Source organism: Lactuca saligna, chromosome 3 (assembly GCF_052625555.1).
Source record: "Lactuca saligna cultivar CGN05327 chromosome 3, ASM5262555v1, whole genome shotgun sequence".
Classification (NCBI taxonomy): Eukaryota; Viridiplantae; Streptophyta; class Magnoliopsida; order Asterales; family Asteraceae; genus Lactuca; species Lactuca saligna.
The window spans coordinates 6,764,374-6,835,807 of record NC_136419.1 but is presented as its reverse complement, the minus strand read 5'-3'; the positions used below and the strand labels follow the sequence as shown (position 1 = coordinate 6,835,807).

Here is a 71,434-nt window from a genome sequence, read left to right as displayed (position 1 = left end):
ATATAGCACTATACATTTTCATAATTAGAACAATATTATGTTTAGTGTTGTAACATCCCAAAAATACAGGCCAAAAATTTCGTTTTTTAAAAAACATTACTTTTAGAAAATGTTAATAGATAAAATATTGTTTGACCAAACTACATCACATCATAAACCATGTTCAAAAGACAAGTCATACAACCAATCGAAACATCAGAGTATAAATCCCAAGGACATCTAGTAAATGCGGAAACCAATGTGTGTGCATGATGTGCCGCTACCGAGCCAACTCCTTCCCCTTCGATGAAGAGGTACCTGAAAACAAAACTGTAAACTGTAAGCACAAAGCTTAGTGAGTTCCCCCATTGTACCACAAACCATACAATCACATATCATACATAAATTGTCAGGCATATCTGGGTGCCCAACCTACCCCTTCGGTCCTCTCGACCGGATACTGCCTAACATATCTGGGTGTTGGCCTCCCCTTCGGTCCTCTCGACTGGATACCGCCTAGCATATCTGGGTGCTGGCCTCCCTTCGGTCCTCTCGACCGGGTACCAGGGACTATTTCACCCCCTACGACTACCACATAGCACATATATATAACATATCATACAACCACATTAACATATCACAGGTAGTAGCAACCCTAGACGAATATCACAGAGACAATCATCTAATCATACATCTCCTACTGGTGGGCCGACATTGTGGCCTTAGACCCACCGCTACTGGAAGGTAACTCACCTTGGAGTAGCTGCTGATCTTCGTGGGAATAGTCTGACTGCTGCTGCTGCTGTTCCGGAAATCCTCCGACTGTATTCCCACCAATCACTTAGTCGAAAACTGCTAACTGACCTTTGGGTAAAATGACCATTTTACCCCTAATCATGCCCTAAGTCAAAGTCAGAGTCAACTTCCAGTTGACCAGACTCGCCGAGTTGGCTCGCCAACTCGCCGAGTCCATGTCCAAACGACTGACTTGAATTCTGTTTTTACTCGTCGAGTTAGGCGTCTACTCGACGAGTTCTCCTTTCAAACTGATGTTCAAGTCCTTCATCCTACTCTCCGAGTTGTATGAACAACTCTCCGAGTTCATCTTCATCCGATGAACAAGTTATACTGTGACTCGCCGAGTTTGTATGAACAACTCGCCGAGTCTGATCTTGATCTAAGGAGATTGCCCTAAACTCGTCGAGTCTGGGCATCGACTCGCCGAGTTCCACTATGGGTGAGTTTTGGATGCCAACTCACCAATTCCCTCCTGGACTCACCACACGACTCGACATAACAAAAAGGGGACAAACCCGGAGACTCGCGACTGGACTCGCCGAGACCGCTCCATGCAAGAGCTAAAAATGCGATTTTGCTCGAATCCAATCCATGTCATTCATAGATCTGGGCTCCTAGAGCATGAATAACACGTAAAGATTCCAACTTTACATGTAGATATCCATCTATGGGGTCTTTAGGGTTCAAAATGCACCAAAAGAGTAGATCTAAGGTTTATATGCAATATGGGCTCATAAAGGTAGTGGATCTGAGCTCCTGGAGCTCAACTATGCTTGGTTCTAGAGACCAATCAACTTATTTCGAATTATCATGCACATACAAGCTTGGAAATGAGCCAAGAATGTCTTAAATGAAGCCTTAAGCATAGAAACATGGGGAAAATGGGATATACCTCAAAGAAATTGCTGAGAGAACACAATGGTGCTTGGATGGCTTCCCTTCTTCTGGATCTACTTCCCTTCTTCTTCAAAACCTTCAAGAACACACAACAAAAGCCTCAACTCTTCAAAGAACAAGCTTAAACGAGGGTTGGGAGCTCTAGGGGGTGAATGGGGGCTGGCCTGGGGCGGAAAGGGGGATTAAATAGGGTGCAAACCCCAGAAACTTAGGGTTTCATCCAACAGCGGTGACTCGCCAAGTCCAGGATATGGACTCGCCGAGTCGCCAACTTCAACGCATCCCGGGGTCTCGTCCCTACTCGACGAGTCGGACCTATGACTCGCCGAGTCCAAGGCTTAAAAAGGAAAATACTCAATTAAGATTTACATACCCGAAACCAGGTGCTACAAATCTCCCCCACTTATTTTAAACTTCGTCCTCGAAGTCTGCTTCTCAATCCTGGAACAGCTCGGGGTAATGCTCCATCATCTCATCCACCGTCTCCCAAGTCCACTCCGAACCCTTGCGGTGCTGCCATTGCACCTTCACTAAATCCACCCTTTTGTTTCTCAAATCCTTCGACTTCCTGTCGAGGATTGCAACTGGGTGCTCAATGTAATTCAGGCTGTCGTCAACCTGAATATCCTCCAATGGCACTACTGCTGAATCATCCATTAAGCACTTCCGCATCTGAGAGACATGGAAAGTGTTGTGGATCTGGTTGAGCTCGTCTGGCAGATCCAACCTATACGCCACCTTGCCCACCCGGGCTACAACTCTGAATGGTCCGATAAATCTCGGGCCCAAGTTGCCACGCTTTCTGAATCGAATGACGCCCTTCCAAGGCGACACCTTCAGGAGAACCATATCCTCGACTTGGAACTCCAAGTCGGATCGGCGCTTGTCGGCGTAACTTTTTTGCCGAATCTGAGCAGTCTGAAGCCTACTCCAAACCTGCTGGATCCTCTCGGTCGTCTCGAGCACCACCTCGGTGCTCCCCATGACCCTCTGGCCAACTTCACCCCAGCATATCGGGGTCCTGCACCTCCGTCCGTACAACATCTCGAATGGGGGACGGTCGATACTCGCGTGGTAGCTGTTGTTGTATGAGAACTCAGCCAAGGGAAGGTAGGTATCCCAGCTACCACCGAAATCTAACACACATGCCCACAACATATCCTCCAAAGTCTGGATGGTCCGCTCGCTCTGACCATCTGTCTGCGGGTGAAAGGCGGTGCTAAAATGCAAACGAGTGCCCAACTCGTCTTGAAACTTCTTCCAAAATCTAGAAGTGAATCGCACATCCCGGTCTGATATTACTGACACCGGTACCCCGTTCCGCGCTATTATCTCCCTGATGTAGATATCGGCCAACTTCTCGGCCGAGATACTCTCCTGGATTGGAATAAAATGGGCGCTCTTGGTCAATCGATCCACGATGACCCAAATCGAATCTACTCCGCGCGTAGTCCTGGGAAGCTTTGTGATAAAATCCATCGTGATGTCTTCCCATTTCCACAACGGGATGTCCAACGACTGCATCTTCCCATGCGGTCTCTGATCTTCGGCCTTGACCTTCCTGCAGGTCAAGCACCGCTCGACGTACCATGCCACATCCCGTTTCATGCAGGGCCACCAATAATCTAGACGAAGATCCCTATACATCTTCTTCGCCCCGGGATGAATAGAGAATCGGGACTTGTGCGCCTCCTCCATCAAGATCTGACGCACGCCTCCGTGATACGGCACCCACACACTGCGGTGTAATGTCAATAGTTCTCGACTATCATAATCGAAGGAGGAAACCTAACCCACCATACGTTCGCTCTTCCGATGTTCCTCATTAATAGCCTCCTGTTGAGCCTCCCAAATATGCTCCAACAGGGGAGTCACCACAGTCATCCTCATGCAAATATCACTGATCGGCATCGCCTTGCGGCTAAGCGCATCGGCCACCACGTTGGCCTTTCTCGAGTGGTAAAGGATCTCACAATCATAATCCTTCACCACGTCCAACCATCAACGCTGCCTCATGTTCAGATTGGGCTGATCCATGAGGTACCTCAAACTCTTGTGGTCCATGTAAATGGTACACCGAACCCCGTAGAGGTAATGCCGCCAAATCTTGAGGGCGAAAACCACCGTCCCCAACTCCAAATCCTGCGTCGGGTAGTTCGCCTCGTGAGGCTTGAGCTGCCTCGAAGCGTAGGCAATGGCATGCCCTCTGTGCATCAATACCGGGCCCAACCCTGAGATAGACGCGTCACAATAAACCACAAAATCCTCTACGCCCTCTGGCAGGGCTAAGATCGGCGCCTCGCACAATCTCTGTCTCAGTGTCTCAAATGCTGCCTGCTGCTCGGGTCCCCACCGAAAGACCACGACTTTCTTCGTCAACCGAGTCAGGGGTACAACTATGTTGGAGAAATCCTGAATGAACCTCCGATAATAGCCTGCCAATCCTAGGAAACTCCGAATCTCAGATGGAGACTTCGGAACCTCCCATCTCATCACGGCCTCGACCTTGGTCGGATCGACCGGAATCCCGTTCTGGTTGACAAGGTGTCCGACAAATTGCACCTCGCGCAACCAAAACTCATACTTGGAGAACTTGGCATACAAGCTCTCCCTCCTCATGGTCTCCAAAACCTCTCTCAGATGCTCCTCATGCGTCTAGGAATAAACCAAGCTGTCATCGATAAAGACTATCACAGACCGATCCAACATCGGTCTGCATACGCGGTTCATGAGGTCCATGAACGCGGCAGGAGCATTGGTGAGCCCAAACGGCATCACCACGAACTCATAGTGGCCATAGCGCGTCTGAAACGCGGTCTTCTGCGTATCCTCTTCCCTGACCCTCATATGATGATAACCCGAACGCAAATCAATCTTGGAGAACCAAGATGCTCCCTGGAGTTGATCAAAGAGATCATCAATCCTCAGGAGTGGGTAACGGTTCTTCACCGTTACCTTATTCAACTCCCGATAATCTATACACATCCGGTGCGACCCATCCTTCTTCTTCACAAACAGAATCGGGGCTCCCCAGGGTGAACGGATCGGTCTAATGAATCCCTTGTCTAGCAGCTCCTGCAGCTGCGTAGACAACTCCTGCATCTCGGGAGGAGCCAGCCGATATGGTGCCTTGGCTATTGGTGCCGCACCAGGAATGAGGTCAATCCTGAACTCCACCTGTCGCTCCGGAGGTATCCCAGGAAGCTCCTCTGGGAAAAACATCTGCGAAATCTCGCACCACTGGAACCTCGCTCACGGTCGCATTACCCGCCTCCCGGGTATCCATCACATACGCGACATATCCTGCGCATCCCTGCTGAAGGTAACGTCTAGCCCTCGCTGCTGAACATACAACGGGTCCGCGCTGTGGCCTCTCGCCGTGGATCACTAACTCCCCCCCACCCGGGGTCCTAACTCGCACTAGTTGCTGCGCGTAATCTATCACCGCCCCGTTAGGGCTCAACCAGTCCATGCCTATAATCACATTGTTCCCACGCAACGGAATGGGAACCAAGTCCACCAGGTAGCGCTCCTCGAACAAACGCAACACGCAATCCCGAAATACCATCGATGCTCGCACCGATCCATCATCAACAATCTCTATTTCAAAAGGGCAATCCAACATGCCCGAAGACTCGGGGAACTTCTTGCTAAGCGCAAGGGAAACAAACGATCGGGATGCACCCGAGTCGAACAACACCTGGACTGGGATACCGTTCACATGGAACGATCCTAACACATATACATATACCGGGCACATATCAATATCATAACATCATATAAATAAACGAGAGGGAAAAGAATCATACCCGTCGCCACATCGGGTGCTGCGCGTGCCTCCTCGGTGGTCAGCTGGAATGCTCGGCTCCTCACCACTGGAGCCTTTGCCTTGCCCTGTCGGCCATTTGTAATCCGCAGGGTCGTTGGAGTTGGCGCCTTTACCTGCGCTGAACCTGTTAACTGGGGGCAATTGGCCTTCTTGTGGCCCCTCTAGTTGCAGTGGAAACACAGCAACTCCGATGTCTGAATAACTGCTGCCGGAGCAGTGCAATCCCTAATAAAGTGCCCAAACCTGCCGCACTTGTAGCAGCCTAATGATCCCAACCTGCACGCCCCCTAGTGCGTCTTGTCGCATTTCCTGCAGTGGCCCCGTCTCTGTTGGCCTTTTGGCCCCACATCTGATCCCTTGGGCTTCTTCCCTGAAGCCCTTCCTGGCTGCCCCTCCTCCGCCTTCCGTTTCCGGATATGCTCCAAATCTATCTCCCTCTCCCTTGCCCTGGCAATCATGGAGTCTAAGGTGGGGCAAGCTGAAAAACTAACATGCTCTCGGATGTCAGCCCGAAGCATATCATGGTAGCGGGTCCTCCTCATATCCTCATCTCCTGCGTACTGGGGCACCAGCAATGCCCTCTCCCGAAACTTGGCGGTGATCTCCGCCACAGTCTCTGTCGTCTGCCTCATATCCAAAAACTCCCTGGCCAGCTGCTGAAGCTTGACAGCCGATGCAAACTCTGCCCTGAACCTGGTCACAAAGTCTGACCAGGTCATAGCCTCAATAGCTGAGGCTCCCAAAGAATCACCCACTGACTCCCACCAATCTCGAGCCCGATCTCGTAAACACCCTGCTGCATACCTCACCTTCGACCCCTCAGGGCAGAAGCTAGTCAACTGCGCAGACTCGATGTCTGCAATCCACCGCCTGGCAACAATGGGGTCCTTCACCCCGTGGAAATCCGGTGCACCGCTACCCATGAAGTCCTTAAAGGACAGCGTGCGAGATCCCGACTGGCCAAATGCCATATCGCTCCTGAACGCCCTGAGGCGATCCTCCATCATCTCGATGATCCCTTCCTTGATCGACCGGAAGATAATGGGGGTCGACTCAAGGATACCTCTGGTGATCTCTGACGCGATGAACTTGCGTAGCCTCTCATCTACTGGCTCGGAACCTGATCCTGAACCCGTTCCCTCTCCTGAACTGCCAACTGCTGGTCTCTGGCGTAGTATCACCATTCTGAAATACAAAGAAATAACACTGTTAGCGATACCGATACCCCTGGAGGGATCCCACCCACTACTAGTTCCCTAATCTTATCTTAGCCTTCCTCGGGTTGGGTACAGATCCTCTGCTTTCAGTAGTACGGGCCCATACTACCTTCCACATCTATCCGTACCTTCCCCAAGGATTGCCTCGACTCGACCAGGTCCCTTTCCCTACTGCTGATCACCGCTACTCATTATCCTAGGCCTACCCTAGGAAACCTCTAACTCCACCCAGCCCAGCCCTCAACTGCTGAAGGCCTCTTGGTGATGCCAATTAACTATTACCTGAATACAATCACATGCGCTGAGGCTCGAATAATCCTTCGAGTAAAGGACTCATCTCTATAATGATTAAGACTCAAACAAGAGCTACGCAATAGAGTCAAATCCATCACTCTAAGATTATTCAACCCTAATCACACGTGACTTAAACGTATTCACCTAACCGTTAACTCCCATCACTTCAAGGCCCACATAACACAAAGCAAGAAGCATTTGGACGTAAGAAAACGACCTCAAGCAACTATGTCCTCGAAGAGAGAACTGAACTAGCATACAATGCTAAACTCGTACTATCAGGAATAACCCAAACAGGCTACCCTACTGCTGTCTACTCAGCTCTAGCATGCAGCTCTTTCATATACAGAAGCACATAAAGCAGGCACATAAGGCATCACTCCTAGATCCTTAGTCCTATTCTAGCATGTTGTTCTACGGAAACTGATAAACATAAATAACTTGTATGGGTACATTGGGGAATACTTACTTGAGCTTGGCCGGTTGCGCACATCACACACATTATTCTTTCTTAAAACCCTTTTTGAAAACATTTTCTCTTTCCAGAATCTTTTAATCCCTCGATTTGAGTTCGAGCACCCCCGAAGGTGTATCCGAATCCCTCAAACCAGGGCTCTGATACCAACTTGTAACATCCCAAAAATACAGGCCAAAAATTTCGTTTTTTAAAAAACATTACTTTTAGAAAATGTTAATAGATAAAATATTGTTTGACCAAACTACATCACATCATAAACCATGTTCAAAAGACAAGTCATACAACCAATCGAAACATCAGAGTATAAATCCCAAGGACATCTAGTAAATGCGGAAACCAATGTGTGTGCATGATGTGCCGCTACCGAGCCAACTCCTTCCCCTTCGATGAAGAGGTACCTGAAAACAAAACTGTAAACTGTAAGCACAAAGCTTAGTGAGTTCCCCCATTGTATCACAAACCATACAATCACATATCATACATAAATTGTCAGGCATATCTGGGTGCCCAACCTACCCCTTCGGTCCTCTCGACCGGATACTGCCTAACATATCTGGGTGTTGGCCTCCCCTTCGGTCCTCTCGACCGGATACCGCCTAGCATATCTGGGTGCTGGCCCCCCTTCGGTCCTCTCGACCGGGTACTGGGGACTATTACACCCCCTACTACTACCACATAGCACATATATCACATATCATACAACCACATAAACATATCATAGGTAGTAGCAACCCTTGATGAATATCACAGAGACAATCATCTAATCATACATCTCCTACTGGTGGGCCGACATTGTGGCCTTAGACCCACCGCTACTGGAAGGTAACTCACCTCGGAGTAGCTGCTGATCTTCGTGGGAATAGTCTGATTGCTGCTGCTGCTGTTCCGGAAATCCTCCGACTGTATTCCCACCAATCACTTAGTCGAAAACTGCTAACTGACCTTTGGGTAAAATGACCATTTTACCCCTAATCATGCCCTAAGTCAAAGTCAGAGTCAACTTCCAGTTGACCAGACTCGCCGAGTTGGCTCGCCAACTCGCCGAGTCCATGTCCAAACGACTGACTTGAATTCTGTTTTTACTCGTCGAGTTAGGCGTCTACTCGACGAGTTCTCCTCTCAAACTGATGTTCAAGTCCTTCATCCTACTCTCCGAGTTGTATGAACAACTCTCCGAGTTCATCTTCATCCGATGAACAAGTTATACTGTGACTCGCCGAGTTTGTATGAACAACTCGCCGAGTCTGATCTTGATCTAAGGAGATTGCCCTAAACTCGTCGAGTTCCACTATGGGTGTGTTTTGGCTGCCAACTCACCGAGTCCCTCCTGGACTCACCACACGACTCGACATAACAAAAAGGGTACAAACTCGGAGACTCGCGACTGGACTCGCCGAGTCAGATGAGCGACTCGCCGAGTCCACTCCATGCAAGAGCTAAAAATGCGATTTTGCTCGAATCCAATCCATGTCATTCATAGATCTAGGCTCCTAGAGCATGAATAACACGTAAAGTTTCCAACTTTACGTGTAGATATCCATCTATGGGGTCTTTAGGGTTCAAAATGCACCAAAAGAGTAGATCTAAGGTTTATATGCAATATGGGCTCATAAAGGTAGTGGATCTAAGCTCCTGGAGCTCAACTATGCTTGGATCTAGAGACCAATCAACTTATTTCGAATTATCATGCACATACAAGCTTGGAAATGAGCCAAGAATGTCTTAAATGAAGCCTTAAGCATAGAAACATGGGGAAAATGGGATATACCTCAAAGAAACTACTGAGAGAACACAATGGTTCTTGGATGGCTCCCCTTCTTCTGGATCTACTTCCCTTCTTCTTCAAAACCTTCAAGAACACACAACAAAACCCTCAACTCTTCAAAGAACAAGCTTAAACGAGGGTTGGGAGCTCTAGGGGGTGAATGGGGCTGGCCTGGGCGGAAAGGGGGATTAAATAGGGTGCAAACCCCAGAAACTTAGGGTTTCATCCAACAGCGGTGACTCGCCGAGTCGCCAACTTAAACGCGTCCCGGGGTCTCGTCCCTACTCGACGAGTCGGACCTATGACTCGCCGAGTCCAAGGCTTAAAAAGGAAAATACTCAATTAAGATTTACATACCAGAAACCAGGTGCTACAAGTGTTTTATGTTAAATATTGATGACTCAGATATTCTCCATAATGAGGAAAATCAATCAGAAACCCAAGGTAATTTTGTTACCGATATCATTTATCATTATAGAATATTGATCATAGATTTATTAATTCCAATTATTAGCATCATGTTGCCAATTAGTTCATATTACCATATATTATTATCATAGAATATTGAACATACATTTATGATTAAAGTCATATGAATGCATATTATTTTTATTGTATATTAATGTGGCGGCATATTATTTTTTGTAGTTCAAAGTGACAATGTTGCAGCACAATGTGCCTCTTGCAAATAATTCATTTGACCCGATGGTTATTTCTTTTGTCGTCTAATGATTTCTCAGTGACAACCAAAATTTACTAATCCTTCACAGAAAGTTGTCCCTTTCATTTAATGGAATCATAATTAAAAGTATGATATTCAACAACTTAAAGTTTCAATTTTAATTTCAGATCAACGAACCATTCATCAACATCGGTAATCGATCATCAAAACTGATATCGATTTCCATCAGATTGATGATTCGAGTTTTACTCTCAAATCATGTGTTTTAGCAATTTAAATTCATCTTAGATCTATTATCATTCCATGTATTTGATTTCAGCCATCGATTATCAATTTCAAGCTTTTTTTTTTCTGCTAATGAAGAGAAGCAAGCAAAAACAACATATATTTGAGTTATTTTGTGTTTATTCTACAAAACTTATAAGGTATGTACATAACTACTATTCTTATTGAGCCAATTCTCGTACATTATATATGCACTCTATTTGTTTGATGAATGTTTTGAATGAATAAAAAGTCTGATATAGAGTCTAATATATCACTCTTTCCTTCCCACCCTTAAACTTTGTTACTATTTAATAATATTGACCCCAAATTCGAAGATGATTTTTCTTAACTTAGTGATGACTAGTGTACTTCTTTTTGTCAGTGATTGAAGGACATACATCTAGTGCAAGAAAAATGGCGATTTGTGACAATCAAAAACACCACGAGCTTCACAATGATTTGGCAGAACATATATCGGGTTAATGAAATTGATTTAAATCAGTCAGTTGACAATGATATCGGTGAATATTCGAACTGAAATATTTTATTAAGTAGGTAATTTAATTTTTGTTTTATAATTGTTAAATCAAATGTAATGTTTTCAATTTATGAAATGTTTATGTTATTTTAATTACTATTGATTTTTATGTTTATGTAATTATTTAGAATTTTGAATTAAATTTTTTATGATAGGTAAAAAATGTCACCACACCTTACCTCGTAGGTAAAAAATAAGGGTCATATATGTCATTCTTAATCATTAAAATATCATATTTACCCAACTTAATTTCTAAATATCATATTTACCTTTCATAAAATTTCTAAATATCATATTTACCCTTCATAAAATTTCAAAATATCATATATGCCCTTTTTAAACATCAAAATATTATACATGTCATTCTTAAATATCAAAATATCATATATGTACTTTTTAAACATAAAAATATCAATAGTAATATCTAAAATATCCTCTATCTACAACATGATAAAAATCAACAACAAAAACTAAACAATCAAAATATAAGTTCCATAGAGAGAGTTGAAAATGAATCTTTTTTTTTGTGAGGAGGGCGACATTCCAATGATTTAAAGTTCACATTCTATTATCGTACATATAAGAATAATATGGTTAAATTTTTTAATAATTATAAGGTATAAAAAATGATTATAAAATATTAAAAATATTATAAAAAAGATTTGGACAAATATGATATTTTGAAAGTTTATAAAAAACAAATATGATATTAAAAAATTAAGTTGGATAAATACGAAATTTTAAAGTTTAAAAAAGGACATATGAAATTAGATTAGATGGCTTTTATAGTACACATTTTTACAGCCCTTAGCCTAATATACAATTAGAAAGAAATTCAACAAAAAAATAGGGAATCTGCAAAAAAGTCCTAAAATTTTGCCCCAGTTTATGATTTAGTCCTAAATTAAATTTTACTTATGAAAAAGGACAGATTACCGGCTAATACACTCAGTTTGGCCCTAACAACCGATAATCGTTATAAGAGCCGGTTACCCCAGCTCACTGACCTTATCACCCTCCATTAAACACCCCGTCATCAACTCCTCTGTAAAAAACCCCTTCTTACCCTCCATCAAAGCCAAATGGCATCTTCAAGCTTAGTGGGAAGTAGGAGCAATATCCGATCACGAAGGCAAGCATTAAGGGCAACATGCTTTTGTGAAGACCCCTAAGTGGACATCATGGAGGCCAACAAACCCTGGCAGGAGGTTCATCGACTGCCCTAATTTCCGGGTAAGTATCCCTTAAACCTCTTTAACTACATCTCAAATGTCTTCCAATTAGGTTTTATTTCCTATATAACAGGATGAGGAAAAAGATTGCAAGTATTTTGCTTGGGTCGTCCCCCATTACCAAACAACTGGTACAGAAACGTGCTGATGGAGTTTCACAATAATGACATTCAAGTACACAATGAGTTTGCGGAAGAATTTGTGGAAGAAGCTGTGGATTTTCACAACAATGGCATTCAAGAGGTTCCTGTACAAGGTGAAGGTGAAAAATGGAAGATTGGGTTTTTTTTGTGTTTGTTGGTGATTGTGTGGATTATGTTGAAGTAGTTTTAAGTTGTTGTAAAAGTGTTAAATGACAGTTGGATGTAAGTTGTATTTTGTTGAATGAAAAATGGTTTATTGGATACCTACTGTTTGAGCAATGTACAATGAAGGATGTTTTTCAATATAACATAATTTATACATCAACAAAATGAACAAAATGAAGGATGTTTTTCAATATAACATAATGAACAAATGAACAAAATGGATGTAAGTTATACGCCAACAAATCATACCAAAATCAGCCAAAGTGTTTACAAAAGAAAGGGCATATCCATATTAACAAATTTACCAAAAAGGGCTTCCTAACAAATTTGCCCAATCTGAAGTCCCAAAGTGTTAACAATGCAGCCATATTGTATATTGTTTACAAAAGAAATAGCATATTAACAAAGTTACCAAAAAGGGTTTCCTAACAAAGTTGCCCAAGTAGCCCATATAACTGCTTAAATCCTAATCAATCTAATCCAAATTAAGTGGTTTTTCTGGAGCCATTCCTTTTCCTTTCTTGTCAATCACAATTTTCTTCAACATGTTTTTAGTGATCCTTTCAGAAGTTTCTCTTGTTCTAACCCTGACTTGAGTTCTAACCCTAACTTGAGTATCATCAACACCCTCATCCTGTGATTCTTCAGCCCCATCTTCATCATTTTCCTCCTGTGATTCTTCAGCTCCATCTTCATCATTGTCCTCCTATGATTCTTCAGCTCCATCTTCACCATTGTCCTCCTGTGTTTCTGGTACATCTTCACCATTGTCCTCATGTGTTTCCTTGCATTAGAAAGAATACAAGTTAGTTATGTTATTGAAAAATAAAATTCACTGTCAATGTTATAATATATACCTTTGCAGCTTGTTTGGATTGGTGAATCAAAGCATCAAATCCTTTCAGTTGTGATTGGGTGATATTAAGACATATAAGGATCTCTGCTTCACTGTATTTTGACTCTCTAAGGTAACTCAAATCACTTAGTATTTGATCCAGGTCAGCCATATCAATACCATCAACTTCATCATCAATGTTAACATCAGCTTTTTGTGTTTCTGATACATGTTCACTGTCAACAGTAGGTGCTGTTTGGGTGATAAATTGACTCTCAACATTAGGTGTTGTTTGGGTGAAAAATTGAGTCTCAATCCCAGGTTCTTTTTTTCCCAAAACTTTCTGATACATGTTCACCATCACCACTTCTACCCCCTCTTCTACCACCACTTCCACCACCTCTTCCACCTCTTCTACCACCACTTCCACCACCTCTCCCAAGTCTACTGCAATTGGTCAATTCTGGATTCAACCTTAGCCTTCCTATTTTCTTCTTAGGCTTTGGTGTTGGTTGGACTGAGGGATTCTAGCAAGACACTTTATTGTGCCCCATTTGCATACAATTCTGACATTGGACAGTTCTACCCTTAGAGGAGACTTGGGAAAACCTGTCTTGATGCTCAGAGACATGCCTTTTCCTTTTCATAGAAGGCCTTCCTGGCATCCTTCTTTCAATAGGTGGTAGTGGTTTGGTGTAAGGTGTTGGTTCCTACATATTACTGCCATTAACAGGAAGGATGTTAGACTCATAAGCACTTAAGAACTTGTCCTTACCAAACCATGTGCTGATGAATCTAGCTGGATCCTGTTGTGTGTAAATTATGGTTGCTTGTGCATGGACATAAGGGATCCTAGATAACTCCCTAAGTCTGCATGTACAGTACATCCCCTCTAAGTTCACTCCATATGAGTGGAAGCCATTTCTCACTTCAAAAGCATTCAAACCACTAGGATGAACATACCAAGTCCTGCAAACACATTAACAGTTTTAATTAGTGTACACATTAACAGTTTCAAACCAGTAGGATGAACATAATACTTACTTGATATCAAAAGCAAACTCATCCTTTTTCTTAATAGCTCCTGGACACACATTATTCACCCATTTACGTGCTTCTTGCTTCAAGTTAAATAACTTTCCATCATATACAGTCTAATCTCCTCAAGCATAGCCAATAAAGGCTTCTTTCTGGCATCAAGTATGACGGCATTAAAACACTCTGCCATTCCATTTTCAACAGCCTCACATGTCATTCCACCTTTAAAAAATGCCCTGCACCAAGATTTAGGCTCCCTTGCCATCAAATGATCATAAGCAGCAGGATTGACTTCTTTGATCTTCTCCATATTCAATTTGAAGTCTCCTTCAACAGTTGACTTGGCAACTGTCCAAAACATATTCTTGAACTCTATACCACTGAAGACCTTTCTGAAATTTGCATACACATGTCTTGCACATTGTCTGTGCTCCACACGTGGCAATACAACCTTTACAGCTTCCAAAAGACCATATCAATTACATTAAAAAATATCATTACTATTGGCTTGATCCATGTATAAATGAAATGAAAAAAAAAGGAGATAATTGAAAACATTACCTTGTGTTGATCAGAAATAACACACAAATCCAAGCCTCCTTGTAATTCCAGGTCATCATGTAATAGTTCCAAGAACCATTGCCAGTTGGGCTTGTTCTCAGTTTCAACTACTGCCCAAGCAATGGGATACACATGGTTATTTGCATCCCTCCCTATGGCAGTTAGCAGCTCACCTCTACATTGTCCTTTCAAAAAACTCCCATCAAGCCCTATAACTCTTCGACAACCAACTTTCCATCCTTCTTTGATAGCCTTAAAACATGTATACATTCTATGGAAAGTAGTAGTGTTATTAGGGTTTACAGTGATATATATTTGAACTGTACTCCCTGGATTGGACCTCATCAATTCATGTCCATAATCCCAAACTTTTGCATAGTGATCACTCAACTTTCCATCTATTAAAGAAATTGCCCTACACTTTGCTCTATAACATTTTGACCATGAAACCTGCTTTGAATAATAGCTTGCATTTCCTTACATTTCAGATTTGGTTTCCTAATCATCTCCTTCAGAAACTGCCTGGCTATCCATGTGGGATCCATAAGATTAGCACTACGGAAATTCCTAACACAAGTATGTTGGTCAACCATTTTTTTGATTTGGAATGTTCTTTCAGTGCTCATCCATGAGGCCCTTACAACAAAGGGACATTGAAATTTCTCAGGGTCACTTGCACATACAGCCACGAGCCTTACACTATCACATTTCTTGAACCTAATTGGATAATCCCTACTTTTAGAGTAATTTGTCAAACAAAGTTTTAGTTGGTGTGGTGATTCATACCTCTCTCCAAGAACTGGCTTCATATTATTCCATTTCACCTTCAGATCATGGGTTGAGTATTGAAACTGAAATTTGTCTTCATCGTCACCCTCACTATCACTCTGCTTTTCCTGCGGTGCTTCATCTTCCGACATTTCTTCAAAATCATTTAGGTTTATCTCAGGTATGGTGCATTCGTCAAGCGATTCGTCTGTGAGAGTATTTAGGAACTCATCTTTGCATCGACTTCTTTCTTTGTGTTTGAAAAACTCATCCAATTCCACGTCAATGGTATCGAAGTCATCTACTGTCTCCATTATCACTACAAAACAAAAATTAATGAAATATTTTAAAGGAAACACGATATTGGAGGACCACGTGGATTCTCTTACCTTTGATTCTTCTCAGGTAACGTTTGGTTTTGATGGAGGGTAAGAAGGGGTTTTTTACAGAGGAGTTGATGACGGGGTGTTTAATGGAGGGTGATAAGGTCAATGAGCTGGGGTAACCATCTCTTATAACGATTACCGGTTGTTAGGGCCAAACTGAGTGTATTAGCCGTTAATTTGTCATTTTTCATAAGTTAAATTTAATTTAGGATTAAATCATAAATTGGAGCAAAATTTTGGGACTTTTTCACTGATTTCCAAAAAAAAATAATACAATATATAAAGAAGAGCAACTTGATCCATAACCCGGATTTTGTGTTAAGCTGCTGACCAGTCTACCAGAGTAGCAGAGAGCACTCTGTGGCGGCGGGAGTCCGATATACCGGATTTTATTACAGGTATGTTTCTTCAAAAAACCAATCAAAAGCTTGGGATGTTTCTGTTTGTTATTTTGTCGATGACTTCTAAATTGATTAATTCGTAGTTTTAATTTGAAGAACCTCAATTTTCTGCGTTTGGGTTTTATTGTTGGAAATGGATATCTTCCATATGTCGTGTTTTATATCTCTTTCTTACTCCCAATAGAAGTCCCTTACGATTTTACACAGTCTAACCAACTACCATCTAAATTCAGTTTTGGCTTTATATTTTATTTTGTTGATCACAGAAATGCGTCGTTTCTAGGTTAAATGTTGGTATAAGTCCTTGGAAATGATATTTAAAGAGTCAAATCTGGAATTCTTTATGGGATTAGCAATGTTTTGGTTGGGAAATAAGCTTTGAACAATATGCAATGGAATTTGTATCTTTAGTTTATTAATTATTATACCCTGCTGTGAACTAATGATATTCGTGTATTAATGCTGGATATGGAGATGTGATCCAAATCTGGAAGAAGATGGTGGGTTTTAAGCATTTTAGATGACAGTTTGTTGGCTAGAATTGGGATATTTAGCAATCAACCAACCATGTTTGTTTTCCACATAATAATCTTTTTCATTGCAGCAACTTGAAAAGTCTGATTTGATCCAATTGCAAAACAACAACAAAAAATGGAAGATAAGAGTCTGAAAGAGGAGAAGAAATATGCTGCTGATATCGACTCCATAACCAAAGCACATGCACGCATCAAGCCATATGTTCACAAAACTCCTGTCCTATCTTCTGAAACCCTTAATTCCATTGCTGGAAAAAGTTTATTTTTCAAGTGTGAATGCTTTCAGAAGGGGTAATAAAAGTCTCTTTATCTTGTTATGGAAATTACCATGGAACCTAGCATGCTTATTTGAAGGTGCTTTAATTCTCTTTGATGATTATCAGTGGAGCATTTAAATTCAGAGGTGCATCGAACACTGTGTTTTCTCTTGAAGACGAACAAGCTGCGAAAGGAGTTGCAACTCACAGCAGGTATATTGACTTTTTAAATGAACGAAAATTAGAATTGAGTTTTTACTAGTTCAAACTAACCATGGTTCCTGGAAATCAGTGGTAATCATGCTGCAGCACTGGCTTTGGCTGCAAAAATGAGGGGAATTCCTGCGTATATTGTTATACCAAAAAATGCTCCGAAATGCAAAGTTGAAAATGTGAGACGTTATGGAGGGCAGATTATATGGTGTGAGCCTACCATGCAATCTAGAGAGGAAACTGCAAACAAAGTCTTAAATGAGACAGGTGCTGTTCTTGTTCATCCATATAACGACCCTCGTACCATAAGGTATTGACTATTTCATTTTTCTTATAATTAAATCAATATCTTTTAATTAAATGATGAATGATGATAACGGCACTTCTTTTTCAGTGGCCAGGGTACATTGTCACTTGAGTTTCTTGATCAGGTCCCACAACTCGACACCCTAATAGTTCCAATAAGCGGTCTGTATACTCAACTTGTTTGAATATTTTGGGGTTGAATTTGTTTATTGATGATGTTGGTTAGAAATGCTGTGTAGGTGGTGGTTTGATATCTGGGATCACAATTGGAGCCAAGTCCATGAATCCAGGTATACGGGTCATAGCTGCTGAGCCTAAAGGAGCTGATGATGCTGCACAATCAAAAGCATCTGGTCAGATCATCACCTTGGCTCAGACCAACACCATTGCTGATGGGCTTCGAGCTTCACTTGGATCTCTCACTTGGTAATACAAAGAAATCAGTTTTGTACTTGTACTAAAGATCAAAGTTAAACTAAGGTTTGGTTTTTGTTTACACAGGCCCATTGTGCGGGATCTTGTTGATGACATTATAACTGTTGAAGATAAAGAGATTGTGGATGCTATGAAATTATGTTATGAAATACTTAAGGTTGCAATTGAGCCCAGTGGTGCTATAGGCCTTGCTGCTGTTCTCTCAGATAGTTTCAAGCAAAATCCTGCTTTCAAGGATTCCCGTAATATTGGGATTGTGCTTTCGGGAGGTAATGTGGATCTTGGCGTTCTTTGGGAATCATTGCATTTGCATGGTTGATAATAAATTATATTCAACTGAAAACCTTTGCTTTCGACCCAAAACCATAAACCCTTAAAACTTGAGACAGATATAAGATTGTGGTTTATAAGTGTTGTTGATTTGTGTTATTAAGATGGGTTGATATTCTGGCAAAAATAAGGAGGCGCATGAAACCAGATAAAAAATCAGGGGGGAGTGATGAATGTTGAAAGTGTTGTACAATTTGTTTCAAGACAAGTTTGATGGTCAAATTCATGTTTGGATGTGTGTGGAAATAGAATAATCATTGTCCCTTTAACAAGGGACATGAACTTGTCTTTTTCTTTTCCGACATTGATTTGAAGAATGCAACTTCCAGTTTCTTGAGTTGCTGCAAAGATGATGATAATGTTCATACCCATCTTTTCAAGATTTGGATTGCATCCTGGCAGCATTTCGTTCTTGCAAACAAGAAATAAATCATGGACTGATATTAAAAAGATAAAAAAAAAAAAAAAAAAAAAAAAAAAAAAAAAAAAAAAAAAAAATTAAGCAAAATATCATAAATTCAAGCCTCCAAAAATAAATCATGGACAAGGATTTGTTATCGATTTTGCACATGGGTAAAGATGTAAATGTTCTCCTTGTCCTGATCATTGAGAATATATTGTGCTACTCCAGCCCTGAAACACAATACAATACACAACATGAATATGTGGAACTTGCAAAACAAAAGTGATGAAAGAAAAGCAATAGAATATGGGGAAACAGAGGTTGACTTGCAGTAATTACAATTATAGCACATGATCGCTTTAGAGTTGTTGTAATGTTTGCAGTCCTTATTTCAACTCACTGGATGGAAGCTCAAATCATAGTATGAGGAGTTAACAGCAGGATAACCACACCTGATACAAAATCAAACCACCACCTCTTACTAAATATGGCAAGTTTTTGCGTAACAGATAGAAAGGAGATTATACCGATACAAAAACATAGTTACAAAAACGTTACATAAAACGCCTATCCAACACCTTTTTTTTGGATTTTACTTTTTCTTTGAACTAGAGATTAAGCCGTCTTTTACCAAAAATATGAACATTCCTTGATCATTAGAGCATATATAATGGACCAATAAGATGGAATGTCCGGTTGACATATAGTGGATTAAACCCAAACATAAGGATGTTAAGTTGATATATAATGAATTTGAAATTCAATATCCATTGAACTTTTTAAAATGGAAACAGGAAGGCCCACAGTGTAGATATTAAATTGGAAAGTTGTATGAAAAATAAAATGTTATTGTGACAATCTAATAATTTTACACTATGTATACCCTATGTAACATTCATACAAAAAAGCAAAGCAAACCAATCCATTCATAATTGTTTAAACAAATTATACCAAACTCATCTATTTCAAAACTTTTTAAACCAATATCAAACTATACTATTCCAAAATCAACCCACCCTTGACAAAACTTTGCCAAAACACCACTTGGGGTTACAAAAATTGCCTTTTCTTGATACACTACTGTTGAAGAATTCTATTCATGGCTGGAACCTGGGGGTGAGTGAGACCAATTGACCATGGTTACCCAACCATGATCCAATCAACTAATTATTTGACAATGAAACAACATTTACTCGACTCTTTTGGTGCACATTAAAATCGCATGCTTCATCTCCTCTGTACCTAGCCATGTCTGAACCACCACCTGCCCAAAATATATATATACAGATATTTCATTTACAACAAATCTGATACAAAATATGTTGCAGTTTATTATATTCAAGTAGCAAGTTTGGCATTCAAAAGTAAAAATGTACCTCTTGTACTTTGTCTCCAGCTCGAGCAAGCAATTTGTACTGATCCTTGAACATGGATGCCATATAAACCTGCCAAGAATTCATATAAGATTTAACTTTATTCAATACCCAATACCTAAAACAAATCAAGAACACTTGCAAAGAGTTTCTTTTGAAACAAACCAAAAAAAAAACCTGAAATGTTGGGGTCAAACCAGGGCTGAAGAAAAACCGGCCTTTTGTTACCAACTCAATACCCTGGTATTGCTGCAGTTGTTTGATAAGAAATTCAAGATCATCCCAGTATTCGATCTAGATACACAACACAAGTGTAAGCTTGAATAGGATTAAGTGCGATTGATTTGTTTATTGTAGCATCCAAAAATAAATGAATGAAAGTATGTTGCTAATTCCTGCATTTCTGGTAAGAAAGAATTGGCAAGTGAAACGGGTTTAAAAACCTCATGTTCAGGTTGAGGTTGGTCTGCTTCTAATTTACAATCCAAGGTAGCATGAGCATGATGATGAAGAATAGCCTCCAAAGACTTGGTCAACGGATCTGGCTGCCACAAGATAAGCATCCCATTGTAATAATCACAACAAGTTTTATGCTTTTTTTTGAAGAAATAGTATCATAAAAAAATTGAAATTATTGAAGATAGTTTACCGTTATTTCCTTCAAAGATAAGTATATACGTTCAAGCAAAAGATCTAACTGATGAACTTTTGCTTTTAAAACCTGTAAACCAAAACATATCCTTACTTTGTGTTATTTGATACCACCAAAAATTTCCATTTTTGGAAATATTTCAATTTTACATTAAGTGGGTTGCCAATACCTGCCCGATTTTGAAAGATGGGTTTAAAGTGGCATCCCATGACACTTCTGTTTGGTGTATCATCGCAGCTACTCCTTCAACCTATAAATATAATAATATTATAATCAAAATTCATAACACACGTCTTTAAAAGAAGCATCATTGTGATGAGTTCCTTGAAAAAGAAAAAAAACCATTACTTGCCTCAACAAATATACCAAAATAAGAAATCTTTTTGATGCAACATGTCACTATATCTCCAACATTAAGCTTAGCCTGCACAACCAAAATATAAGAGCTTGAAAATTAAGTAAAATAGGAACTTACTTTCATTTATCTGTGTATTATAGCATCATACTTTCATTTCTTTCTATTACAGCATTGTACTTACAATTTTTTCTTCTTACGAATTATATCCTTCTGCTTTCAATTTTTTTTTTCTTATTATGACATTATACTTTGAAAAATCTACCTAATTATAGCAGTGATAACTATTTTGTATTTGAATGAAACTGCTATATTCCAAGTACAATGTTGTAATGGGAAGAATTGAAAGTATGATGTTATAGTAAACAAATCAATGGAAGTATGTCATTTATTCATCAATTTAACCCAATTAGAAAAAGATTTGTCTAAAAATTTGACCATGAGGTTTCTCTTTCTCTGGATTGACTCTTCCTTCTCTTTTGGCTTCACAGAAAATATTAGCTTCCTTGATTCTCTATCGGCCAAGATCACATTCACTTTGATTTTCTGCAAAAATATTGTGATGACCATTACTATATTCAAAGGAAATGCTGCAATTTCTGAAAAATTTAAAAGAAAATATTCATACCTGACCAACAAAGGTTGACAAGTATTCGAGCTTTTCTTGGTCATAAATTGTTAGAAGATCTTCAAGTTTCATATCTGGTGATATTTCTCCTTCAATCTTTTCCGAATCTATGGTTTCATCAAGAGTTTCTGTCTTGTCTGTATCATCATAGTTTCCAATAACGCCCAAACTTTTCCTGTATGTTGAAGGATCCAAGCCTTTTCTCCTCAACCAAGACTCAAAAGCTAAAAACTTCCACTTAGTGGCAAGATTTCGATACGGCAAAAACCCTATCAAAGACCCAAAAGAAACCTGTAAACATGAGCAAAATCATGACACAAAGAAAAGGTAAAAATCCAAGATCAAAATTCACAAACAACACTTTGGTAAAGAGGAAGGTAGCTCTTGGTATAATGAAATGAATCCACAGATAAAAAAGAAAGAAAAACACATGAACACTTACAATGAATCCTCTGGTACTACAATTTATCAGTTCCACTACTCCTCTTCCTGTGGTCTTTATCATATCCTCAGCCCTTTTCCAGTCCATATCTTCACACTCCTATGATTGCGACACTTGGGATTTAGGTTTCATTAAAATCCACAACATTTAGTAAATTAGTAGTCATAATATACCTTCGAGAATGGTATTGAAGGTAAGTTTTCACTTGTTCCAGCATTTGGTATCCGATTTTTAATCCTAGTAATCTTTCCCCCTATGTTGGACATCTCTTTCACAGATTGATCTAATCTATAGCAAAGAAAAAGTAAGAAAATATATTGAAGAAGAATTGATGTGAGCAAATTGATATGGGTGATTAGGGAATCTTGAACTTAAACTTCAGTAGAAGAGAAGACCATATGTATTCTAAAACAGCTTGAAGTACCTTTTAGGTGGACTTTGCAAGGTAGCATCTGAAGATACTTTTGGGACTGAATCATCTGCTACATTTCCACTAATTTCCTGTGAGGGGTCAAGATCGAATGCTACTGCCACATGCCTTGTATGAAAAGTTATTCCATGATTTCTTGAACTATTGTCTGTGTCATCAGTATCATCAGATCTTGATTGATTGAAAGCTCCAAAAGCTTGATCCAGGTTGCTCTCACACTTTTGTTGGATTGAAACATCTTTTTCGGTCTGGTATGTACTCTCCTTTATAATATCATTTGTAGAATGGACCTCGTCATTTTTCATTACAGGTTCAGGATTCCTCACCAATATCATATCACTAAATCGTTCCTTGTCATCTTCTTTACCCGTTTTCAGAGATAAATTTGGTTTGAAAGACAGATTGGAAGCCATGTTTGTCCCAAGACCATCCTCTTTGAAAGTATTTGCCTTCCATAAAATAACATTTGGATGCCTACAAGTATTTGGATCCTTAGCAACTACTTCTTTAGGCGTCTTTCCTTCGTGGTGTTCTAATTTTCTGTCTTTTATCTAAGCAAGCCACATAAATGCAGAGATTTATAACAAAATCATATCAAATCAAGTTAAAAGTGAAAAGGGTCAATTAAATCAACAACACATTCAAGAATCGTTCGTACCAATTCAACACACCAAAATCAAATCAACCTTCAAATTCGACTTATACATACAAGCTTCAGTTAATAGTTTTAGAAGGCTCTTTTTTTGCAACATGTTGTGATAATTATAGAAATTACATTTCTAGAAGACAAAAATTAGTGGTAGCAGGTCAAACACCACCCACATTTAGAAAATCATACACGCACAAACATTAGATAGTTACGAAGAGGACAAGAGAGAGATAGAGAGAATCGGACCTTGGCAAGGGCAAGCTCAGGGTTTTCACCGATTAATTTACCAAGCTTAAGCTCGATTTGGCCCCAATTGCCAAGTTTATTGTCATCTTTAGCAGCAAAAATTACAAATTTCTTTTGCTGTCTAAGAGGGAAGGGAAGATTTCTAGAGTTGTTTGGGTTTATATAACAAGGAATAGTAAACTTGGAAGCACTGCTGATCGTAGCAGTGGTCAGAAAGACGGTGACCATTTTCAAAAATATAGAACCACATCCAGAGCAGATAAACACATGTAGTGTGCTGCGTCTATTGTCACTGTGTGAGAGAGATAGAAAGATATTTTTAGTTCTAAAATCTAAAGTATTTTAAGAAACATACATTATAGTTCTAAAAGTTTAATTATATTGATAAAAAAAAAAAGTAAAAAACCATTAAGACAAAAACGTATACATTCTTATCCGACAAAATTGCAAAAATATCCTATAATATGCGATTTTTTTGGGTTTTACTCTAAATCACGATTTTTTTAAATTCGTGGTCCTTTTGGATTAGTTTGTATGCAAAAATAGTCCCTCCGAAAATTGAAATGATTATAGTATTTATTTTTCATTTTTCTTTCATTTTTTTAAATTTATTTATTTATTTATTTTAACAATTAAAAAATAATCTCTCTCTCTCTCTCTCTCTCTCTCTCTCTCTCGGAAACATCGATTCTTCATCTTTTCCTCTCTTCAATTTCTTTTTCCCCTTTAAATTCAACATGATAATCAGGAAAAAGAGAAATGGAAAAATTGAAAGGGATTTTTTTTTTCAGTCGCAAAATTGATATTGATTTAAAGTTGTTTGAGAACCAAGATCTGCCCTTTTCCCCCTTCACACGTGTGCTATAACAAAGATGATTTTAAAAGCAAAGTGAAGAACCGATGAACTAGGTCTTCTCCACCTCTACCGGAAACCATTGGACCTCAGCCCACCATAGTCGGACCTATAATTTATGTTCATGGTGAATGTGTGTGAAGATCTGTAATATTTGTCAGAAACCACCTTGTATAACCACTAGCAGATTAATAAATAGAAATGGAACGAGCAGTCGAAGTCGCTAGGGAACTCCGACAATGGTTGGCTATCGCGAGAAGGGGTGGCCGATTTCTGGCAGCCTTCAACTTTGATTTGGCCAATATCAGGGCCGATCTATCGTCTGAGGGTAGAAGAAACTCACACAGGGGTGTTTGGATTGTTATTTTAATCGACAACAATAATGGAGGAAGGTGGGAGGCTGTCATCGGTTGCTTCATCAACGAGGGCGGCTCCGAGAGCTCTCGATTGTCACTCTACCATCTATTGGTAAACACGAAGAAGGAGAAAATGAAGGCAATGGTGGTGAGGGGTTGTTTCCAGCAACCTCTGATCTGGGGAGAAAAATACACAGGAGAGGGGAAGGGTTGTCGATCTCCGACGAGCCTTTCTTTGTTCTTTTTGCCTCGTCGCCGACATCAATCCATAGAAGAAAAGCAGTAGCAACAGTTTAGGAGGTGTTTGTGATTGTGGTTTAAAAGTGCTTATTTGCTTATTAGCTTTTTGAAAAGCTAATAAGCCAAAAAAAAAAGTGTGGTAAACTCAAAAGCATTTTTCAAAATGACTTTTCAATAAGCACTTTTTAATAAACATGGAAATGTGACTTTTTGAAACTGCTTATGGCTTTTCAGCCAAAATAACTTCAAAAAGCACTTTTTAAGTCAAACACTTTTTAACTTATTGATTTATTGGCTTTTTCACTGTAAAAGCTTATCCAAACACTTTTTAAAAAACTCTTTTTACCACCACTATAAGCAAATAAGCACTTTTATCTAAAAGCACTCCCAAACACCCTCTTAGTGTAGAGTGGTGTTCGGTAATTGCTTGATTTCATAAGGGGAGGGGGTTGTTGTTCCTGGTGGTCACCGAAAATACACCCACCTCCAGTGGTGTTTCGACCATAAAGATGAAGAAGAGAGAGAGAGAGGTGGGCCCAAATCAATTAATTATTTTTTTTCATTTAAATTAAATAGAAAAAAAACATAAAAAATAAATCAGAAGGGCATTACAGTCATTTCAGTTTACCGAGGGACCAAATCCGCAACGAAACTAGCTTAAAAGGACCATGAATCCAAAAAATTCGTGGTTTGGACTAAAATCCCAAAAAAATGCATACAACATGGACCATTTTTGCAATTTTGTCTTGTCATCTGTAGAACATTTCTTCAAGCTTTTTAAAAATAAAATACTTGTTAGTGTTTTTCAAAAATAAAAGAGATTATATATATATATATATATATATATATATATATATATATATATATATATATATATATATATATATATCGGGGGTGTTTGACTTAGCTTTTGAGAGAGCAAAAATCTTTTTAGGAAAAGTTGCAAAATGTCAGGTATACTTGGCTTTTTCAAAAAGTTTATTTTTCTTATATTCAAAAATAGTTTTTACAAGATATGTTGTTTTTACCAAACATCTTTTAGCTTTTTATCTTTTTCTAAAAACTAAAAATTATTTTAAAAGATAAAACAACTCCTAATACTATTTGCATCTAGATCATCCAAGATAGATATCTAGATTTTATTAAATTTGTTTTTGTTGATCTTTATAACTTGGAAACGAACAAAATATCTTAAAATAAATAAATAATGTATTATATATATATATATATATATATATATATATATATATATATATATATATATATATATATATATAATCTAAAATCATAAAGGTAAGTAAAATGTTAAAAAACATCACCTATATTCGAATAAAATATCAAAAATTTAAATAAAAACACAAAAATAATAAGATTCCGGAATTCTTTTGTCTATTGATCATGTAATATGTGCATTTTTGGTCCTAGAATTCTATAGTTGCACGAATATAATCATTTTATTAGAAAATAAATAAAAATATTAAAGAAATTTAGAAAAATAATAATAATTAGAAGAAAGTTTGGACCAAAATTACAAATAATTTACTCTAATTCTAATTAATCGGTGAACTTAATTTAAAGAAATGGTACTTATATTATGCATGACAAAAAAGAATTCTGAAACAATTAAAAATATATCTTTTCAATGCTTTTTGATAATAGGTATTCATAAAATACTAGTTTATAATCTATGACAACCACAGTTATAAAATTAATTAAATTTTCATAGTAAAAACTTAAAATTATTAATTAATTATTTAAAATAAATTATTAATTAAGAAATATTTTTTAGTTATATAAAACTATAATCATTGATTTAAATAAAAACATAAAATTATATCACCTTATAATATATATTAATTTTATTTTATATTTTATTATAATATTATTAATTTGATGTAATTAGAGTATGAAATTTAAAATTTAAAGTTTAAAATAAAGAATCAATTATTAATTTAATACAATTAGAATGGAAAATTTTAATTTTTAAATTTTAAATAGACAATTAATAAAGCTCGTGCCAAACTAAAAACGGATATTATACCTGGAAAAATATTATTTTTAATTTAAAAGATGAAATGGAGAGAGAGGCTCAAAAGACTATGCCTTGCCTACTTTGGCTAAGAGACATACAACACTCGTACCTCTTTACCACTAAACTCCATCCCACCAACTTACATGATCCGTACACTTGAGGGTGGTATGTCCAACCTCCTCCCCCCCCCCCCCCTCCCCCCCCCCCCCCTATCCACACACCCACCCTTGGAGAAAGAGAACATAAAAGAGTGAACTGGATGGTGCCCATCCATCGTCTTTGTCTTGATTGGCCTTGAGCCACACCTGAGGACAAACCTATATTTACATTATCAACCCTTAGACTATGATGGATCTTACAAATAATTATTATCATGTCGACACTATTTTATAACGACAAATAATTACAATTAATGTAATGATGTGATATAAAGTTAGCATTGTGTAAAGTTTGTAAGACTCATAATAGTCTAAGAGTCTAAGGTGCTGTTTGTTTTTTTGAAGCCAAAATGTCTGCAGTCTGCGGACCACATCTGCAAACTTCTGCGGCAAAAGAGGTGGACCAAATGTCTGCAGTCTGCAATAAGAAGACTGTTTGTTTTTAACGTCTGCAGCTGTTGAAATAAATTAATTTTTCGAACTTAATTTCATGTCATAAAGATTAAAAATGCATTTTCAGCAAAAAGAGAAAGAAAAAAAAAACGAGTGGTTTTTTTTTGGTTAAAATGAGGTCTGAAGACCTTTAAAGACAGTGGTTCATGTCTGCGCCAGGAAGACCTCGCACAGACGTTTTTTGGTCTGCGCACTTTCAAAAAACAAACACTCTGCGATGACATATATCTACGCGTTGTCTGCGCGGCGCAGACAAAAGAGGTTGCGCAACTCTTCACAAAAAAAAACAAACAACCCCTAAAATGTAAATTATAGTTTGTCTTCTTGCAATCATTTGATTGCAATAATGTAATCGTTTAAGTGTAACTGACTCTTTAAGAGCTTATAAATAAGGTTTTTCCCATAAGAAATAAATCAATAGTTGTTTGTCTAAAAAACTTGAGTTAACTCTCAACATTTGATCTCTGTTAAAATATTTTTATATGTCTGAATAGCAAACTTTTCTATCTATATTATCCAAGATTATCCATATCATCATCAACATCAAGATCAATCGACGCACTATTCAGGTATAACAATCCTATCCATCCTAATTATATTATCGTTACTTTGTTCGTTGTAATTTTGCTCTGATACCAAAATTACAGTGAACAAAGTAATGATAATATAATTATGATGGATAGGATTGTTATATCTGAATGGTGCGTCGTATTGATCTTGATCTTGATGTTGATGATGATATGGATCTCAAAATTACAACGAACAAAGTAAAGATAATAAAATTAGGATGAATAGGATTGTTATACCTAAATGGTGTGTCGGATTGATCTTGATGTTGATGAAGATGGGATAATCTTGGATAATACGGATAGAAAATTTTGCTATTCAGAAATATAAAAATATTTCAATCAAAGATCAAACGTTGAGAGTTAACTCAAGTATTTTAGACAAATAACTTTTCGTTTATTCCTTACTAGTTTATAACCCGTGAGAATCACGGTTATCAAATTAATTAAGTTTTCATAGTAAAAATTTAAAATTATTAATCAATTATTTCAAATAAATTATTAATTAAGAGATATTTTTTAGTTATATAAAATTATAATCGTTGATTTAAATAAATACATGCAATTATATCACCGTATAATATATATTAATTTTAATTTATTTTTTATTTTAATGTTATTAATTTAATATAATTAGAGTGAAATTTAAAATTTAAAATTTCAAATGAAAAATCAATTATTAATTTAATATAATTAGAGTGAAAATTTTAAAATTTATAGTTTAAATAGAGAATTAATAGGTTGACATGCAACATGCATATAAGATATAATATTAATTTGGATTTCTAATATTATAACATTTGTTAATATAAGAATGAACTTATTTATATATTAGAATAGGGATGGGCAAAACCTATTTATAGACTCTTAATAATTTATATTTTAGATTCTTAAACTATTTTGGGTCTTACAAACTTTATGTCACATCATTACATTATTTTATTACTAACCGACAAACACTTTATAATTAATATGTGTGACACATCACTCCCCCAAATATGATCGATTTATGCATGCCCTACACGGCTACAACCTTAGTATACGGATTAGATTGGTAAATGATCATTTAATTAAATCTCTAAATAATTAAACAATAAATACATATGACAACAAAGTCGGCACGCATCGAAATAGAACTCTTTGATATGAATATGATAATCCTTTTATTCCTAAACACTATTATATATTCTCTATTTTCAAATAGACAAAAAAAAAAGTGTTGGCATGAAATTAATTAAAAATCAAAACTGAGATTAAAAGTTAATTAACTAATTAATGTAAAAAACAAAATCCTTTCCCTTGGTTTTCTTGCATGCAAATTGCGATGTTAGTTTATTCAGATGTTTCTGGTTCTGCGTCTCCTCCCGCAGAGTCGACTGTTTTTCCAGCAGCTTCGGAGTTCTTCTTCATGGAGGCTGTGTTGGAGAGGTGAGCATAATTACCTTTCTCTTTAAATAGCTGAGAAAAGTGGGCCCTGCAAAATAAATTCCCATCTAAAGCTGCGTAGTTTGACGGTGTCAGTTTGCACCCTCCTTGTACGCATTTGAAGCACTGCTTATGATAAAATTCTCCCTCCACGGTTACCTATATAAAAAAACAATTTGATTATTATATATTATCTCAATCCATCCTAAAACTATATCTTACTTTCAAACTTATGGGATCAAATACAAATCACAAACCTTTTCTAATGGATAAACTGTTTTATGACAAACTGCGCATTTATCTTGGGTCCCACTGAACATCGTTGACATTTTGCTTGGGCTCCTTCCCTGTTTGTTTAATTATAAACATAATTACCCCTATAATATATATATATAATGAAAGACTTGGTAAATTAACTGATTGTACGTACCATTTCACTTGCTTTGTTTGCTGCTATGATCATAAAATTTAGGTCAGATTCAGAAACTTGATATCAATAAATCATATGATGTAATAATAATGACAATAATTGATAATATAGTGTAGGTAGTAAAAAGAAAAAATAAAAAGCATGCATTCGATTTGAAGAAGGAAGGAAGCTTACATGGTACTCTGGATATGCCTCCCATCTCCTTAAACTTTTGATCAAAATGGGGCTTGCAATACAGTTTTCCCTCCAATTGAAAGTAGCTACTCATCTAGTATATACATACATCAAATTTTTTTAATAAAAAAATAAATAAATAATAGAAGATGCTGTTGAAATACAGTTTTCCATGGTAACAATTATTTTGGTGTATAGTTAAAACATACCACAAGTTTCCCATTGCACTGGGTGCATCGAAAGCAGGACCGATGGAAAGGGACTCCATCAGCAGAAATCATTTCAACGAAATGAACAGTCTTATCACATGCCTTACATTTCTGTATTGTCCCACTAAATGCCATTTTCCAATTCTTTCTTCTTCTTTCTTTGCTTGATTAATTTTGGTTATAAGCTCAGGACAAAAAGCTCTCACGTCTCAACACAAAATGAAAATGAAAATGTAAGGCGGGGAAGCTTTCATCTTTCCTCATGACATGCTTTAGATGGTGTTTTCTGCCCATTCAAAACTGTTTTCAAACTATAAAAACCGAATGCCGTTTTTGAGTGGACAATATTTGTTTTCATATCAAAGGTGGAGCAATATACATGCTTTCTTGAATTGGCCAGGAATCAGCAATTTGGAGAATAATCAGGAAACAATAATACACTTTAACCCCTTGCATTTTAATTTCTTCATGAATTAAAATGCAACAGAAATTTTCACAAAATAGTACTTATGTTTTCAAGTCTTTCTCAATCGAGTATTTATCGTCACAGAAATGTGATAACTCTCTGAAACTGATTTTGTGCAACACATTTCTTTCAATTTCATCATATCCCTATTTCTGACATCAATCATTACAAAAATGAAGCTGCTGCATATAATCAAATTCGAGTAACAAATAAAAATGAAAAGATTTTGCATTAAAAATCAAGACTTCCACATGGTTTGCTCTGTATATTCTTGGCATCATTCTGTTGATCATCTTTCCGGTTCACACCTCGGGTTCTCCCAATCCCGAGCTTTGGCAAACCCCGATTAAGCCCCTCCAGCAAAACACAAGCTTTACACCATTTCTGCAGATTTATAATAAACACTTAAACTTGGCTAAAAATTACTCACCTAAATGTTTATATCCCCATATATTATTATTATATCAAATATAAAGTTTAAAATATATATATATATATATATATATATATATATATATATTATTTTACCTGGCTAGAAATATATCCACAGCGTTGACAAGTTCCCTGCTCCGGCATTTTTGTAGATGTGGCGATCCTGAAATCTTCGCCTGATTTGATGATGTCAAGTATGGCCCGGGGTCTATTACATAACCAAAATAATAATTTTATTCAATTATAAGTCAAAAATATTGGAACTCTTTTTCCATTAAAAAAAAGAATGATTTGTTTACCTGATTCTCTCTAGATCTTTAATGAATTCTCGAGCAAATCCACGATAAGCATTTGGTGAATATATGCCTGCATTCAATCATTTGGCTGACTATTAGTCACATACCTACAAAAGTAAAAATTCCTTTCATAAATAAAGGAACAAACTTACACTCAGTTGAAAAGTAGTCCAGTTTCTTGAAGTATGCATACGTAACCAATAGTTAAGGTTATCAATAGAGATGAATGAGAAGCCATTAACAAAAAAAAAAAAAAAAAAAAAAAAAAAAAAAAACTTAAAGAGTTTTAACATCAAAAAGGATATATAACGATTTCCTTCTCATATGTGTATTTAAATGGCTTGCATCTAGGAATTGGTCCATCTTCACCAGTGATTATAGATGTGCATCTGCTTAATCTATAACCAAAACCACAAGTAGATTGATTACGTGACATGGAGAAATAACTTACAAACAATACTACAAGAGAATAAAATAAATCAAAATCTTGAAAATTTTACCTAGCAATATCACCTCGCAAAATATTCAACAGAACTGTTTCAGCAATATCATCAGCATTATGCCCAGTAGCTAGCTTGTCCACTTTTAACAAGGCAGCACCACGATCAAGAGCCTTAAGAACAAATTCAAATCATTACAGATCAATCTCATTTAGAAAGAATATATATATATATATATATATATATATGTCATGAGATAAACTGATAATGCAGAGAGATTATATCTCATTAATTTGACTATTACCTGGCGACGAAAAACACCACAAAAAGTGCAATTGTTCTTAAGACCAATCATCTTCACAATCTCATCCATTGTCCATCCATATAGATCCTTATAGGAAACAACTTTGAGTGGCAGACCATACTGTAAATCATAAACGAAAAAATACACAAAATGTTTTGGTTTATCAGTTAAAACTTACTTTCTAAAGAGTAAAATGTTCCAAAAGTTTGAGATTATAAAGTATAAACTATAGCCAGCTTTGAAGAAGATAAAGATAGCATATTTTTTTTACCTGGATCTCATTTCTTTTAACAGTTTCGAGTGAGTCATCCCTGTAGCCTGTGATCCCTTCATCAACTGATAAGAGGAAGAGATCCAAGCCATAGTTGTGGCGACGGTTTAATTCTGACATTATATACGCAAGAACTGTGGAATCTGCATACAATTCCACATATATCTATCATGGGAAGAAAGAATTCTTGACTTCAAATTTTGAAAAGAAAGGAAAAGTTGCATTTGCATCTATTCATAGGGCGGGCATCCCAAAGAGAATTGTTGCTTAGGTTTCTAGAATATTCATTTTCTAGAATCGAGTTAGTTTAACCAAATTATTGTACAAATTTATAACTTTTACTGTATTTTAAGTTCATATAAGTTAAATTACGTGCCAAAATATATCATCTTTGAGACAAATAAAAGATGTTTTGCAGTTTAGTAAATTTTACCTTTTCCACCAGAAGCACCTATGGCGATGCGCTCCCCTGGCTTAAAAAGCTTGTTGTTCACAATGACACTATGAATCTCTTCCTCAAATACCACATAAAAGCATTCTCTGCAAATCTTAATACCCAACAAAATTTTAGCTACACATGACCAGCAAAAAGGGCAAACCTTCAGAAAACAACGATAAATTTGGATCACTGGTTCATCTATTGATTCGTTTCTTCAACTAGATTATTGTAATTATTTCAATTTTCCATCTCCCACTTTCTAATAAACATGTGGAGCTCGCCTGCTGTGACTAAACCTATTGTTTTTGGGGTATAACGAAATTGCGTAATCGGCCGTAAGCAGTATTTGTGCAGCGTGACAGTTCAATGTGATGAACTCGAATTCCATGAAAGTTTAAAGAAACTCTCACCAATTTCGAAAGGACGGAATGGCGTAAGTGTTTGTGCATTCTGGAAAATCTAAATTAGTTTATTCAACTTCCACGATTAAATCACATGACTGGACGAGAAAAATCACACGCATGTAAAATTATCAGCCATAAAAGATGTGAATATGACTTGCTAGAAGAAGACTGAGTCATGGATACAGATATATGAATAAATTACGATCAAAAGAGAAAAGGGGCGCGGGAGTAGGAAGTAGGGTATTACTTGTTGAAGGGTTTTAGGTCGTTTGAGAGCAGGCCTCCGTTGGTTGCAGATGCTGCACAAGCGGCTTTTGGTCTTCTCGCCGCCGTGGGTTCCGTCCATTGATTTTGCGCAAGCAACAAAACACACACACACGAGCTCTGTGACGGCGGGACGATTAACTACCTCTCGGAGTCAGAGATTTGAGCCTTTACTGTTCTTTCCTCTAATTTGTATACTCTTTCCAGTTTCCACTTTACTCATTGAGTCAAATTAAAAAATCGTTTATTATTTTTGGAAGTGCAATTTAATACAAAATGTTTATTATTGACGGATTTTTGAAAAAAACCCACTAACATTTTTATAAAAATTTACAAGTCAGCCCTTTTAAACTTACGAAAATCACTTTATTATCTTTGAAAAATTTACATGGACAGTTTTATTAGACCACGGAATATATATAGAAAAAATCTTTCAGTGTTACTTTAGTTTTTTCTTACTCTTATTTCCTTCACCAAAAGGCATGAAATTATCATCTTTCATTATATATATATATATATTTTTTTTAAATATTTTTATATAAATATTATACTCATTTTGTTGGGAATTAAAAAGCAAAAATTTTTAATAGGTATATAATTTAATAAATATTTTTTAAAAAATAAAGATTGACCAATAAGAATATGAGAGAGAGAGAGAGAGCAGGGAGGCTTCCCCTCACTCGTTTCCCATACACTGGTTCCCGCACCCTCAGTGTTGTGTTCCGAGGTGTGGTATTCGTTCCCACATAGCTTTCTTGCTACTTATCTTGTTGCCTTAGGTTGTAAGGAATGGTTTGGTCCCTCTCATCCTTGTTGACTCTGAGGGGAGAAGTTAGTAATTTTCGTCTTGACATGCCAGGAAAAATGAACGGTTTGTCGAGTATATCTCATTGCAAAGCTTTGGGTCTGGTATTTGGTTGATGTGGGTTGGCAGCAGTAGCAGATCCAGAACGAAATCTAATTAGGTTATATTATTGATAAAAAATTTTTTTGTAGAAATATAAATTTCTAAAAATTTAAAATATTTTTTGGGTTTTTTCAATAAAAAAATTTCAATAGGGATATTTAATGTAAAAATGGGTGTCAAAGGGGATTTTTAGTAAAAATCATATTTTTTTTAGTAGTAATGAGATCCACCTTCAAATTGGGTCTATTTCCCCTTTAAAGGGGCTGCCTCCGCCACTGGCCGGCAGAAAATGAGGTGGAGATGGCGGCTTCGACTAGGGATGAGCATCGGAACCGGGTACCTGCTTTCGGAACCGGAACCGCCTTGGAACTGCCGGTTCCGAAACTGGAACCGCCTTAAGCGGTTCCAGTTCCGGTTCCTAAAGTTACGGAACCGCCTTAAGTGGTTCCGGTTCCGGTTCTCATTTTTTAGGAACCGCTACCCGCTGGGTATCCGCCGGAACCGGTATATATATATATATATATATATATATATATATATATATATATATATATATATTAGTATCTAGTATGAATATATGTGTGCGCTATTTTGACCGATTTAGAAAATATTGGTCCGATTTTGTCCGTTTTTGTTCCGAATTTATTCGATTCCGACCGAAATAAATTATAGTTTTATTGAAATTTTTTAATAAAATTGATGTAACCGGGTTACCCGCTCCCGGAACCGGAACCGCCGGTTCCGGGACTGGTTCCAAAAATTGAAGAACTGCCTAGACCGGTTCCGGTTCCGGTTCTAACTTTCTAGGAACCGCCGGTTCCGGTTCTCGCCAAATGAGGCGGGTACCCGCCTACGCTCATCCCTAGCTTCGACACACTTTGACATCACTCCTTTCAACCCTAAGGTGTCATTTGACATGGCAAATGATATATCAATATAAACGCCTATGCATTAATTTGGGTTTCCCCTTTTCTAACCGTAATAGATCGATTGGTTTCTTATCTTGCATTTGATCGTGTTTTTTTCATCAATTTTAAGCCAAGAAATTTTTTTTACTTACTCTTTTAAAGTTGATTTTTTTTTTTTTTTTTTTGAACGGAGGAACAAAATGAAAGTGACCTTCGAGTTGAATTACTTACTCATTCGCGGTCGTGGAGCTCAAGCACAAAATTCGACATCTTGGACGATTAATAAACATTCTATGTTGGTTCTTAAATTTGTTTTGAGCTATATAGAGTTGTAATTCATTAACTCTCTTCAAAGGTTAGAGTAAAAGGAGAAAAACCAAATATATACATGTGTTCCTCTATGTGGACACATTAATAGAAATTGTCCATGAAAGTTTTTGATACTTGATAACCGGATTTTGTATGTTAAGAATGGCCAAATCAAATAAATAATAATAATAATAATAATAATAATAATAATAATAATACATTTGAAAAAAAAACTATTGTATCTTTTTTATCAGAAGTTGAATCAATCATTAGAAGAAAGGTTAAATCGATTGTTACAAGAGTAATTAGACAAAAAAAAATTAGAAAACTTATACCACAAATTAAAAGATAGTCTGACATATTTTACAATTCTTTATTTTATTACTTCTTTTAATCATAAACGTTTTAATTTTTTCATTTGATTTAATTATTTTACATTCCAAATAAATTATAATTTTTTTAATTAAAAAAACTAACAACTTTATAAATTTAATGACTTCTTCGAAATTATATTATAGCAAAATGCTTAAAAAAATAACAATCTTGAAAAACTATTTAAAATAGTAAAAGAATAATATATAAAGTTTACATTTATGAGAGAAAGACAGGAAAAATATTCATTTTTTGCCATCAATGTTGAAAACACAAAATTATATTATCAAATCTTTTAGGGGTTGTTCCTAAGTCTATAAGGTGTGGTGATGTTTTTGCTAATGGTAAAAACATGTCACAAAGACGTTACATAAACATTTGCATTTCTTACAAATCTTTACTTATGATATAGGGTGTGGTGATATTTTTGCCTATAAAATTGTTTCCAAACCATAACCATTTACTACTACTCTTGAGTATTTACTTAATGCATAAAAGTACAAGTTATAATGCAACACAAACTTAAATCGAAAAATGTTTCATCGGTCAAACATTTGCAATTTAACGGTGATAACATACCTATGAAAATCACCGCAAGTAAATCAAATGGCTGAGAGGCAGTGTTTACCGCCGGTGGCAATGGTTGCCACATAGGCATACCGCTGGTAAACACTCTGTGACACCCATAGCCTAAGAAGTTAAATGGAACGAGAAATGATACTCATTCCATCTCTAAATATGTAAGTATTAAAGATTTAATATTTGATAAGTCTTGGTAGCAATTAGCTAACATTAATTGATAGACACGAAACTAACATAAAAGTAAGGGAAAACTACAATAAAGTCCCTATATATTGGCCTCATAATCGATTTAGTCTCTATATATTTTTTTTTATTCAATTAATTCCTAAAAACCGGCAATCATATTCAATTTAACCCCTTGACCTGGTCAACAGATCATCCAACTTTCAAAAATTACATTTTTGGCCTACATTACAAAATTTATTACAAATTTGGTCCAAAATTTACACTTTTGGCCTAGATTTTAAGTTTTTTTCACAAATTTGGTCCACAATATACTCTTTTGGCCCAAATTTTAGAATTTTGTTATGAATTCATCCTAATTTTAGTTATTTTTACAACTTTTTTCTTCAAAAAAAATTCGAATGTTTTTTCTTTATGAATTCAAATGTTTTGCGTTTGGAAGCATAGTAATTAATTAAAAAAAAAAAAAACTGTAATCTTTTTAGTTATATTTAGCATTAAAAATAGATGTTCACTACTTTCAAACTTATACTAATGAGTTTTATTATTATTTTCTTTTTTAACTTGTTTAATATGTTAAACAATATATATTTTTTGTTCTATGTTCAACATAAAAACATATGATAAATAAAGAAAGAGTTAACTGCAAGAAATAATAGTGTGTTTAATTTCATTGATTTTTATTATAGCATTGTATTTTGAACAACCTACCTAACCATAAACCAAATACAAAGATTTTTTTTAAGTACAACGAAGATATTAAAGCACAACATCATTAGGTAGACTTTTTAAAGTACGTTGTATTAGTTAATAGCTAAATAAATAAAAGTGGATAATATTTATAAACGTTTCAAAGTTTATCAATAATGTCACTAGGTTTACAAATGGTAGAGTTTTATGTATGGTTGACATGGTACATTTTGATGGTTTCTAGAGCATTTCCAATAACATAAGATGTTAAGTATGTTTCTTTTTGTCTGTAAAAACAATGTTTTTTCTGTGTTATACTGCTACGATGATATTGTTATATTACTACATTGACATAAATGGCTTATTGTCAACAACAATATGCTTATTAGTCCTTTTTGGCTCTTAAACTTAATAGTATACTTCAAAAAAAAAACAATGATACTAAAAGTTGTTTTTTACTAATTTAAGTTTCTTTATTGTGAGAAAATAATGTTTATTTGTGTGATAACAATGCCACAACATGAATGACCTATTGTTAGCACTATGTAACTTTCGTTTAATTGTAAATTATTATATTTTCTACATAAATTCATAGTACACTTCAAAAATAATAGAAGATAAAGATGAGTACATTTTTTTGAAGAAAAAAAGTTGTAAAAATAACTAAAATTAGTATGAATTCATAACAAAATTTTAAAATTTGGACCAAAAGGGTATATTTTGAACTAAATTTGTAAAAAAAAAATTAAAATCTGAGCCAAAAGTGTAAATTTTGAACCAAATTTATAATAAATTTTGAAATCTAGGCCAAAACTATAATTTTTAAAAGTTAAGATGACCTGTTGACCGGGTCAAGGGGTTAAATTGAATACGATTACCGGTTTTTGAAACTTAATTGAATAAAAAAAATATATAAGAACTAAATCGATTATGAAGTCAATATGTAAGGATTTTATGGCAGTTTTCCCTAAAAATAAATAAACTTAGGTCGATGCAACAATAAAATTGATATGGGTTGACCTGAAATTGGGAGGATATTAAACTTCAAAACTTTAAATTCATAATTCTGAAGTTTAGAGACGCATCTGTACAATTATTTGGATCGGGTCAGGTCAGGTCATATTTAACAGGAAACAATGGTAGATTGGTAATAGATTTAGAGGGGACCAAAATCAAAATTCATAGCCATGCAAGAACAAGTATTTGGGTAAGTTCCATATTATATATATATATATATATATATATATATATATATATATATATATATATATATATATATATATATATATATCAATCATATCAAGAAAAGAGTAATAATAACATCCGATTCCATTCCATTCCATGTATTTTGTACATCAATTCCATTCCATAAAAAAGAAGACCTATTCCTCTTCCTCCAGCAGTCGTGAAACATCAGTCTTCAACATTTCCATAAACTCCTGCACCACCCAAACCTAAGCATTAACCCCCAAAATCCAATCCAACAAATTCAAAAAAGAAATTTAAGAAAGATACTAACATCAACAAGACCCTCTTGGATAAGCAACTCAGAAAGCTCATCTCCATTGTTATTGTTGTTCACACGAGCAGCAGCTTCAACCACAGACGAAAACACTACATCTGGCGACTCCTGCTGTTCGATCTTCTCAGCCAAATCCCGCAGGTTCAACTACAAACAAAACACATCAGTTTCAGTTTCAAACAAGGGTATATATGTCATTTGTCATTTTTATGAATCTTTTCAAACAAACCTGAGGAGCACTCGAACTATCATTTATGCTTCTAGGTTGAACCCCACTATCCATGGAAGGTGGTTGTTGAAGCATGTTTAAACCAGATCCCCCACCACCAAAAGCTTGGGCAACAATCGGCATCATCTGTTGTATCATACCCGACAGATCAAAACCACCACCACCGCCGCCACCACCACCCATACCAGAAAACATGTTGCTCAGATCTTGATTCCCATCAATCTGTTGAGCAATTTGATTTACCGTGTTCATCATTGCAGGGTTCTGAGTTAGTTGACCCAACATGTTCCTCAACACATCCGGTGAACCGATCCCGGTTTGACTTGAAACTCCAGACAAGAGACCATCAAGTGCAGGATTTGCCACCATCTGACTCATGATTGCAGCAGGATCTAATTGGCCACCAACGCCAGCTGGACTAGAAGTAGGGGGCGCATTAACAGGAGGCACAGGGGCATTACTAGTAGTAGTAGTAGTAGTAGTCACTTCTGGTTTTGTCTGCCGACTTCGTCTCTAATATCACATTCATAGAACATGTCAAACAAGGGTAAATTAGTCATTTTTTTCAAAAATATGGAACAAGTGCACACACCTTGGGTTGTAAGCCTCCTAACCCAAGTCCAAGAGGAACGGTTGGAGCATTGGCTGGAGTGGATGATGAAGCAGAAGCAGAAGCAGAATTTTGAACCTCACTTGCAGATTTTGTTGCACTGCTACTGGTAATGGCAATGGTGTTTCCAGCATCTTCTGTATCCTGCTCAATAGTCAATACTAGATTAGTGGCATTCCTGTAATTATAAAGTCTATAAAAAAAAAATTTTAAAAATGCATATAAGTTAACATACCACTCTGGTCTCAGATACAGACACACTTCCATCTGGTTGGCCTGGATGTACAAAATATGAAACTTTACACAAACCATTTAGAAACAAACACCAATTAAACATGTTATGCAGCATATGACGTACCTTGAGAAGCTGGATTTTCACTCCTTGTGCTATCATCAACAGTAACACCTCTACTTTGTGTTTGCACGTTAACTCCTGCAGCAGCAGCTAAAATAGTGGAATTTTAAAGAAAAACAGAATCAGATCAGATATACTAGTTTTTGGTATGTATAAGGAGATAGCTGGCATAGCAGCAATGGAATCATCAGCTGCTGGAACGTTACTTGTTTCATTAGGTTGTTCTCCTTGGTTTTGGTTTGAATCAGCATTAGTTCCCCTCGGACCGATTCCGGCATGGATATGAACATTTATATGCCTTGGAACCCCAACAGGACCAAAGGGTGTTGGAGGACCACCAAACATCGAATTAGTTTGCAGAGGAAAGGGCTGCAACTCAACAAACCAGTCATCTTGTTGGTAATTAAAGTTAAACCACACAACTCACAACAGAGAGATAAAACAAACAAACCAACCTGTGCCATTATTGGATTAGGCCCAGTTGGAGAGATGTAAACAGCAGGTCCAGCATTTACAGAAGATTCAGCCTGCAACATACATTACACCTTAAACAAGAAACTCCTATAGATCCCAAAGATGAAAAGAGAAAAACAAAAACGACATACGGGAGACTGTCCGATACGCAAAGTCAACATTGTACGCCCAAGCTCAAGTAGAAGGGCGCCTAAATGTTGCATGGCAAGACCTGACTGCATGGCTTCTGACTGGATTTGGGTTCTTACTGTCAGATCAGTGCAACTCTCCTCTTCCTCCAGCCTTCTTGCAGTATGCTACAAGATACTTGCAGCATAACATATTAGAATGGGTTTTGAAAAAAAAAAAAAAAATACTAAATTAGGGGTAAAAGATAGTACAGAAAGAGAATCAGTAGCAGGCCCATTGAGAAGTTGTAGAGCATGTCGCATAACAACAGCCAGAGCTGCAGGTGTAGGCACGCCACGAGGACCAGATGGCAATACTACAGCTGGTGGGTCCTCCGCACCATTTGGAGCCTGATTTTGCTGATACCCTACCATGCCATCAGATGGAAACAAAATTCAGATTTAATATATATATATATATATATATATATATATATATATATATATATATATATATATATATATATATATATATATATATAGCAAGAGCAATAATTCCTACCATTATGTGACAATGCCTGCTCCATTCGATTCATGAACTCGGAAAGTGTGTGTAATGAATCAGGAATTGGCTGAAAACACATGAAACGATGTAAGAGTAAGACAGCATAAAAAAAGTAGAGACAAGATAATTGAATATGGAAGAAATCCTGTAATGTAATGTAATTCTACCGTAACAAGTGTTGGTAAAGCCATTCCTGGAATGGCAAAACCTTGAGAACTAGGTTGACTAGGGTTTCCCTGTTGACCTTGATTGTTGCCATTAACTCCAGCTTCATTTCCTTGGGCAACTTGCACAGGAACATTGAACTGCAAACAGGTACACAACCATAAATTATATACAAGGCTTACGACTTAAGAAACAAAGAAAGAAAGATCAAAAATCACCTGCATATTTGGCAGTGATCCACCCATGGACACCTGGCCTTGTCCCTGGCCCCCAATTCCAAATGAATTTAAAACAGCACCAATGACCTAAAACCGAAAGAATAAAGTACAAAACATAAAAGGCATTACACTACAAAGGGTCAGAAAGAAAGCACACACCCGACTAAGATCAGGATTGCCATCTTCATTTCTATCTGCAAAGGTCCCAAGTACTACACTATGTGAAATATGACTGACACGCGGACGTGCACCTCCACCATTTCCATTTTGTCCTGTTACAAAAAAAAAAAAAAAATGCACATATATTCAAATGCAATACTTAAAAATAACTTTTTACCAGTGCAAAATTGGCATAAAGAAAACACCATATCACACCTGTATTACTACCATTTGCAGTTGTTGTGGTACCAGATTGAGGTTGTGATTCAGAAGGCTGTCTAGCCACTAGATGCAATGTGTCTCCACTTCCAACGTCTGTAGATCGTTAAGGCTTTCTTTCGTATATACATTCTAACACTAACAAGTAAGAACCATAATCTTGCTAGAAATAAACCAGAGAAATTAAGCAAGAAAAAGTAGGATACGATATTCAGAAAGGCGGAGCTCGTCCTTCAACACCTTGCCCCGAAAGATGAGCCGCTGCTGTCCAACTGGAAGCCCAACATCAGTAGCTATTTTCTCTTTGAATGCTGAAACTAGCATCTGGAAGTTTTCACAAAAACATACAAGTCAGCTATATCTGGGGATAAATAAAATCAAATGAGAAAGAGAGGAAGCAGCACACACATTTTTATCTACATTAAACTGGTATGACTGTGAATCAAGTGTCTTGATACGGATCTCCACAGTTGATTCAGAACTTTCACCACCAAAATTGCCCGTGCTCCCACCTTCATCAGAATGCTTATCTGCCATGGAATGCTTAAATCTGAAACAAGGCCCACAGGATATCATCAGAACAGTCCCAGTTACAAAATATACCAGAATGATCAAACTGAACAAAACTAACTACTCATAACTCATAATGATAAGACTTATCCAATTTAGGGAGAAAACAAAAAAAGCTCATAAGATTGCAATTGATCAAAAGCTCCAAAAACACCAATGCTGACAGTCATGCATGATTAAGAACTATGGATCGTCCATCTCTTGGATTTCAGAGGAATAAAAGTTGGTAGACTCATAATCTCATATCACATTCACACACAAGTTACGGTACAAAAGTACTAATTCCGTTGGCAGCATGTCAATCTTGATACTAAAATTTCCAAGATTCGAATCTATACATCAGGATTCATCTCCAATGTTTCAAAAGTGAAAATGTAACTTCAAATAAAAACATTAGGCGGAACAATCGAAAGTTGGGATAAAATCAAACAATCAAGTATTTGGGGTTTTTTCTCAAAACGTAAGTAAAATCAGGGTTTGGGATTTTCAGAGAACCTGACTAGGGCATTGACTTCGGAATTTAAACGAACATTGCAAGCAAACTAATAGAATTGTGTATTTGTGTTTCTACGAGAAGAAAAAATCGAACTTCGTTTAGTTTGACATGAGCACTACAAGTATAACTCACTTGATTGGTGCAGAAAAAAAAAAAGTTAAGGAAACATAAAATCGAAATCCAAGAACTGAGTTGAGATTGCAAATCCTTGAAACTGACAAGAAGATTCATTTCAAGCGAAAACTTACAGAGACGATGGTTGAATGCCGAAGAAAGGAAGAGTGGTTGCTTGACTCCCTGAAGATTCGTAGTTGAGCGACGTCGAACGATCTAGAAAAGAGACGATGGAAACGAGCAAGTGAAATAATTTTCACGACCAGGGTATATGTACTGAAGGGTGTTTGCATAGCTGCTTAAAAAAAGTTTGGGTTAGTCCAAACAATTTATCTCATTTATTTCATAAGTTTTTTTTTTTTTTTTTCTTGCTTGTTTGGATAGAAATAAAAAAAGAAATAAAAAAAGAAGATGATTATTGTTTATTGTTTAATGATTACTAGATGTAAGATCCATGTATTACATGAGTTCATTTTAAATAAAAAAAATATGAAATTCTAAACATTTAAGAAGTTTAAATTTATAAAAACAAATATCAAAAAATATTAATTATTATTAAAATTAAATTGTTTGTTTTTCTTTTAAATTAAACAAATCTCTATTCTAATAAAAGAATAGTTTTATTCTCCTTTTGACATGTGTCACCATATTAGACTTCATAATTAATGCATATTTTATTTTTCTTATGTCATGTGTCACCTTATTATGTCTCCTAATTAATGCATGTCATTTGTCAACCTATTGATTATCCATTTCAAAATTTAAAATTTAAATTTCTACTCTAATTACATTAAATTAATAATATTATAATAAATGTTAAAATAAAATTAATCCAAATTATAAAGTGATATAATTTTACATATTTTTTAAATCAATGATTATAATTATATATAATTAAAAAAAATCTATTGATTAATAATTTATTTAAAATTAGTGTTTAATAATTTTAAGTTTTTTTATTATTAAAATTTAATTAAAGTTATAACCGTGGTTCCCACGGGTTATGAACTAGTAACTTAGATAAATAAACAAAGAAAACTAATGAAACTTTAATTTAGAAAATTTGAAATTAAAATAAAATCAATTAATAAAATTGATATGCATTTAGTATTACATTTATTGCATTTATTACATTTAAATATTATGTGGAAATTAATAAAATGAGAAAAACCATAAAATGTCATTTGGAAAAAAAATTAATTGAAAATAACCACAAAATGATATATGCCAAATCAATGAGAGTGTAATAAGTGGTAAAAAGTTCTTTATTTATTAGGGAAGGTTCCCACAATAATAAGTTAAGTTTAAATGTTTGGATAAATTTATTATAAATCAATTTATTGTGTTAGAAATAAGCTAAATAAACTAATTCTAATAAGCATCTCCTCCTTAGTTATTTTCATCACAAATAAACTAATAAGCAATAAGTTAATAAGTTAATCCAAATACCCCCGTACTGGATGTCATTTATTTTAAAAGGCCACTCAAGTTTTTTAATTTTATTTTAAGTAATAAAGTTTTTTTTAAAGGAACTTTCCTAATAACGAGCTCACTTTCGCGTATGGACTAATTACTAATCATTCATTGCAAATAGGAGACTATGTTTCATGTCCTAAAGTCACTGCATGCAAACTTCTATGGTCACAATGGCTAAATAGTATCAAGATTTGAACATTGATCAATAGTTTATCCAACATATCTTCCACATGTTTTACCAAGTCACCACAACCTCAATTTTAAAGGTTTAAAATATCCTTATTTAACAATGTATCAGGTAAGTTGGTAATTTATGTGTCATGTAATCGATGATGGTGCAATGTCACCAAATGAGATGGACATTTATACTCCATTGTGTAACGCTCATAAATTAGAGTTAGTCAATTTAGAGACAATAAGTATCAAAAATGACTTTTTGATGGAAGATTATTTAGAAGAATTAATCTTAACCAAGTTGTAGTATATGTCACAAGGTTTCTGTGCATATAAAGAACGCCAAAATCCGAGTTATAACGAAGAAGTTATGACCTGCCGAAGTTTCGCGACAGAACCGGTACGACACAGCGCTACGTAAATAGTGAATTTACGTTAGAGAGATATTTATCCAAAACAATCTAAATGAGAATTGAAGATCTCATTGATAGTAGTGCAACGACGGAAAGACGGACGAAAACGGAGTTCAGATGAAGGAGTTATGAATTTCGAACAGAGTTTTCCTGTCCCGGCCTACTAAAGATAATATATAAGTAATATATTTATAATATATTAAAAATAAAATCAAAATTAGCCAATGGAGTCTAAACCAGAGTTGTAGAGCATAATCTCACCTTCACGTCGATATAAAGAACGTTGAAAACGGAGTTCGTATGCGAAAATTATGAATTTCTGAAGTTCGGGGCACGAAACCCCAAAACTGTCAGCGACCACGACGTGGCAAGCCTTCTGACACTTCCGGGAGTCCCCCAGATTCAACTTGAGAGGACGCATGCAGTGACAACGACGTGGCAAAAGGTTCCACGACGTGGAAAGGGCCGGTTTTGCCCTAGTTTGAAGGGCCAGCCGAGTTTGGTTGCTCATTCTCTCATCTCTCTCCCATATTACATCGTTTTACGTGCAATTTTAACCCCCCCGAAGCCCCGGTATCACCCCGAGACCCGGAGCGAGTCCCGAAGCCCGAAGATCCCGAGAAGAAAATAGTTTCCGAGCCGAAGCTCTGTCCGCGAGAAACCCGGTGTGTGAAGTGATCCCGGTTTCACCGAAGAATATCTACTCTTAGAGCCGTAGTGTTGTCCGATCATCTTCTGATCAAGTGAGTGTATAGTCACTTTAATCTTACACATAGATATGAAGTATTTTATAAAATACGTGCTATGTGTATATATATTGTTTTTTATACGTGTGAGTGTATAGCTACTTTCTTCTAACACATAAATATAAAGTATTAGCTATGAAATACGTGCTATGTGCTATATATTATTTGTTTATTTGAAATGGGCATGGAATTGATGTTTTATACAATTGTTAAATGATTTAAACTGTGTAAGTATTTATATCTACAAAAATGTTGGGTAGAACAAGTGTAGATGGGATAGTTGGCGACTATGCGACTTAGTGCCTATCGAGTAAACCTTGGTGACGATGTGACTTCGTGTCTATTAAGTAAACCCTGGCGACTATGAGACTTAGTGCCTATCGAGTAAACATTGGTGACGATGTGACTTCGTGCCTATTAAGTAAACCCTGGCGACTATGCGACTTAGTGCCTATCGAGTAAACCTTGGTGACGATGTGACTTCGTTCCTATTAAGTAGACCCTGGCGACTATGTGACTTAGTGCCTATCGAGTAAACCTTGGTGACGATGTGACTTCGTGCCTATTAAGTAAACCTTGGTGACTATGGAGTTAGCGCCTACTATTAAGTAAACCTTGGTGACTATGGAGTTAGCGCCTACTGTTAAGTGAACATTGGTGACTATGGAGTTAGCGTCTGATAACTATGGACTTAGTACATGATAGATAAACTTTGGCAGCAATGGACTTCGTGTCGATTCCTTAGGTAAATCCTTAGGAACGAATGAATAAAGGATAGTTGATTCTTAGGGTAAAACCTTAAGAAATAAAGAAGATAATGGGGATGGGTAATTGGGTTGATTGTTTGATAATTGAATATAATAAATGTATTATTGTGGGTTGAAAACCCTATATGCTCACCAGGCTCCCAAGCCTGACCCACTCAGTTTTATTTGCATTACAGGTAATGGCACAAGAGTATAAGTTGGTGGACTTGACGAGAGATTTTGGATTATAGATCAGTAGTTATAAATAACTGTTGTAAGGTCTATTTTATATTGTTTATGCTTATGGTCTGTATCGGAACATGACATCCCGAAGTTTTATTATTTAATGAAAATACATTCTCTTTGAGAAACATTTTGATAAATTTTATCATATTTTGTTTTGGGAACAAATTCCGCAACCGTTTTCTTTAAACGATCACTCTGATTTATAAAACAAAGCATAAACAAATCGGTTTTTTCTGGCCGTGAAATTGGGGATGTCACACACTGTATTCGAAAGGTTTTAAATTAAACATTGTATCCCCGTTCTTGTTTCTTTTCTCTAGTCATGAATTGAAAAAAAAATCTCACAAAGTAATCCTCTCGATGGCAACATTCGTCAAGATCAAAGTTCATTTCTAAAGTATGTTCATTAACAAACCTTTTTGTTATTTTGATGGTATACAACATGTATGAGAATATTGATTTTGTTGGTATGTCTCAGAAAGAATTTGTTGCTTTTCTCATGGACGATGCTTTATTATGGTCAGGAGGGTTTGTGGCCCCACTCTCTAATTTTCATACATATTATATTTCCAACCCCCCACCCCCTCCCAACAAAAAAAAAGTGCAAGCTCCTTCCCTGACTTTTCTTGAACAATTCATACAAGAGAAATGCGAGAAGCTACAACGTCCCAAAACTTATAAAATCTTTTTTTAATTAAAATAAGTTAACCAATTAAAACCCTTTAATTAAAATCATTAAGTAACGTTTATTTGTTTGAAAATCATAAGATTAACATGGTTGAATTGCAAAACAGCAGAAACCAATGTCTTCAATGCGATTGTATAGTCCTCCCGAGCTCTTTTCTCGAACAACTTGCAAAACATTTAATTTACAAATGTAAACATAAAACTTAGTGAGTCCCCCAGTATATTGTATATTACAACATATATGCAATGCATACAAACAAGGTTCTCAGCTCTAACGTTAATCTGCTAACTCTCTTTCCAATATGCATACAACACACACATATTAATCATGTGTATCGTCCACTGGTACTTTTGCTACCACAAAACTTGTCAGGGCTACATCTTGGTCTTTCATATAGGTCAATGCCCATGTCAATGTCCATACTGATTCAGTGCTAATAACGGCTACTGCTTCATGAATACATAGTCATATGTAGTCGGGAGTCAGATAGCGGTCGAATAGATGGCCATACCCGAGAGTAATAAATCAAACAAGACCATGAAATAAGTATTACACTAAGAGTTCTCAGGCTATCTAACTTAAACTATATACAACTCCTAGGGTATCCACTCCACGACCAACCAATACTATCATATATGATCCAACTACGATCTTTCATACAGGTGTTATGATCCAACCATAATCTTTCATACATGTGATTAGATCCATCCACAGTCTTTCATATAGGTATTGTGATCCAACCACAATCTTTCATACATGTGTTGTGATCCAACCATAGTCTTTCATACAAAAGTCACAAATATTGTCTAGCATACCATGACACCAAGTGTCCTATATTGCACATACATAACAAGGAGTTATCATAGTCAACTAGCATTCATGTACTCTAGAAGCACCATTGTCCTATCATACAAAGGATATATAATGTCACACGTGGCAATGTGAGAAGACTCACTTGAACTGTAGAACCAGAGAAACATTGTTACACTCTCAACTCTTGTATTGATCCAACCTGCAAAACGACTATCACCAGATAAAGGGTAAACCTCACCCTACAACCCAAAACCTTCAGGTTTAACCGAAAGTCAAACTTGTCAAACGTCAATGGTCAATGGACAACAAAATATAATTATCAACAAGTCAACAGTCACCACGCGATGGCAAGTCCAGACAAAACAGACACGATGTAGTGCATAACCACGTCGTGGTGTTCTACTCCCTGCGACGTGGTTAACGTTCCCAACAACTTCTTCCATTAAGCGATTAACCCTTAACGAACATAACTTAAAAGCTCGGATCTAAAGCTTCCAAAGGACTTAATGGATAAAGTTCATGACTTTATCCATTACACCACCAGGCCAAGGCTAAAACTCAAACCCTGATTCTCAAATGTACTCAAAATGACCAGCAAGGCAAGCATGGATTGGAAGGGGTTCAAGGACCCAACCTTCTATCATGATAATGGTCTAGAACTGGAGCCTAGCCAACAATATCCGCTATAGTTCTCTAAACTCCAATCAATATGAGACCAAGAGACCATCAATAACCAACAAAACTTAGATACATGCATGGAATTCAATAAGCAAGGATATTTGATACTTACGAAGGTCCAAACCTGAATAGAAGGTTGCACATTCTATTAATTTAACATGCTTGCACCACAATACTTGATCATTTCTATTATGTGATTATGTGTATGATATGTGGTAGTTTGGGGAGACTCACTAAGATTCGTGCTTACAATTAATCCCCCCCCCCCTTTTGGGTTTAAACCCAGACCAACCGACGATCTTAATCAATCATGGCCCCGTTGGCCCCCAACCAGTCAATCCTAGCAATCACCTTCAATCCTCACAACGGTATGGGACCAAATCAACGCGAAACTTTCGCCATGCACATTCAGGACACAGTCCTGATATACCCTCTCAACACTCACCGTGCGATCATCTGCAATCTCCACCTCGAGCGGAGTATCCAAAGTCCTCGGCGTGTCCCATAATTTCTTGCTAAGCGCAAGAGACATGAAAGATCGGGTAGCACCCGAATCAAACAAAACATGTGTCGACATACCATTGACTAAAAAGGTCCCTAAACAACATAATACATACATATATATATATATATATATATATATACATATATATATATATATATATATATATATATATATATATATATATATATATATAAGCACTTCAAATAATAAATATAAAGCTGAGAAGAATGCATACATACTAGCCACAACGTCTGGTGCTGCCTGAGCCTCCAAGGTAGTCAACTGAAATGTGCGGCTCTTCACCGCTGGAGCTTCCGCGCGCCTTGATAGGGCGGCCATCAGTAATCCTCATAGTGGCGGGCGCTGGCACCGCCATGGCTCCTCCCCCTCAACCTAGGACAATCGGCCCACTTGTGGTCGGTCTGGTTGTGATGAAAACATATTAAGCCCTTCTTGGGGTAGTCCCTACTCACGTGGCCCGACTGACCACAAGTATAACACACTGTGCCCTGACCCCTACATGCTCCTTTATGCGACCTCCCACACTTGGCACACCGGCCCCGACACTGCTGGCCCTTACCCGAAGAATCAGAGGTCTTAGGCTTCTTAGCCTGAGCCCCTGCTATCTATACCTGCTCGGTCTTCCGCTTCGTGCAGGACTCCAACTCCGTCTCCCTCTCACGAGCCTTCGCCACAATCATATTCAGGGTTTTGCACCCCATAAAGATCACAAACTCCCGAATATCATCCCTCAGCATGGAATGATATCGGGTCCGCCTCATCTCCTCATCAGTAGCGTACTGTGGAATCAGCAAAGTTGGCTCCTGAAACTTGGGGGTGATCTCCGCCACGGTCTCGGTGGTCTGATGCAACCCATGAAACTCTCGCACCAATCGTTGTACCTCAACGGGTAGTGCAAACTCCATATCAAATCGTCGAACAAACTCGACCCATGACATCTCGACCACTCCGGCTGGACCCTCCTGCCTAGTAAACTCGCCTCACCAATCTTGGGCCCTATCCCTCATCATACAAGAAGCAAACCCAACCTTTACCGCATCCGGGCAGGAACTCGTGCGCTGGGCATTCTCGATATCTGTTATCCAGTGTCGATTGACTATAGGGTCCCTGGCCCCGAAAAACTCTGGCACCCCGCACGCCTTGAACTCTCAGAACGAGGGAGTTCGTGCCCTGACTTGACCCGCAACAATCTCAACCCTGAATGATCCGAGTCTCTACTCCATGAGATCCATAATACCCTCCTTGACCATCCCAAAGATAACCGGGGTCGCGTCAAGGATGCCCCTGGTAACCTCGGCCGCAATGAGCTCGCGTAACCTCTCATCAATGACATTGGTAGTGTCTATTGATCCCGCCCGGATCCAGATCCCGATCTTGATCCCTCAGCTCCAAATTGTGTTACCACCATGTTGAACAGAAATATAATAAATTGCAATGATCAGGATTACTATATAAGGGATCTTCCCACACCGATCCTCCTTGAAGTCATCAGATCCAACATTGGTTCGAGTATATGTCTTGTACTTCCAGTAGTACGGGCCCAATACTATCTTCCACACCTACCTGTACCTTTCCCCACTGCTCTACCTGATAACTCAAAATTTTCCCTCAACCAAACCATACTCCACAACTACCCCGCATACTAATCTTAGGTTGTCCTAAGATTTGCCCTATTCATATCAATTAGACCAATCATAACATGTTGCCTTAATGCATGCAAATTGTACACATAAAAGAATCAAAAAGACTTTCGAATAAAAGACTCTACCCTAAGACCCCAACCATACAAAGAACAGGAAGTAAGGCCAAATCAATCATTATGAGGCTATAAGCTCCTAAATGTATACAATTTTAAAAGCATACACATAACAAGTTTCCACATAATCAATTAGGACCGAACATCAATATAACATGGATAACACATAAGGAAACTACTTACTTAGCTCGGCTGATCACCCGCGTTGCACTCTCATCTTTTCATTTTTAGAAAGAAAAGTTTTGTATTACTTTTGAAAACAATTTTACCATTTCCTTAGTTTGAGTCCTGGCACACTCAAGAGTGTGCCCTAATCCCTCAAACCAAGGCTCTAATACCAACTTGTAACGACCCAATTTTTACAAAGAAAATTTTCATTTTTCAATAATCAAACCATTTAAATAAACCATAAATTACCAAAAACATATGTTTTCAAATTCACATTCATTACAACATTATCTTCTTTTAAAAACAGCAGAGTGTCCCAAAACACACTAGTAAATGAGGGATAGAGTGCACGCTGCGCCATCACGCCTTGCCCTTGCCCCTGGGCTCAGATGTATCTGAAACAAATCCACAAACAGTAAGCTTAAAAGCTTAGTGAGTTCCCCATTTCACCCACAAACAAACACGTATAACATAACATACTAGTTAAACAGCTATCCAAAACACATAAACCATGCATGCCAATCACATAAGGAAGCTCTGGAAACCCTCCAGGGTCTTACTCTGGGTGCCATGGGAACCCCCACATGGTCTTAGCCCAATGCCTCGGGAACCCCCTGAGGTATTTGACATAAAATGCCAATGAAACCCTCCAAGGTCTTACACCTAAGTGCCTCAGGAACCCTCCGAGGTCTGACATAGAAACACAATCACATAACATATCAAATCATAGGATGTCTAAGACATGTATCATAATCACATAATGAGTCGGCCTTGGTGCCTTAGACCCATTGGTATGGTGAGGAGACTCACCTCAGTCTACTGAATACAAACACTCCCCTCCTAACAGTTCGCAATCTCCCAAGCTGAATAATAATAGTAATATAATCAATGTTAGGACTTTAAATAAACCAAGGGAAACCCAACCTCCAAACCCCTCCCCAAGGCCCAAAATCCCTTTCCTTGCTAGTGGGCCACAAAGATCAAGTTCAGTATCCTTAATGGGCCTCTTTGGCCCAATAAGGCCCAACTATTGCATCCATGACCCATACAGATGAAAAAGCCCATAACCCACATAATACAACCAAGCCCTATAACTAAATGAGACTCACTGTCTCAAAGGCCCAAAACAGATTAAGGCCAAACTGTGCTGCGTACGCTCGGCGTACCATCCTGGCACGCACAACGTACTGAGGGTTTGGGGACTACGCGTTGCGTACAACGGGCTACGCTCAGCATATGACCAGATTAAGCACTTCCTCCATTAAGTGCTTAATGCTCGATTCCTTCACGTCCAAAAGTCAGATCTAGGCTTGTTAAAACGTCCTAAGGTATAAAGTTGCCAACTTTATGCCCTTGCATGCCTCATAAACTTCCAACACTTCCATTAAGGCCTTTCCAAGGTCTTTAGCCCTTGCATGAGACTAATACATCCACCAAGACTCCATTTTTATGCTTCTAAATGACCAAGGGACCTCAGATCTATCATTCTCATCTCATGTAGTTGCTTAACTCGCCAAAAGAGGTCCAAAATCAACCAAAGGGACAAAAATAGAAAACCCTAGCCAGATCTAAGGATTTAGATGGAAAGGTGCAAGCTTTTTACCTCCAGAAGCCTTGTAAGATGACCACAATGCAGATTCTTGAGGCACCAACCATCCCAAGCTTGCCTAGCAACTCTCCTTCTTAAGAGGTCTCCAAAACGGCCACCAAAACCTTCTTTTTAAGCTCAAACTCTCACTCCCACACTAACTCAGTTAGAAGTAGACGAAATGGGGCTAGAGAGGCTGATAGGGTTTAGTCCAAGAGGTTAAAAGGTGTTTAAATAGGGGCCAAGTCTGGATTTAGGGTTTTGGCCTTCAATTACGTACGTCCGGCGTCCCCTTACGTACGCCCCGCGTACACAATATGTCCCCGCGATCACTTTATGCAGAGTATGCTAAGCGTACCCATAAGTACGCCCGACATACTCCAGGGGAACATGTCTGCCAAATTTGAAAATCATCGAGGGTTTCAAGTCATACCTGTTTTAGGGCATTACATAGTTGAGTCACTTCCTATAGTCAACGGGTTCACTCAAAATCAGAGAATGTTGGGGAACCACAACTCGACTCACCGAGTCGCATGAACAACTCGTCGAGTCCCCCATATGACAAATCCATACAGTTGACTCAAATAAATTCCAACGCTTCCAACTCATAGATCTGGACTCCTTAGGCTAACATTACACATAAAGTTGCTAACTTTACGTGTATGCATGGTGTTATGGAGCTAAAAGACCAATGTCAAGTAAAAATGGAGGTATACATCATGGAATAGGGCCATGGCTGAATAAAGGTGGCAACTTTGAGCTTATAGAGCTCAAGAGTGCCCAGATCTGGAGTCCTTACATCACTAAGAGTTCAAATCTCGGAAATGACCTTGGAAATGGTCCAAAAGTGACAACATGCAAGCCTAAAAGAAGATCAAACTGAAAAGAAGACAAGGTATAAGCTTTATACATTCAAAAGGTTTGAAATGCAACACAAGTTCCGAATCTACAACCTCTTTTTTGATTAGGGTTTCGAGAGTAAGGTGTGAAGGTGATGGAGGCTAAGGTGGAGGCCATATATGAAGATTAGGGTTTCCTCCTAGCGGCCCTACTCGTTGAGTCTAGGCTCTCGCTTGTCGAGTAGTTCACTTAAACCCTGCGTCCAAACTGACATCTACTCGACGAGTTAGGGCTACCAATAGCTCTTACAAAATGAATACTTTAAATGAATTAAATGTGTACTAGGAATGGGACGTTACAATATTAGGCCACTAGTTTAATTAATGCAAGGCTTGTAATATTTCATTATGCTTATATTTCTATATTTACGATGACATCCCAATGTTTTAACATATAAATAAAATACATTTCTTCATAAATTCTTTGATAATATATTTATCATATTTTTGGGAACAAATTCTGCAATATTATTCTTCAAAAACGATACTAGGGTTTTTAAATAAGCATAAACAAATCGGTATTTTCTAGCCATGAAATTGAGGATGTGACAACAACAGAGTTCGTGATATGCATTCGGGAACACCACTTGAATGACCATTTCTATTGATTTGGCTCTATTTGATATGATAGCCAAATATGGCATGTACCCAATACATTTTTTTAGGTCTTGATAAAAACCAAATCCACGACTCTCCACTTTCAGTTTTCCCAACACCAAATGCAACATGGAGGATTTGGTTATCGTCATCCATGCCTACTGATAGGAACATGTTGCCCAAGTATTTTTCCTTTAAGGTGCATGTCATCAATGATAATAATAGGACGTAAACATATTTGTAACGCTCGAACCTAAAACTTAATTAATATTCTAATTGAAGTGAACACATATGTTTCCCCCGCAACATATTACGGGTACTATAAACTAGTATGCTCTTCAAGAAGTAACCCATTACCTTTTTTGTTGGCTTGTCGGCGAGGGGATGTAGTTGTGTGTTTGAGCAAGCGTGTTTCTCCGATAGTTTAACCACTTGAAATGTATGAGTAGTATTATGTTTTGTTGCCCTAATCCGCCAATCACAATTATCCATATAGCAAACAACTTCAAACTTGTGTTTTGTAGACTTTTTCACTTTATATTGGAAACCTTCACTAACATTTCTCATTCATAATTTAAGCTTATGTGCTTATTTGGTTTTGAAGAGTTGGTATAACTTCAGAGAAGAATTATAGTTGTGCGTTGTATCCCCTTTACAATTTTGTTGAGCTAATTCGGGCAGTGGTAAAAGGTTCATGATCATCCCCATCAAATTCAGTGTAATTCTAAAAATGTTCAACCGACTCTCCATGTGGAATTATATTACCATCATCAACCAACATCATTAGTTTTGCCTCATCATTCGCAGATTTATTAACATCAACAATAAGGTCAACATGAACAACAACCTTACCTTTAAACACATAACCGCCCCCATGTATAAGGTCATTGTAAGAAGGACATGATTGGTTGTCATAAGTAATAAATTACAAATTTGATTACTTTTAGCATCGAAATAACCATTTCCAGAACGATTTTATCGGGAAACCGATTAATATCACTTTTTATAACATTATTAACAACAAACAATTGTATTGTGTTGTGAGGTATAGTATATTTTATCCAGGACATTGAAAAGATATACAAATTTGATTAGTGTGTAACATGGACTTGGAAACAACCAACATAACTAACCCAATGAAGTTGATATCATTATTTATATCTACACCAAAGCATATGTAATCCGGAGCAAGATAATACATACATCCATCGATACGTTGCCATTATCCTCCATTAGAAACTAGAACTCAAAAAAACATGTATACGTACTTATTCCGAAACATTTATGAAAAATATCAAACACACAAATATATTAAACACACAAATATATTGCATATTTGGAAGAAAAAACACACAAAAAAACCTAATTCTAACTCTCGGGAACACCACTTCGGAATGTACGGGCGTTCCAGACTTTAATCCGAAATACAAATTTTCAGTCCGCAAGGTACGAAGCATCGGATTCCGGACATCATCCTCACTGACCGCACCCACTCCGGAACAAGATCATAAATAATCCGAAATATCGTATTTCTGATCACACCTCCGAAACAAAACTCCGTACTCTGCAACATGGTATTCCGGATCATACCGTCATTTTTCTAAAAAAAAAGAATTGTTGTTTATTTTTATTGAAATGGTTGTTTATAGGTTTTAGATTAATTAATTTCCCTTAATTTGGCTACTAACAAAAAACGCTGTCACGTTTATGTTGAGCGAACAAATCCATATGATCTGAAAACCTAAAGTGATCGTATATTGGGCAAAGGTTCGTCTTCTTACAACGGTCAAAATCACTCTACTAAAGAAACCAACTTCGTGACTGTCATCTTCCAATGGATAATAGCAGTAGCAACAATCGCCGATATCCTCCCGGTATTGGCAACGGTCGTGGAAGTGGCGGAGTGTACGACGGTGGTGGCGGTGGCAGTTACCATCCAAACCCTAATTACTACCATCAACCTCGAAACCCTACTCATCAAAATCAATTTCAGCAGCAGCGGCAGCAACCACAGTACACGCAGAGGCAGCAGACCGGACAACAAAACAACACGCAGCAACAGTGGCTAAGACGGAACCCTAACGCTAATGCTCCTGATTCTTCGGCTGCTAATGTTAATAACGAAGTTGAAAAATCCGTATATTCAGATGTCAGTGTTGATTCAAGGTAAATTCTGTATTCTAATTCATGATTTTGGTTTCTTGAATTTTCAATTGCTTTATTTTTTGTTCTAATGACGTCACATTACTAGCTTAGTGTAAGGGTTTCGTATCTGTTATTCATAAATGGTTTTCGAGTTCTGGAGACGATTAATGCAACCTTTCTTAATGTCGTCATACATGTAGTAATTTTGGGATCATATCGAGGATCATTTACCTTTTGATATGAAAATCAAATTTCGAGTTTGAAGCCATATGCCCCTTACTGTAACGCCTATTGACCAGGCATTTTATAACTCAATCAGATAACGAATTCATATAATGTCGGCGTGTAAAAGAGAATATAAACGCATTTATGTATGTACGTACTCTTTGAGTGATCAATTGCACATGCCTATTTTCTTTGAGACCATGTAGTCCTGAAATCAGAGAATGATGAACTTATGTTTGTGCATTTTGCTGGTTTAGCTCTCAAGAATGGAAGGCACAATTGAACATACCTGCAGCAGATACCCGTTACAGGACTGAGGTACATATGGTGTAACACAATTTATTTATTTATTTTTCTGTGATGCATTTGCATACCTCATATATACCTTGTATTGTCTCATTTTCTTATAAGAATTGTTTATGCAGTAACAACTGGTAGAGAGTTCACTAGCCTAATTCCTGTATGCCAAATATATTACAGGATGTTACTGCTACAAAAGGCAATGAATTTGAGGACTATTTTCTGAAAAGGGAGCTACTTATGGGAATTTATGAAAAGGGTTTTGAAAGGCCATCTCCTATACAGGAAGAAAGCATCCCTATTGCATTGACTGGAAGTGATATTCTTGCAAGAGCAAAAAATGGAACTGGAAAGACAGCAGCCTTCTGCATCCCAGCTCTTGAAAAGATCGATACGGATAAGAATAATATTCAAGGTTACATTTATTTCTACAACCTTGTTCTGCTATACAGTTTAGTAATATGATATTAACAGTTGTTTTAAAAAAAATTACAGTTGTCATATTAGTTCCAACAAGAGAGTTGGCTCTTCAAACATCCCAAGTTTGCAAGGAACTTGGAAAACATTTACAAATTCAAGTAATGGTGACTACTGGAGGAACAAGTTTGAAAGATGATATTATGCGATTATATCAACCTGTCCATTTGCTGGTTGGCACTCCTGGAAGAATTCTTGATCTTACCAAGAAGGGAATATGCAATTTGACTGAATGTGCAATGCTAGTCATGGATGAGGTATTTAAATTTTAAACTAAAGTGTCATTACTTTGAATCTTTCTAAATATGTCTGATATGTGGTCTTATATACATGATATTGTGAGAGTTTTAAGATTTGAGTTATGATATGGATGCAGGCTGATAAACTGTTGTCCCCAGAGTTTCAACCTTCAGTGGAACAGCTGATTCGATTCCTTCCTGAACCCCGACAAATTTTGATGTTTTCAGCAACATTTCCAGTTACAGTGAAAGATTTCAGAGATAGATACTTGAAAAACCCTTATGTGGTTAATTTAATGGATGAGCTTACTCTTAAAGGTATCACACAGTTTTATGCTTTTGTAGAAGAAAGACAGAAGGTCCACTGCCTCAATACACTTTTTTCCAAGGTTAGGTCTGTCTTTGCTAGATATTTATTTTCAAGGAATAATAAATGCAAGAAACAGCAACATACTTGTACTGATTAGTTTATTATAGCATCATACTTCCATTTCTTCCAGTTAGAATATTATATTTTAAAAAATCTATGCAATTATTTATAGGAATGTCAGTGTATAAGAAAAAAAGTGGAAGTATAATGGTATAATTGGATAGGTTTTTGAAAGTAGAATAGGTTGACCTTGATAAGAAAATGTTATTGTTGTTGATTGATGTTGTTTTTATTTGGTTGGGTGATTAACAAAAACAGCTGCAAATCAACCAATCTATCATCTTCTGCAACTCTGTGAATCGGGTTGAGCTCTTAGCTAAGAAAATTACAGAGCTGGGTTACTCCTGCTTCTATATTCATGCTAAAATGTTGCAAGATCACAGGAATCGGGTGTTCCATGACTTCCGCAATGGTGCATGCAGGAACCTTGTTTGTACTGGTATGCTTATCATGATTTACTTACTAATTGGATTTTTGTATGTATAATGAGTTTTTTTAAAGAAAAAAAAAATACTAATAATAAATGAATGCGTTGTGATATGGCTTTCTTTACAGATTTATTTACAAGGGGGATAGACATTCAGGCAGTTAATGTTGTTATTAACTTTGATTTTCCCAGGAATGCTGAAACGTATCTACACAGGGTGGGTGATAAGTGATTTAACCTGTAACCTTCTGTATTATAATTACTTACAAGAATACTCATCTATGTATCTGCTTTTGAATGTTGATGAAGTGAAGTATCAAGTATGTTGCCCTTTGACTGTGATTGATTATAATTTTCTAATAAATTTATAGGTGGGTCGTTCGGGAAGGTTTGGGCATCTTGGGTTGGCTGTGAATTTGATAACCTTTGAAGACAGATTCAACTTGTAAGTGTTATTTTAATGTAACATGAATGCATTACCAGAATTACCCCTATTTTCTAATTCTGTGGTATAACTATAACTATATTCATGGGTATTAATGGTACAGGTATCGGATTGAGCAGGAGCTTGGAACTGAAATTAAACAAATTCCTCCACTAATTGATCAAGCCATTTATTGCCGTTGACTCATCATTATCAAACCTACTTCATCATATACTATCATGTTCATGTTGGTGAGTAACAGCTAACAACAACAGTTTTTTTCAGCATCACTTCCTACAAAAGGGTAAAATGGTCATTTTCTTTTTCATCCTCAGTGTGTTCATTCGGTCCAAAAATAGAAAGCAGCAAAGGATGATGGGTTGAAGATTATGAAGGATAAGATAATTCATCTTGGAGATGCGAGTCATTGACAAATGTTAGGTTTCTTTTCCATCACTTTTTTTTAGCATCTGTTATATTTATATTCTACTTCTGTATGTAGGAAAAATGGAAAATAGAAAAAAAAAAAAAAGTAAAAAAGGAAAAAAAGAAAAAAAAAATGTGGCTGAACTTGCTTTAGATTTGTTATCTTGGTTAATTAGTTTGAGTTGGATTGCTTTTATATTTGTATTACTATTAGGTCTGGATAGCCAAAGAAAAAGGCATTCTTGTATATGAGTTATGGAATCATCATATTTGAATCAAGAAAATTGATCATAAAAAAACAGATACATATGTGTACAGATGTATGCATGTTATGCATATACGATATATATGCATAGATGTTGATGAATCTGTGTCTATGCCATATGTGTACAGATGTGGACAAACACATAGCTTTCTAGCGTGTACAGATGTGGATACATACATCCGTATATGCACACTCAATGTGTAATACATGTATACATACCAATGTGTATAGGTTCGTACATGTATGCAAAATGTGTTTATGTTAAGATTTTTGTATCACGTTTGTAAAAAATCTCGAAATCTCAATTTCCAAATTGATGTGATTATCAGGTTTTTATTTATTTATTTATTTTTAAGGTGAGCTTTTAAATTTAAAAGATAAAAGAATGCATCCTCATCTATAAAAATTTGGGGGTGAAACCCAAAAATCGAATATGAAAACTGTGAGCAGATATGAGTGTGTGTGTTCACGATCTTCATGGATCCAGAAACAAGAAACCCAGAAATCCGTTTTGAACAAGATCTTCATACCACCATTAACTTTGATTTTTTTTGGGTTCATCCCTAGAAACCCAAAATTCAATTCCAGTAATCAAGATTCTGTTGGGACTTTTTGTTCTCGTGTGTTTGTTCAAGAAATCATGCCTCTATAAGTTAAGAAATTGTGTATGTGTGTATTTGTGTTCCAGAAATCATGTGTTTGTAATCGTGCGTTCCACAAGCACAGATCTTTGTCATGTTCATCAGAAGAGTGGAGTGAGTTTTTCTTTAAGTCACAGATAAGTCAAATAAATGAGAGAGGACAGAAAGAAGAGCGGAGAAAAACTTATGTTGCGTTTAGTTATAAGGTAAAACACATTTTCTTTTCCGTTTTCATTGGAAAATTTTGAAAACGTATTTAGTTAAAACTTATTTATTTTATTTATTTTTTTCGGTTCTAGAAAACTACAAAACGTGTTTGATAGGGATCTTGAAGAGGAAGGAAAACAACAATAGAGTGAAAATAATTCCGAAGATAAGAATCTTACTTATTCATAAAAAAAATAGTCTGCCTTGTCCAACCAAAAAGCAAAACAATTAAAACTTCTTAAATCACTAAATAAGGAAAACAGTCCTTTCAAGATTGGTGATTATATCATTACTTAATTAAAGCAAAAGAAATATTCTCCTTGAAATAACCCGTGCATTTAAACATGGGTACAAGGGTGATGATAGGCAGCGGTGGTGGTGGTGCTGGCCGTGAGGCCATGATGGGGTAGTGACGGTGGTGATGGTAGGTCGGTGATTGCGGTAGTGGTAGTGGAGATGGTGGGTGGGTGTGTTTGTGGGGTGAAGCTTAGGCATAAGTGTGGTGGGTTGGGGGTAGGTAGAGGTGGGTGTGTTTATACTTTAGAAGTTTTTAGAATTAAAAAAATATGAAAAACAATAACAATTTTTTTTTTTTTTTTTCTAAGTTTTTTATAATTTTGGAAAAAGAAAATTTTCCATTTTCCGTAAAGAATTTTGAAAAATTGTTGAGTTAAACGTGTTTTTAAAATTCTCATTTTCTCTCGGAAAATTTTTAATGCACGCTTAAATCATCATCTTCATGACCATGGTTGTCAGAAACAAGCTAAACTTTTAATAGCCGATCAAAAATGATATTTTATTAACGAAAATAAGAGTTTAATGGTAAAAGTGTAAAACGAGTAAAAAAACTTGGGTGATCAAATTTTTCTGACTTCTTAAACTGTGAGATAAATTCTGATAACAAATTTAGAACATTAGATGTTAAAAATATCGGTGGTTTTTATTAGGTTAGACGGAGTGGTTCGGTACCGTTTTTCGACATGTTGATGTGGACCATGGCATGTCAAGGGAACACCGCTCCTTGACCATGGCATGACAAAAGCGTTCAACAACTCTTTGTAGATGAGACAGATCGTAAAAAAATAAGTATTTGTTTTTATTCTTTTACCAATAATTCAAATTTTTTTATGATAAGTCGATCATTTCTAAATGACAAATTGAATATGTAGTATGAGAAAGATGAGATGACATTTAAATTGGCAATGTAGAAATACAACATAAATGACACCACTTCTTCTCTTACACCATATTTTTAACATGGCTATATCATTCTTAAAAGGTGATTTCTTTTTTGAATTATAATTTTTTTTGGTTAATCGTATAATCTGAGAAGCTCAAGTCAATTCGTACTAATACCCACATTTTATGTCAATTATGGAATACTAGCAATATTTTAGTTGTGTTATTGTTTGGACACTAACCACTTGTATGAAATTACACACTTTAGTCACTAAGTTGAAGGGCAAAATGTGATCAATTATATAAATATCTTTTTTGATGGCCAATTTTTTTTGGATATGAGTTATAGTGAGATATTTATATTAAAACACGATATATATATATATATATATATATATATATATATATATATATATATATATATATATATATATATATATATATATATATATATATATATATATATATATATATATATATATATATATATATATATATATATATATATAGAACGGTTCATTTGAGATTAAAAAAAAATAGAGATTTTGAGATACAATTTCAACCACATATTTCTCATTTGCTATTCTAACGCTCCAATGTACCGTCATCAACAATGTATGCTTAATCATAAATGGTTATATGATAGAGATGTATAATCATATATGGTTATACATGTTTATACGTATATGTCTAATCACAAATGATTATACATATGTCTGTTCATAGATTAAGTAATCACATATGATTATTACAGTTTGTGGCAAAAGAGATGGTTATGGTAGAGGTGACTGTGATATAAGTGACGGAGTTGGAAGTGGTGGGGATGGTGGCGGAGGAGAAAGGAACGAACGGGGCAATATAATCATTTATGATTATAACAGACCTGTCGCGCTGGTACGCCAAGGGTTAGAGTAACAGATGTGAAATATGTAGTTGAGGTTGAATTTCAAGATCATTATTTTTTTTTAATCTTAACAGAACCTCTCTCTTTCTCTCTCTCTCTCTCTCTCTCTCTCTATATATATATATATATATATATATATATATATATATATATATATATATATATATATATATATATATATATATATATATATATATATATATATATATATATATATATATATATAATGATTGACAAACTTCTAGAACATGGCCGTCTTCTTAGATGATCTTTTTTAAAATGTATATCATAACTATCATTATTGTATAAAATGAATATCTTTCGCGGTATGGCACCGATAATATTAATATATGTCCTTATGTTTTTAAAACTCAACCGTTATACTGCAACTAACAAACTCTTTACATCAGAACAAGCTTATGACTATAATTATCTTAAATATTTTAAACTAATTTTTATAAAAAAAATATTTTAAAATGTAATTGATTATGAATGTTTTTGAAACATGATAAGTTATATCGTATAAATTTAATGCGTAAACAGCAACTTAAAAAGGTTTCTTAACCGATGATCGAAGACAATCTTATGATATTTGAATTTTTTGAAGGTGCAGTGTATGATATATTTACATATTATATTATAATAAGATTTGCAAATAGAAAAAAAGATTAAAAAAAAAGGATGATTTGGTAGACAGATCTTCTGCACGACGTATCGCATCGGGATTTGATGTTATCAACGTTTTGATTCTCTTCTGATTCCTCACTCATCTTCGCAACTGTTTAAATAACCATGGTCGCTTCTCCATTAACAGAAGCTCAAAGCAGGATCTCTGATAGCAGGAAGCGAAAACTCCAAGTTTATGAACGGAAAAACGAGAATTCGAGAAATACAGAAGAAGAGACTCGATATGAAGTTGGTGGGCTTACTTATTATCGTAACCGCGTCGCTTCTGGTTGTGCCGCCAATGCTTCCGCCATTGCCGCCACCACCGATGATGTTGATGTTCTTTCCGGTGGGGATTCTGGCGCTTCTTATGTTATTGGTGATCCCGCCGGTTGAATATGCGTCGGCTCATCCGCTGAATAAGCAGATTCGTTTCTAGTTGGTTCGATTTGGCAAATCACATTTGTTATCTACCATATATTGCGAGATATTAGAATGTTTTTTCTTTAGATATTGTTTTTTGTTACGCAGGATTAATACTTATAATATAAGATAGTATTTGATTTTATTATAAGTTTTATTTTTTGTCATCATTCTTGTAATGTATTAAATGTTGCATTCATTTTCAGATGGACTATAAAGTATAAAACCCAATTTGATAGATATACAATCTGGAAGATGTCGAAATCAATATCCAGTAACATATACGGAAAACTTCATCAAAACTATTATATTTTCTTCAGAAAAACAACTCATATTTCAAAATTTTCTCACTTTTATATCTAAAAAACCGTTCAAAAACATTCTTTGAAAAAATATATTTGTTATTTTTTAAATACAACTTAATTTCAAACCATAAAAACAATAATTATTAGGGGTGAGAATCTTATATAAAAAATTGAGTAATACGACCACATGTTAAATTAGAATACAGTTTGATAAAAGAAATTGAATAATTTTTAAAATTTTCATTTATAATTAAACTTAGATAAAATTTCAAGAATGGTACGCGTGATTTTCAAAAAAATAGCAACTTCATGACAATATTGCAAAACGCTTTATTATCGGTCATTATGATTTTCAAATCTTGCATCACTGATTTTTTTAATTAACACCATTAAATCAGGTATTAAATGAATGTAAAATGATTAATTTATCTTTCTTTTGTTTTTCCCCAGAATTTTGGAAAAAACACATGCATATTTATCAAAGGGTTCAATTTCATCCTTATTTACGGACTTGATCGTCCCTCTTAAAAACAAAGATTGAAGTCGTTTATAATTTATCAATTTACCGATGCTTGGTATATGACATGTATTTGTCTACAAACCAAAAACTTATTCAACAAATTATCAGGGATTTTATAATATATGCCTTAAGGGCACATATAAGAAGTATTAATTGATGATATATATTACCATAATTAATTATAAAATACATTAATTATAAGAAGTATTATCATAATTAAATGTGAAGTGCATTAATAATTTCCATAATAAATGTATTTTGAATTTAATTATGGTAATATTTTTCATAATTAATACTTTTTATATGTGCCCTTAAGGCACATATTAGAAAATCCCAATCGTAAAATTATAATGTCGGTATCTACGGAATGATACTACATATCATATATTATATTGCAAAAAATATTATTTAAAAAAAGTATATAGTACATTTTATATTCAAACAACCATTAACTTCATTTCGGTTCTTAGTTTCTCGAGTGTGTAGCAAACGAAAATGACTTTTGAATAATAATATTTGAATAATATAGTTTTTGAAAACTTATTATTCAAAATTTTGTGTTGACTTCATGAACCGTTATTAAAATTACTTGGTACGGATGCGTTATTATCTCTACTAAGTTGTAAATAAAAATAATTCAAACAAATAATAATACATTAGGACATCCTCAATCTAACACCAAATTTCATTTTAAAAACCATATTTGTCATTTGATGCAAAAGTGTTCCGGTCCAACACGATTACTACATAAAAAGCGGATATTAAATATCAAATATAATGTTATAGTGTTCATTAACACCAACATTATTGTTAAACTTTTATTTTTATATTTGGGTGTTTCAACTTTCAACTTCGAATTTGATGCATTTTCAATTTATTATTTGTGTAGCGCTATTGCATATGTCTTATTTGTTACATGTAATGCCACGGGTGGAGCTAAGATTTAAGTATAATGGAGCTTCCATCTATCGAAAGTTTTTAAAACAAGTTTGTAGAAAATTACACAATGACCATTTGGATCACTAAGAGTGGAGCAATACTTTGATTTTTGAAGTTGGTATGGTTCAAGTTTAATATATAATCTTCTAATATCATCATCACGTTGGTGGCTTGAGTATTTTAAAACTAAAAATCGTTCTCTGTTTGGGATCACGAACCAAAGAAGCTAATGCTACTTGTCTAAAATTTGTTACATCATTCTTTTTAGGTTTCATATTGATTAGCTCTTCGATATTATCATTCTTTTTGGCCCATGGGTGCATATTATGAGCACCATCATTACTTTTATCACCAACCGGGTGCATATTACGAATAATGTTATTTTGATTATAGTTGTCTAATAATACAGTTTATAACATTATTGTAATGAAAACGATAATAGCTATAAATGTTATTTTTGAAATTCTATATAAGTTGCACACAATGCAATATACCTAATTAGTTATTTTTGATGTTTAAGCTGTGTGATGGTTTAAAAATTGTCAAACAAAAAAAGAAATGTTGTAGTAATTTTCTAATAATAAAGTAAATGGTTTGACTTTGACTGGAGGATATTTTATTAATCGGGGTCGAGACTCGAGACTATAAACACATTGTGTGGACCGTTTGGCATCAACCAAGAGAAAGAAATGATGACTCAACTCTTGAAATGCTCATCATTATTGACTCAATGTTCTTGCTGGAGGGCTCCTATTGACTTCAAGTTTTTTGTAATCATCAAATAGATTTACCATTCGTAAATCGTAATTATTAAAATTACAGAAAAGTTGTTTGGTAATATTTTCCTTTACTTTGAACCGGTTCATAGAATACAACAGCTTATGATTTATGCTGTACAGTACAACATTCTAAACAACATGTACTTGGTTGAATCCACATCACAACAGAACAACAAACTGGAATTGGTCAAATTCTCGATTTTTTTGGGGACGATGAGATTAAATTTCTCACTAACAGAGATGATTGATTATGTCAATTGTGTTAACCTTTAGCTCCAATAGTTTTTCAGTTCCATTGTAGTAATCATAGATCTAGAGAAGGGTTTGAGGAGATGGCATTTTCTACAAGTTAAATTCCACTAAAAGGCCTAGTTACAAAAACTGCCTGTGAGTACTATGCATGTTCACTTGAGAAAAAAAAAATTAGAATTTTTGGTTCTTAAATGAAGAATTTTGTCCCAATTAAGTAGGCCAAAGATGCTTATTTTTATGCAAATATGGTGTGCTAACTATGATTGTAAAAGGTCTCTATCCTGCAACAAAAGCGTTACATGGACTAAATAGTGGAAGTGTGGTATATAGAAATACAAGGTGTAGTAAACTATTAATAGATCAGATATGTGCTCATCAACAACCAAAATATGATGGTATATGAATAAAACTTAAAACGGTCCTTCAAGAACAGGTTGCTAATCAAACAAATATACAAAAGTTTCAGGGGATAGTAGTTTTTTTCGTCGTGTTATCTTTTTTCTAACTCATTATACATGTACAGGTCATGTAGTGATCAAGCAATGTTTTTAAATCATGAAATCTTCCGTCTATACGATATACAGACACCCTATATATAGGCACCCACTGAGTTACTTTTGTGAAACATACATGTCTGTTTTCCAATATGGAGGGAGGGGTTTAGCATTATTACCATTTCATTTCTACCAAGTGTGTGTTCGTGTCCTATATGCAGCTTCATACAAATTTTGCATCCTCTATTGATAATATACAATACACCTTTTGGATTTCAATCAAAATGCAGATTCTTTTGGCTTCTTAACTAATAAAAATGTAGCATGATCAAATCTCGCGTGTTGAGCAGCTTCACTTTATCATCATCAAATTAATAATTTATCATATTTAAATTCCCCAAAAACCTAGCAAACACGGGACACTACGAACACAAATGACAAAACACACTTAAATCAAACCTTGTTTAAAATTCACAGCACCACAAAAAACAGCAAAACAGAGAGAAGAATAGTATAGACTAGAGGGTGGAACTGAGCTTTATGTGCATTATCGATCATTTGGGAGTATATGACTGCAAACCCTAAATTACGCATAAACTAGAGTAATAAGATGAAATGTTACCTGTCGATGAAGGAGAAAGACCAACAACAGATGTAGATCATAAATTCAACGGAGACGTCGGGAAGAGGATGTCGAGCATTGAGCAACATAGCAGACCGATTCTGTTATTATCAGACTATCGGAGTAGCGCTTCATTTCTCTGTTTTGGTGTAGTTATTCGTTTTCCACCCCGCCATTTTTCCCGCCTGCGATATTTGGTCTGGGCTATTTGGGCCGGCCCAAAATAATAACTTACTTGTTATAAAATAGAGGCGAACAAATCGGGAGATGCTACTATTTGTTATTATTATTATTATTATTTTTTTTGTAAAATAAACACATTAAAAAGTATTTAGGGTAAATAAATGCTACTACTTTTTATCTATAATGTTTTTAGGATTACGGGGATGACGATAGTACAATCGTTCCTAGACACGTATTTTATTTGGTTTAATTTCTTTAGTGTAATATTAATTAGCTTTTATGGAAAGCCGTTCTAATCACGATTCATCGTTAAACTTAAAAATTGAAAACAATCAAAACCTTATATTTACATGAATGATATATTTTGTTCCTGACTCTCGATGAGTAATTAGGAATAGTGTCTATCGGTCCTAGCCACCTACCATGTGGTCCACACCATGTGGTTCTAATGCACTAAAGTATGTATTATGGCCGCACCACTTAGACCACGGCTTAGATGGTGTAACCACTTAAGTTGAAAGCGACTCTCTCACACACACACATATATATATATATATATATATATATATATATATATATATATATATATATATATATATATATATATATATATATATATATATATATACATAGGCTCATGATCATATTGAAAATAATAAGCATTGTAATAATATGAAATCTAGTGTGTCAAATTAAAAGATTCATCGGCTATTATAAAATATTAATAAAATCCTACACATAAATAAATCCCTTTAGTTTTAGTAAGGTTTTTAATGATCTCAGGCTTTTTTCAGTGGGATTGGTGTTTCCGGAATAACGTGCATTCTATTTGGGTGTGTGTGTGTTATTAAAGCTATTAACGAGGGTGCATAGCTTGATTGGTGTTTGGGATCATAAGTCCAAGTCTAACACCACTTATTTGAATATTATTAAGGTTATGAATAATCTTCGAGATAAAAACATTCCTTTATTGCCCTTTTGTAAAAAAAAAAAAAAATGGTGATGGTTCAACGACATATTTTTGGGAGGATCGATGGGTTGGAGACTTGTCTTTGAGATCAAAATTTTCAAGAATATATGCCTTGGAAACAACTGTTAAGATGGCTCGGGAAGGGTGGCGGATTCTCTGCATCGCAAACTGAGAGGAGGCGTTGAAGGGGAGCAGTAGGTCAGTTTTTGCGACATTATTTTCCTCACTTTTGTTGTCTTATCTTCTGAACAAATGACGGTGGTCTATGCTGGGCTCAAACGATTTCATTGTTTCCTCATGCTAGAGCCTTTATTGATAATCACACGTTATTGATTAATTGATTCTAATGCTGCTAAGTGGAACCCCTTATTGCCTATTAAGGTTAATATCTTTGGTCGACGGATGGCGCTAAATAAACTTCCAACTAGAGATATTGTGTCTCTAGTAAAGGTATTGAAAAATGGCAATTTGTTTGGTGTCATTAAACCCAAAAAAGTGTTTCATTTTTAACTTACCCGGTCATTCTTTTGAGCCATTAATAAAAGTAAACGTCATAAGACCTAGTTGACACTGAATAAATTTCCAATTAGATATAATATCTCTAGTAGCGGTATCGAAATGGAACCTTTTTTGGTATCCTCAAACTTAAAAATTGTATCATTTTTAACAGTGTTTTTATTGTTACCCGGATCATTTTTTTGGGCCTTTAATAGTAGTAAATGTGATAGACCTAATTGGGTTGGGTGGTTTTGAAACCTTATTCTTGCTATTTCCTCAATGTAATTGTTGGTGTTAGTCTAGCGCATTACTAGCTCAATTAAATTATTGTTTTTTTAATCTAAAAATGTTGAAGTGATAACCAAAATAATACCAAGAACCCAATAGTTTTTTTTTCTTTTTTTTGAAAAGAACAACAATAAACAATCACATTGACGTCATCTAGAGGGTTCGCTTGAAAAAAAAAATATTTTTTTTTTCGGTTTACATATATTTATGCAGATCATGAAAATTTGCACATATCTCCTATTTTTATGTGGATGCTATTTTGTTTTGGGGCATTGTTTGAAAGACATGTAAAATATTATTTCGATGGATATTGTTTGAAAGACATGTAAAATATTATTTCGATTCTCAAATGCTTTCATGATGTGTCGGGTTTACATATCGATTTTCAGACATCTAAGTTACATATAGTAGGGTAGTGGATTCATAAAAAGTTGGTATGTGTTATTAGTTGTAACTTTGATTATTTCCCTTTTAAGTATTTTGGTATTCCAGATATTATTAACATGTCTGAAACTCAAAGTTGTAGTGTACTCATGTAGAGGTTTAAAAAGAAACTTTATGGGTGGAAAAGTGAATATGCTATCTATTGGGGGTAAAATGGTAGATATACACTTATTAGATCGGTTTTTGGATTGTTGGGTATTTATTATATGTAGTTTTTCAAGATGTTTATTAAGTTTAGCAAAAACTTGTAGAAGGTTCGAGATTTGTCTACTTGGTTGGATCATGTGAAGTTGTCAACGGTGACAGAGTTAGATGGTGCGTTGGGTCAACGGTGACAGAGTTAGATGGTGCGTTGGGGGTACTACAGTATCCCAAAAAATTATTCTATATATATAAAAAAAAATTATTTATAAACATTTTTCATGTTATTGTAACCCAACTAAATGGTTATAACATGTTTTTTAATATCCGATATTGAATAACTACATATAATATATATTGAGAATGTTTGTACCCCATATCAAAATTCTTGGTTCCGCTACTGGTTGTCAAGGGTTTAGTGGGGAAAATTGGTAGATGGTGATCGACATGTCCTCGTTGCATAGGGTTCGAGATTTGTCTACTTGGTTGGATTTGACTTCATTGATTGTTTCAAAAAATTTAATTGGTGTTGTATGTTATTATTTCGACAAATTAGTGGAGCATTTGGAAGTTTAGAAATTCCTTACTCTTTTATAGTGTAATAAAATGCTCA

The 71,434-nt window shown here is 35.9% G+C and overlaps 6 protein-coding genes and 1 long non-coding RNA gene across 10 annotated transcripts; 2 read left to right on the top strand and 5 right to left on the bottom strand.

Moving 5' to 3' along the window:
- Positions 1-16,158: 16,158 nt before the first annotated feature.
- Positions 16,159-18,649, top strand: SR (serine racemase). Its single transcript, XM_078982733.1, has 7 exons — positions 16,159-16,270; positions 16,878-17,100; positions 17,193-17,279; positions 17,359-17,589; positions 17,674-17,747; positions 17,825-18,011; positions 18,087-18,649. Exons 2-7 carry the CDS (start codon positions 16,925-16,927, stop codon positions 18,337-18,339), a joined length of 1,008 nt encoding a protein of 335 aa, XP_078838859.1. The 5' UTR covers positions 16,159-16,270; positions 16,878-16,924; the 3' UTR covers positions 18,340-18,649.
- Positions 18,650-19,580: 931 nt separating this feature from the next.
- Positions 19,581-23,861, bottom strand: LOC145034343 (uncharacterized). 2 transcript variants are annotated; one of them, XM_078982730.1, is made up of 13 exons: positions 23,529-23,861; positions 22,628-23,184; positions 22,377-22,491; positions 22,204-22,302; positions 21,762-22,052; positions 21,572-21,679; positions 21,131-21,202; positions 20,948-21,028; positions 20,776-20,847; positions 20,570-20,671; positions 20,304-20,420; positions 20,130-20,198; positions 19,581-20,017 (listed from the first exon to the last, which is right to left on the bottom strand). In XM_078982730.1, the coding sequence occupies exons 1-13, from the start codon at positions 23,754-23,756 to the stop codon at positions 19,943-19,945; spliced, it is 1,986 nt and encodes a 661-aa protein (XP_078838856.1). In that variant the 5' UTR covers positions 23,757-23,861; the 3' UTR covers positions 19,581-19,942. The 2 variants fall into 2 exon arrangements, with proteins under 2 accessions (XP_078838856.1, XP_078838858.1); XM_078982732.1 differs by lacking the exon at positions 23,529-23,861 and having other exon boundaries at positions 22,377-22,486; positions 22,628-22,816.
- A 5,458-nt stretch (positions 23,862-29,319) lies between these two features.
- LOC145034342 (LIM domain-containing protein WLIM2b-like) lies at positions 29,320-30,798 on the bottom strand. Of its 2 annotated transcripts, none has more exons than XM_078982728.1 (5): positions 30,425-30,798; positions 30,216-30,309; positions 30,042-30,064; positions 29,869-29,958; positions 29,320-29,770 (listed from the first exon to the last, which is right to left on the bottom strand). In XM_078982728.1, the coding sequence occupies exons 1-5, from the start codon at positions 30,557-30,559 to the stop codon at positions 29,519-29,521; spliced, it is 594 nt and encodes a 197-aa protein (XP_078838854.1). In that variant the 5' UTR covers positions 30,560-30,798; the 3' UTR covers positions 29,320-29,518. The 2 variants fall into 2 exon arrangements, with proteins under 2 accessions (XP_078838854.1, XP_078838855.1); XM_078982729.1 differs by having other exon boundaries at positions 29,321-29,770; positions 30,042-30,061; positions 30,425-30,795.
- Positions 30,799-30,931: 133 nt separating this feature from the next.
- LOC145034340 (cytoplasmic tRNA 2-thiolation protein 1) lies at positions 30,932-33,943 on the bottom strand. The gene is made up of 10 exons (XM_078982727.1): positions 33,724-33,943; positions 33,067-33,181; positions 32,634-32,776; positions 32,363-32,482; positions 32,119-32,231; positions 31,924-32,016; positions 31,771-31,811; positions 31,622-31,688; positions 31,419-31,530; positions 30,932-31,274 (listed from the first exon to the last, which is right to left on the bottom strand). Exons 1-10 carry the CDS (start codon positions 33,820-33,822, stop codon positions 31,122-31,124), a joined length of 1,056 nt encoding a protein of 351 aa, XP_078838853.1. The 5' UTR covers positions 33,823-33,943; the 3' UTR covers positions 30,932-31,121.
- Positions 33,944-39,002: 5,059 nt separating this feature from the next.
- LOC145034339 (Ubiquitin-like superfamily protein) lies at positions 39,003-43,781 on the bottom strand. Its single transcript, XM_078982726.1, has 18 exons — positions 43,629-43,781; positions 42,723-42,864; positions 42,521-42,638; positions 42,312-42,410; positions 42,096-42,208; positions 41,937-42,023; positions 41,721-41,858; positions 41,551-41,620; positions 41,262-41,416; positions 41,013-41,177; positions 40,863-40,934; positions 40,614-40,776; positions 40,411-40,497; positions 40,288-40,328; positions 40,035-40,196; positions 39,443-39,955; positions 39,211-39,360; positions 39,003-39,130 (listed from the first exon to the last, which is right to left on the bottom strand). Exons 2-18 carry the CDS (start codon positions 42,849-42,851, stop codon positions 39,074-39,076), a joined length of 2,319 nt encoding a protein of 772 aa, XP_078838852.1. The 5' UTR covers positions 42,852-42,864; positions 43,629-43,781; the 3' UTR covers positions 39,003-39,073.
- A 12,918-nt stretch (positions 43,782-56,699) lies between these two features.
- LOC145034338 (DEAD-box ATP-dependent RNA helicase 8-like) lies at positions 56,700-60,721 on the top strand. Of its 2 annotated transcripts, XR_013678033.1 has the most exons (11): positions 56,700-57,174; positions 57,636-57,696; positions 57,859-58,093; positions 58,174-58,412; positions 58,532-58,783; positions 59,083-59,263; positions 59,380-59,468; positions 59,623-59,696; positions 59,800-59,926; positions 60,011-60,111; positions 60,495-60,721. XR_013678033.1 is itself a non-coding variant. In XM_078982725.1 (10 exons), the coding sequence occupies exons 1-9, from the start codon at positions 56,843-56,845 to the stop codon at positions 59,876-59,878; spliced, it is 1,542 nt and encodes a 513-aa protein (XP_078838851.1). In that variant the 5' UTR covers positions 56,700-56,842; the 3' UTR covers positions 59,879-59,926; positions 60,011-60,402. The 2 variants fall into 2 exon arrangements, 1 of the variants encoding a protein (XP_078838851.1); XM_078982725.1 differs by lacking the exon at positions 60,495-60,721 and having other exon boundaries at positions 60,011-60,402.
- Positions 60,722-63,873: 3,152 nt separating this feature from the next.
- LOC145033386 (uncharacterized) lies at positions 63,874-68,413 on the bottom strand. Its single transcript, XR_013677516.1, has 3 exons — positions 68,298-68,413; positions 64,227-64,433; positions 63,874-64,129 (listed from the first exon to the last, which is right to left on the bottom strand). It is a non-coding gene; the product is annotated as an uncharacterized LOC145033386 (long non-coding RNA).
- Between the last annotated feature and the right edge of the window lie 3,021 nt (positions 68,414-71,434).

Coding starts and splice junctions, on each gene's coding strand:
- SR (XM_078982733.1), top strand. CDS start 16,925: ATGGAAGATAAGAGTCTGAAAGAGGAGAAGAAATATGCTGCTGATATC. Junction 17,590..17,673: donor AACGACCCTCGTACCATAAG/GTATTGACTATT, acceptor CTTCTTTTTCAG/TGGCCAGGGTACATTGTCAC. Junction 18,012..18,086: donor TCACTTGGATCTCTCACTTG/GTAATACAAAGA, acceptor TTGTTTACACAG/GCCCATTGTGCGGGATCTTG.
- LOC145034343 (XM_078982730.1), bottom strand. CDS start 23,756: ATGGTCACCGTCTTTCTGACCACTGCTACGATCAGCAGTGCTTCCAAG. Junction 22,303..22,376: donor CTTCAATACCATTCTCGAAG/GTATATTATGAC, acceptor TCGCAATCATAG/GAGTGTGAAGATATGGACTG. Junction 21,680..21,761: donor TGTCAACCTTTGTTGGTCAG/GTATGAATATTT, acceptor ATATTTTTGCAG/AAAATCAAAGTGAATGTGAT.
- LOC145034342 (XM_078982728.1), bottom strand. CDS start 30,559: ATGGCATTTAGTGGGACAATACAGAAATGTAAGGCATGTGATAAGACT. Junction 30,310..30,424: donor AGTGCAATGGGAAACTTGTG/GTATGTTTTAAC, acceptor TGTATATACTAG/ATGAGTAGCTACTTTCAATT. Junction 30,065..30,215: donor AGGCATATCCAGAGTACCAT/GTAAGCTTCCTT, acceptor TTATGATCATAG/CAGCAAACAAAGCAAGTGAA.
- LOC145034340 (XM_078982727.1), bottom strand. CDS start 33,822: ATGGACGGAACCCACGGCGGCGAGAAGACCAAAAGCCGCTTGTGCAGC. Junction 32,483..32,633: donor TTAAAAGAAATGAGATCCAG/GTAAAAAAAATA, acceptor TATGATTTACAG/TATGGTCTGCCACTCAAAGT. Junction 32,017..32,118: donor TTGCGAGGTGATATTGCTAG/GTAAAATTTTCA, acceptor TTTTGGTTATAG/ATTAAGCAGATGCACATCTA.
- LOC145034339 (XM_078982726.1), bottom strand. CDS start 42,851: ATGGCAGATAAGCATTCTGATGAAGGTGGGAGCACGGGCAATTTTGGT. Junction 41,859..41,936: donor GATCACTGCCAAATATGCAG/GTGATTTTTGAT, acceptor ACCTGTTTGCAG/TTCAATGTTCCTGTGCAAGT. Junction 39,131..39,210: donor TCCAAGAGGGTCTTGTTGAT/GTTAGTATCTTT, acceptor TGGGTGGTGCAG/GAGTTTATGGAAATGTTGAA.
- LOC145034338 (XM_078982725.1), top strand. CDS start 56,843: ATGGATAATAGCAGTAGCAACAATCGCCGATATCCTCCCGGTATTGGC. Junction 58,413..58,531: donor CAATGCTAGTCATGGATGAG/GTATTTAAATTT, acceptor ATATGGATGCAG/GCTGATAAACTGTTGTCCCC. Junction 59,264..59,379: donor CAGGAACCTTGTTTGTACTG/GTATGCTTATCA, acceptor CTTTCTTTACAG/ATTTATTTACAAGGGGGATA.